The sequence below is a fragment of the Bubalus bubalis genome, chromosome 16 (assembly GCF_019923935.1).
Source record: "Bubalus bubalis isolate 160015118507 breed Murrah chromosome 16, NDDB_SH_1, whole genome shotgun sequence".
NCBI lineage: Eukaryota > Metazoa > Chordata > Mammalia > Artiodactyla > Bovidae > Bubalus > Bubalus bubalis.
In genome coordinates this window covers 25,557,704-25,629,792 of record NC_059172.1, presented here as the reverse complement: position 1 = coordinate 25,629,792, position 72,089 = coordinate 25,557,704, and the positions used below count along the sequence as shown (strand labels likewise).

At 41.3% G+C, this 72,089-nt stretch overlaps 1 long non-coding RNA gene across 1 annotated transcript; it reads left to right on the top strand.

Annotated features, from left to right (window-relative positions):
- Positions 1-15,720: 15,720 nt before the first annotated feature.
- On the top strand, positions 15,721-71,204 carry LOC123329737. Its single transcript, XR_006545284.2, has 3 exons — positions 15,721-16,079; positions 16,797-16,877; positions 71,038-71,204. It is a non-coding gene; the product is annotated as an uncharacterized LOC123329737 (long non-coding RNA).
- Positions 71,205-72,089: the final 885 nt, after the last annotated feature.

Genomic DNA, 72,089 nt, shown 5'->3' with positions numbered 1-72,089 from the left:
CCAAGGACTCACTCAGATGCCAATCTCTCAACAAGAGAGATTCTCTCTCCATTCTTCTCTCTTCTCCTTTTTTCTTCTCTTCTTTCTCCTATCCCAAATTTGCTTCTCATCTCACTGAGAGTGTGAGCTACTTACAATTTATTTTCTGCCATTTATGATAGGTTTCATCTTTTATCCCTAAGAGACATATTGAGATTTTTTTCTTAAACTAAACCTGCTTCCTTCTTAAGAATTCTCCTTCTAACATTAAAATAATAATTTATTTTTATATCAGTACAAAAATATCATGGGTGGTGAATAGCTGTCCTCTGTACAAGTACCTGTTGTACTGTCTTGCCATAGTTATAGCATTCCTGTAACTGGAGACACTGTTGGTCCCTATTATATATCACAGAGTTCTCTAGATATGCAACTTTTAGTGCAATATCATGTTGAACACTTATCCAGCTCTGTTAGGTAAACCCTTGCCTCCCATTTTGCAGATGAGAAAATTAAGGTTCAGATATCCTTGTGTCCAAAATCACATCTTTATTAAATGAGCTCTGAACCAATCTTTCTGTCACTAATTTTCAAGCTGTTTTCACTGTAGCACAGTTTTGAATCTGGCCAATCTTTTATGAAATACCAGATACAAACAGAGAAAATATATCATTTCTGAGGAGCAAGAAAATAAAGACGTATTAGTGGATATTTTTAGATACTTTCAACTGTTGGGCCAGATTGTGGAGAATAGAGAAATGACAAATATCATATTTCTGTTCCAAAAAGGACAATAAACGACGTAAGTCGTTCTCCTCAGATTAGTGTATGAAGCAGGTGTAGGGGGAAAATATGAGGGACAACCTTGTGGACTCCAGCAAGGAAACACTTCAAAAAACATCATTTGATTAAGAGACAGCCCGCATGATTCAATGAGGAGGCGGAGGTATTGCCTTGGAAAAGCGTCAGATAAAGAAATACTAAATGCCTGGAGAAGTGTCGTGGGTATGGGGGCTAAAAACAGCTTGTGGAATGGCAAACTTTCTGAAAAACATGGCAACAGCAAGTGTCCGTAAATGGCAACTTCACTCTCTGTGGATGAGTGGGAAACAGCAGAGGGTAATTTTTAGATAGCTTGTTTTTTTACGTTAGTGGAGTGAAGTGATGCCATTGGAAATATTAAGAAGGATGAAAATGTGTCGGTGACGAAAGAACACTTATGAAAATAGAATAGAACCAGGACGTGGTAACCTGATGGAGACCACTCAATGACTAAATAGAGAATACTGTTGAGACCTGAAAACCAGTGCTGTGAGCCAATTAACCAGAATAGATATTCCCTCTCCTCTGCAGCACATTGGTGAAAAAGAGCGTGTTCCACATTGAGAGGCCTTTTTGAGTTTTCAGTGAAGAAAGAAATGATGTTAACTATCTTTAAGTAACAGAAAATCTCAGTTAACTTGACTGTTTACGGATTAGGGGGTTCTGAGCAATGACATTTTCTGATTATTTGTTTAATAGTTTACCTTGTTTCACAAATGTCCAAGTTTTCGGTCTCAGTCTAATGGAAGATTGAAAATCGTGCTCAGTTTCAGGATTTGTTTGGATTAATAAAGGCTTCATCATTCAGTTACCCTGAATCAGGCTAAGTGGTAAACGTGGATGACTTATAGGGCGCCTGCTCTTGTAGCATCTGAGGAATAGTGGGGTAGCGATTGAAGCTGAAAGACCGAGTTGAGATAACTGTAGGCTGAAACCAACACGTTCTGGAAATTAACCTAAGAACCCTAAGGCAAAATATTTTGCCATCATTGGACTCCATCTCCGAAATATGGATGGTAAACTATGCCAGATTGAAGGCTCTAGTTAGTTAGACTTTGGTTGGTTGAGTGTCATTATTAAAACATGATGAAGACAACATCAATTTTAAGTTCAATCATCATTTTATGGATCACTTTTTTATTATTTGCTTTGCTTCAATAGTAAAAACCTAGACCTTGCATTATTAGGGTGGAATCAAATATTTCCACCACATTTAAAAATTAGCATTCAAATATATTGATTTTTAACATTGGTTAGTTTCAGGTGTGCAGAAAGGTGTTTCAGTTACACACACACACATATATATTTCATTTTTTATATTCTCTTCCATTATAGGTTTTTAGAAAATATGGAGTAAAGTTCCCTGTGCTATATAGAAGTCCTTCTAGATTATCTATTTTATATATAGTAATGTGTATATTTTAATTCCAAACTCCTAATTTACCCCTCCCCTTCTTCCCCTTTGGTAACTGTCAGTTTGTTTTCCATGTCTGTGGGTCTATTTATGTTTTATATCACTTTTTAACAAGAAAAAGCAATCTTAGAGCAAAGAAAATGAGCCACTGCAATTTTTTGAGAAAAAAATTTGATTTGAGATGTGTATCTCTTTGAGAAACACTGCAAAAGTTTTGTTTTGTCATGAGATTATGGGAAAAGTGAATAAAATATGTTGTGTTTTCAAGGCACCAAGTGATTTCCTTAAACGATAAGCACTGGAAATGAGACTTTGCATTATGTTTCATCAGTGGGGCATCTTGGATGAAGACTATTTAGCACATTATGTTTTCAAAGGACTTCGCTCTCCCTTGTCCCTTTAAATTCCTTAATAAAATGAGATTAAAAGGTAGAGGAAGTTTGTGTTTTCTCCCACTCTTAACACTCTGTTCACTCATTCTTATTCACAGGAGTTTTTTTTAAATAGTTTTATAATAATAATTTATAGCAGTTTTCTATATGTGAGACATCAAAAACCACAGCTAAACAACACACAACCCAAACGGATTTTACGAAGGGTAACATGTAAAATGTCACCATCATCTTCTACTGAATAAATGTTCAGAATACCAACTGGGGTGTGGGAATCACTCTGTACGGCATTGGGTGGGATGGGGAGCAGGATACAAAACTGGATAAAACACAGGGCCCAGGATGCAGTTATGGTGGGGAGGCACGAAAGCATTTTACTCTTGGCTAGAATACAGTATTCGATAAAGTAAATGCTATAAGAGAAGACCTAAAAATTCAGTTGGGATTCAAAAGCAGAATAAATCACATCTAACTGATGGGATAAAAGGTTAGATTCTGTGGAGAAGATCGCGTACAATTGCACTTCATGGATGGATAATAGTTTAGCAGGTGAAAACTAGGTGAAGCAAGGCGATGTCAAGAACATCATGAGTACAGATATGGCATCAAAAAACTTCAGGACGTGTCTCAGGATGGTTTACAGTTCAGTCTGGAGACAGTGGTAGGTTTCTAAACTTTGGTTAGTAGTAAAACAGCAAAGGAAACACTGATGTATAGAACAGTCTTATGGACTCTGTGGGAGAGGGAGAGGGTGGGAAGATTTGGGAGAATGGCATTGAAACATGTAAAATATCATGTATGAAACAAGTTGCCAGTCCAGGTTCGATGCACGATACTGGATGCTTGGGGCTGGTGCACTGGGACGACCCAGAGGGATGGTATGGGGAGGGAGGAGGGAGGAGGGTTCAGGATGGGGAACACATGTATACCTGTGGCGGATTCATTTTGATATTTGGCAAAATAAAATTATGTAAAGTTTAAAAAAAAAAAAAAAAAACATCTTTTTTACTTGGTGACTTAACACAACATCTATCCTCCCACAGTTCTCAAGACTTGAAGTATGAAACCAAGGTATTGGCAAGGCCATACTCCCTCAGAAAGCTCCGTGGAAGAATCCTTTATCCTTCCTGGTCTCTTCCTAGCTTCTGATGGCTCCTGGCAATCCTTGGTGCTCCTTGGTATGTAACAGAACAGCAGCACTCTAACTTCTGCCTTTGACTTCCTATGGCTTCTTCCTTGTTTCTCTGCATGTCTCTGCGCCTATATCTCCTCTTCTTCTTCTTATTAGGACACACGTCATATTGAGTTTGGGCTTCCCAGGTGGTGATAGTGGTAAAGAATCCACCTGCCAATGCAGGAGACATAAGAGACAGGCTTTGATCCACGGGTTGGGAAGATTCCCTGAAGGAGGGCATAGCAGCCCACTCCAGTATTCTTGCCTGGAGAATCCCTATGGACAGAGGAACCTGGCAGGCTATATATAGTCCATAGGGTTGCAAAGAGTCAGACACAACTGAAGCAACTTAGCACGCATGCATATTGGATTTAGGGTTCATCTTAATCCAATCAGACTTCATAAAGTACCAAGTACATCTGTAACAGTCATAGGCATATTCACATTCACAGGCAGCTGGGCCCAGGACTTCACCTTATCTTTTAGGGGAACACCCTATAACAAACAACAGGGAAGTTTCTTGAGATTCTCAGTTTTCCTTGGTACAACTACTCCCCTCCTCTACAGTGACCACTGAAGCATTTTAACCAGCCTATCAAGAACACTGGAAACACTGAGCTAGCACCTGTTCCCACAATCACACGCACAAAGTGTTAGTTGCTCAGTCGTGTCCAACTCTTTGCAATCCCATGGACTGTAGCCCACCAGGCTGCTCTGTCCGTGGAATTCTCCAGGCAAGAATACTGGAGTAGGTTGCCATTCCCTTCTCCAGGGGATTTTCCCAACCCAGGGACTGTATGCGGGTCTTCTGCATTGCAGGCAAATTCTTTACCATCTGAGCCACCAGGGGAGCCCAGTTCCATAATGCTTATTAGTAGAATCACCTGAGGGGCTTCTTATATACAGATTCCTTGAGCTTGATACCAATTCACTGATTCAGAGTCAGAGAGAATCTGTGCTGCATTTAAGGGCAGCTTTATGATTGATTAAAGTTCATAGTAAATGCTGATTGGGAACAGAGGGACACTTTGGAAAATAGACCAAAAAGGCAGATCACGGAGATCCTTGGTATCAGGCTGAGGATCAGTCATTTCAAGGGGAGTTTGTGGTGAGCTTCTTCCTGGTGCTCATTTCTCATACTTCAGTTGGGGGTGCACAGGACCAGTCTCCGGGGAGTTTCTAGGGGCTCCTCCTCACCAGAGAGGCAACTCTGGTGCCTTTGGGTTCTAGGAGTCCAGCCTGGAGCTCAGACAGTTCCCCATCTCCTGGGAGGACTCCAGGACACATGGGTGGGAGTCCCCTGCGTCTGAGGCCTGACCTGCAGGACTATGGGGCTAGGCGGGCCCTGCTGGGGAGGCTGCTGCAGGCCTCACTTTGCTGGCTGAGGAGCAAATGCTGCTGCAGCCTCTGTGTTTCCTCATTAGGGTTGCCTCCACCTTGAGCACACGTGTGGGAGCGAGCAAGGGAAGTCAGCACTGGAGGAGAGCTGCCGGCCTAACGGGCTGATGGGCCGCAGGGGAGGGGAGGCCTGCTGCTGGTGACTCAGAGTCAGCAAGAGGCGGATGTCGCCGGTAGGAAGTCGGAGTCAGGAGGCACTGCCAGGTACTTTTCCATCCTCTCCTCGATGATCCCCTTGTCCAGGATGCCAAAATGCACAGGCCAAACTCAGCCTGTTTCCTAGAGCTACACGAACCACTTGCACTGACTGGAGTTGGTCAAGATAAAACAACCAAAGAACCGGTCAGAATCCAGGGAACAATGTACAGCCTTGTCTGTGCAGGTAGTTGCTGAGTGTTTGTGACCAGCACCTCTCACAATTTCTCATCATCGGTGGTACTCTGCTCCAAGCAGGAAAAGAGGAATAAGAACATATGCTGAGTGCTCTCTAAAAATAGGAAGTTGTGCCACTAAAACCTCCCAACAAATCTCCGAGGCAGTTGTCCCATTCTGTAGGTGAGGAAGCAGAGGTCAGGGCACTTTCCCCTCTCCCAAGCTCCCAAGGAAGCTGCAGAACTCCAATTTAGCTCTCACTGTGAGATTGAAGGAGGCTTTCCTGAGATGTGGGTTTGCTTCCTGGGTCAGGAAGGTCCCCTGGAGGAGGAAATGGCAATCCACTCCAATGTTCTTGCGTGGGAAATCTCATGGACAGAGGAGCCTGGTGGGCTACAGTCCATGGTGTCGCAAAGAGTTGGACATGACTGAGGGACTGAGTACATAAGTTTGAAGACATGATTTCTGAGCATCTCATTGGTTCTGAACTTAGGCACTTAGACTGCCCTTTCAAGCTTTCTGCTTTGAAATCCAAATGCCTTCTTCAGGACACTGCTCTGAAGGAACACAAAGGCCTCCTCGGGCTTCCCAGGTGTTGCCAGTGGTGAAGATTCTGTCTCCAATGCAGGAGACCTGGGTTCAATCCTTGAGCCAGGAAGATTTCCTGGAGAATGGCTACCCACTCCAGTATTCTTGCCTGAAAAGTCCCATGGACAGAGGAGCCTGGCAGGCTACAGTTTATGGGGTCGCAATAGTCAGACACAACCGAAGTGATTTAGCATGAATGCATGAAAGGCCTCCTCAGTGCTCTTGACAGAAGCATAGAACTTGCCCAGGAAACCCCCACATCATGTGGCAGGTAGGGAGGTTTTGGTAGACCTGAATCTGAAGGACTCACCTGACACTCTCAACAAGAGTGCAAAACCCTTGTAACACATTTATGTGCTTGGGCTCCATGTATTTTCAGCTAGACCAGGTTCCCTCCCAGTTGGATCCTTCTTTGCGCTGGCCCTTCTCTGCACTTTCCCGTTTATCAATAGGTTTCCTGTGTATCAATAGGTTGCATATGTGTGTTATTACTCTAATTGTTTCTTGAAGATTCTTTCTCCATGAGTTTCTGGTCTTTTGATATCCAATTCCTTTTGCGCTCACTGTCTGTATGATGTTGTATAGTGGCTACAATCTTGTTTGCTGTCTGTTTCACGTTTGTCAACTTTGTTTTCCAGAAGAGGGTTTAAAGCACTTGTGGGCATTAGTCATTGTTTATACTTGTTTTCCTCTACATCTTGTGCTGGACACTCACTTAGATGCTCAAACACCACAGATCAAGAGTCTTTTATCAAAGTCAAAACCATCAGGCTGCTTTCTATGTGTACACCCAACCTCCACGGGTAGGTTGTTGTTAATTTCACAGCCTCTCAGATACAGAAAAGGTGTTTGCCTCCCTGGTATCACTCCTTTCAGCCCCATGTCCCTTTCCTTTCTTTCCTCCTTTCCAGAAGCATTTCTTGGGTTTCTTCTAAGTTATTAATACTGGGGAAGCTGCTGTGTGGGGTCCTGAGTCATATCTTCCAGGTGATAAATAGAAGAAATGGTGATACCTAGGGGCCTAAACACTCAGCCAGTCACTTCCCATAATCACAGCTAATTCCACAGAGCTCCCAGGGAAGATAGGGGACAAGGAAACCAGCGAAAGTCACATTTAGCTGTGTTTTTTGTTTCTGTTGTTGTTGTTTTGCCTTAAATTGACTGACTGTACTCCTAGCTGAGCTTTAATGCTTGCAGAGGCAGGGAGTCCTTTGGAATAGATCAGTTTCTCAAAGCATGGTCCTTAGATCACTTCTGTAAGAACCATGTTAGGAAGACACCCCAAATTATGCTAGTCACGTTAGTTCCAAAGGAATATCATAATGCGAAACGTTCCCAAAAGGTTTGGCTACCAAAAAAGTCAATAGGCCTAGGAGAGAGAAACTAGGAAACCCAAACCTTGGAAAAAATGTCTCAAAAAATCATTTACTGTATCTTTATTTTTAATCAAAGTAATATATATACATACAGACACACAAAATACATATTCGTAGTCAAAGATGTCTCTCTTTGTGTCTTAAAAATAGGCACATGTATTTATTTATATAACCAGCAACCCCCTTGCTCACCACTTTTGTCTACCTTTTCCTAACATCCAGATTTACTTCTCAGAGGGATTCATTTAAACTCTCATATCTGTTTATTTTCTATTTACCTCCAAATTTTAAGTATGTTTATACTGCTACTTCTTGACTTGTTAACTTTAGATTTTATTCACTGCCTGCCTGTCTTATTCTAAACAAATATTTTTCTCTCTTATGACTTCCCTTTCTTTCTGAAGATTCATGTTTTTCATTCTGAGAATTTTTATTATATCTCTTATCTAATACTTTCATTGTTTCTCCATTTCTCAGATCTCCCTGGTACCCACATTAGTGAGATACTGAATTTCCTGTATTGAACTTCTACTATTCATTTCTTGTTTATTTTGTCTCCTTTTCTATTTTTTTTTAAACAGAATATTAAGAGAGTTCCCTGTGCTATACAGTAGGTCCTTGTTGGTTATCCATTTTTAATACAGCAGTGTGTACATGTCAATCCCAAACTCCCAAGCTCGCTCTCTCCCTCCCTTTTCCCCCTGGTAACCATAAATTCATTCTCTAATTCTGTGAGTCTTTCTGTTTTGTAAATAAGTTCATTTGTATCATTTTTAAGACTCCTCATATAAGTGATTTCATATGGCATTTGTCTTTCTCTGACTGACTTCACTTAGTAGGATAACCTCCAGGTTCATCCATGTTGCTGCAGATGGCAATATTTCATTCTTTTTAATGGCTGAGTAATATTCCATTGTGTATCCTATCTTTGTTGATTTGTATACTTCCTTGGAGATTTCCTTGACTCCTACTGGATGTTTTATTTTAGATATTTTTAATCTCCCAGGATGCACTCTTCCTACTTATTCCTTTATTCATGGCATCCTCTCCTTGTTCACTGAATGCAAATTCTTCAAAATCTTTTCTTAATTGGGAAGATATTAAATATAGATTGGTTGTTTTTCTCCTGTTTGTTTGCCTGAATTTTTTCTTTCATGTTGGAGGATTTCTTAAAATGCCTGCTAATCTCTAACTGTCAATCCATGTTCAAGTGTGAAGCACTAAGGGACCCATTGAAAATTCTGTGTGTAAGAATGCATTGGGTGATTGAATGGTGAATGAGTCCTTTTGATAGGAAGAGCCACTAAATGTCATGAATTTTCTGGGGTTTATCCCATCTTCCAAGGGAAATAGAATCATTTAGTAATTTGCTTGAAAAGCGTGTCTCAGTCTTTTGGCTATGGTAAGAAATTTAGATTTAATTTTAAGCATAATAGGAACTCCATGAGGGTTTTATGTAATGGAGTGATGGGGCCTGATTTATATTTTTAAGTGATCATTATGCCTGTGGCATATGGGAACAAATGGAAAATCAGAGAAGTTGGTTATATCAGGAGTAATCCAAATGAGATTGAGTGCTCCATTATTTACCATTGTGGCCCAAATATTCCTCTTTGCAGAGACTCATGGAGAAGGAAATGGCAACCCACTGCAAGTCTCTCCTATAGAATGAAAGATTAAAAATACAAAATAGCACCAAAAACCCCCAAAACAAAATTGCCCAGTGGATGAGGAGTTACCATTTAGCATCCACAAAGTGATAACAGGGCTTCTTGAGTTTGATTTTATTATTTGATTTTGGAATAGCCTAATACAAAGCTATCTACCTCCAAGCTGCAGTCTAACTTAAACATCAGTGTATTTTGTCTTGGCTGGAATTATATAAGGAAGCTTTTTTATTCATCCCTTTATAAAGATTATAGTCTAATGATCACACAGGTTGGCTCAACCTCATGGTTAGAAATTCTGATGTCTTTGGTTAACTAAAAAAAGTAAGAGCAAATTCATTATCATCTAATAAAACGGGGTAATTCATAGCTAATTAGTTTATACAGACAAATGTTTCAAAGCAATGTTTTTGTCAAGGGAAAACAAGATTAAAAATAACCCTTGAGAGGCAGTAGAGGATAAATGGTTAAGAAGACAGAATACCTGAGTTCAAAGCCTGAAGCTTCCACTTACCAGCTGAGTGTCCTTGGGGAAATGACTTAATATCCCTGAGTCTCAGTTCACACTTCTGCAGAACAGGAACAATAATAATAGAATCTACTTCACAGGATTGTTGTGAGTACTTGGGTGAAGTTATTATTACTACTCTGAGGATAAAATACTTGGAAACTCACCACTTCAGATGATATGGTTTGAGAAGATGTCTAGTTGGGGAGATCAGACAAGTATTTCCAAGACAACAGGAAAGCAAAATAAGTCTGTGTTAAAGTAATCCATACTGTTAGTGTGGAGAAAGCAGGTGAACTGAAGTTGTGTTCAATTTGATATGGAACTCATGAAGGAAAAAGTCCTCAAGGGGTTAAGTCTTGGAAGTGAGTGTAGAAATTATCCAGTTCAATATCCTTCATAAAACCTTTCATATCTATCACCCTGTAGGAAGTAAAACAAACAAACAAAAAATGAGAATATAAGATTGGCTAATGAGATGTTTACTGCTGTGGACCCTTGATGCTCAATCCTATAGGGGCCAGCTGATTTGCTATGTTTGAGGGGCCAGGAAACTGAGATATTGATCTGTCGAATTTCGTCCAAGAGTACATCTATGGTTGAGGGGTTTGCTCACCAACAATTTCATCCTAACCCATGTATGGGCCTACATTGAGAGAAAGTCCTCAGACAAAATCATGCCAAGACTCTTTTGGCATACCTGGGAACAATGAGTGTGGTGAGTAGTGGATAGAGAACCAACAGCATTTGCTCAAACCACCACTTTCCCCTCTTGTATCAAATAGTGCCCTCTATTAAGTTTATTCTGTTCCTTTTGGAGAAGGCAATGGCACCCCACTCCAGTACTCTTGCCTGGAAAATCCCATGGACAGAGGAGCCTGGTAGTCTGCAGTCTATAGGGTCGTGAAGAGTCGGGCATGACTGAGTGACTCACTCTCATGCATTGGAGAAGGAAACGGCAACCCACTCCAGTGTTCTTGCCTGGAGAATCCCAGGGATGGGGGAGCCTGGTGGGTTGCCGTCTATGGGGTTGCACAGAATCGGACATGACTGAAGCGACTTAGCAGCAGCAGCAGCAGCAGCTGTTCCTTTACTGCTTCTTTAATGTAGTGGATTGTCACAATTTCTTTAAAAAAACAAAAAGAGGATTAGAGGTTTAAACTACAGTCCCCATTGCTGTAGATGGTCCTGAAGCTACTGCTACTTATCACCTTCTTCCTCTACCATCCATCTATATTTCTGTCATTCTCAGCCAACACTTCTGCTTATCTAGGTTGCTTGCTTTATAGGGTGACCCAGACCTTCATTCCTGAAGGGTTCACATTACTTATTACTGGATACTTGTCAGGCTGTGGTTGCTGAAATTGATAATTCTGTTTATCAACAGTCTGGAAGTAAAAAGAAGTGCCTCAGTGAATCCTCTGAGTTCCCTACCTACTTTTTACTTCCCCAGTGATGTAGCAGTAATCTTATCTTCTCATGATAGCTAAGGTTAATTACCACTGATAATGTAGAAACTGCCAATTGTCCCTGCCAATAAAGAGCCCCAAATGACCAGGTAGCAGTTGCAATCTTAGAGTTAGAAGAATTTTACTGTGTCCACTGGTAGAAGTATTCTTTACCCAGGAAACCTGCAGAACCTAAAATTGTAGAAATGGGAAGCCTAAGTTCACCTACTGGGTCACTGGAAGACGTTACACCCGGAGCCCATTCCCACCCCCAAATTCCTAGATTTTTGTGTTCTACCTGTTAGAAACACAGCACCATACAATGGCCTTTGGTTCCAGATATATACTTCATCTTGAAGAATAACATCCTATTCTAGAGTTCATCCCAACCCTGTAACATTAGCTATACCTTTAGAGGCTTTTGCAACATTCTTTCAGGCTAATAGCTTCCAGATGCTGAAATATATGGTAATAAAAGTTGATCTCATTGACATACACCCATTGTCACATTTCCTTTGTCTTAAAGTGAGTCTTTCATGTGTTCATGCATGTGTGTATGGATGCATGTGTGTGTGCATGCTAAATCACTTCAGTTGTGCCTGACTCTGTGTGGCCCTATGGACTGTAGCCTACCAGGCTCCTCTGTCCATGGGATTCTCCAGGCAAGAATACTGGAGTGGGTTCCCATGCCCTCCTCCAAGGGATCTTCCTGACTCAGGGATTGAATCCATGTCTCTTAGGTCTCCTGCATTGGTAGGCAGGTTCTCTACCACTAGCATCACCTGGGAAATCTGAATTCATGTTATATGTGTGCATGTCAGTAAAATAAATGTTCTGTGGGTAACCAAGTATTGATACTGGCTAAAGATGCTACTTTGCCACAAGGTCCGTCTAGTCAAGGCTATGGTTTTTCCAGTGGTCATGTACAGATGTGAGAGTAGGACTGTGAAGAAAGCTGAGCACTGAAGAATTGATGCTTTTGAAGTGTGGTGTTGGAGAAGACTCTTGAGAGTCCCTTGGACTGCAAGGAGATCCAACCAGTCCATTCTGAAGGAGATCAGTCCTGGGATTTCTTTGGAAGGAATGATGCTAAAGCTGAAACTCCAGTACTTTGGCCACTTCATGCGAAGAGTTGACTCATTGGAAAAGACTCTGATGCTGGGAGGGATTGGGGGCAGGAGGAGAAGGGGACGACAGAGGATGAGATGGCTGGATGGCATCACTGACTCGATGGACATGAGTCTGAGTGAACTCCGGGAGTTGGTGATGGACAGGGAGGCCTGGCGTGCTGCAATTCATGGGGTTGCAAAGAGTCAGACACGACTGAGCAACTGAACTGAACTGAACTGAAAGATGCTACAAGAAGGAAAGGAAAATGCTTACCCAGAATATGTATCAATTTTGTTCAGGATGAATCATTGCCTTTTCTAGAGTAGAATCTGACATAATTAGTTTACCAACAAATGATTGATCCTTTTGAGGGATGGTTCTAGAGCAAGGGCTTGATGTTGGTATCTGTTGCTGATGGGTTGAATGTTCAGCAATGAGGATAATTATATCAGCCTTAGTGAGTGGGTCATCATGCTGTTGGGTCCATGAACAGCCCCTGTCCCTGACACTATCTCTGCTCAAATCCCATAGGACCAATGTGGGGGGAACCTAGACAGATGCTGTACATGGTGGGTTTGCAACATAGTTGAGGAACACTAAGCTTGGGAATTTAGTGCTTTTATAGCAAGAAAAAGCAAGCCTACTCTTTCAGGAGAGAAATAACCACATTTCTTTCATTAAAAGTGCTTATCTTGAAATTCATCTATGTTGTTTGATGTATCCATGGTTCATTCCTTTTTTTATCACCAAGTAATATTTCCTTGCAAGGATGTGTTTATTCATTCACAGGCTGATAGACATTTAGGCTTTTCCAGTTTGGGACAATCATAGGAAAAGCTGCTCTAAAAATTAATGTACAAGTCTTTGGATGAACTTATGCTTTCTTGTCATCTGGGTAAAACATCTAGGAGGCATAATAGTTGTGGTTGTTCAGTCACTAAGTCATGTCACACTCTTTTTGATCCTATGGATTACAGTACTTGAGGCTTCCCTGTCCTTCACTATCTCACCGAGTTTGCTCAAACTCATATCCATTGAATCTGTGATACCAGCCAATCATCTAATCCTCTGTTGCTCCCTTTTCTCCCTTCCCTCAGTCTTTCCCAGCATCAGGGTCTTTTCTAATGAGTTGGTTCATCCCATCAGTTGGCCAAAGTATTGGAGCTTCAGCTTTAGTATCAGTCCTTCCAATGAATATTCAGGGTTGATTTCCTTTAGGACTGATATCTCCTTGCTGTCCAAGGGACTCTCAAGAGTCTTCAGCAACACAATTCAAAGGCACAATAGGGGTATGTTTAAATTTTTAAGAAGCATAGGAGTGTGTTTAAATTTTCAAGCAATTGTTTCATGAGTCCCAGTTCCTTCACATCCTCTCCAACTCTTGATATGGTCGGTATTTTTAATTTTAGCTATTTTAATAAGTGTATGGTGGTATCTCATTTTAATTTGCATTTTCTAGTGACTAACAATGTTGATTCTCTTTTCATGTGTTTATTTTCCATCCATCCGTCTTCACTGACAACATATCTGTCCAAATCGTTTGCCCATTTTTGATGGTTTGAAAGTTAATAGTAAGTTTTGAGAACTATATCCTTGTTTTTGTATTTTTTTGTTGTGTAAGTCAAGCAGCTTGTTCATTGGCTGCCCAGTTATCTTGCCTCTGGAACATTTACAGTCTATTAGTAATAACCCAAAATTCCAAGTAATTTCTATTTTGGTCCTTTGGTCTTTTTACCATTCCCATAAATATTTGCATGGGCCATGCTGAGACTTGATGTTATAGATCCTACGTATCTATAGGACAGGGCTGTCCAATGAAATTTCCAGTAATGATCAAAATGTTCTATGTATTTTGACATTATTATACTATCTTATTTGAAAAATGAACTCATTAAGATTGTGTTTATCTCTGTTTTACCATCATTAAGTACATAAAACACAGGGCATACATCTTTATAATAAAATTGATTTTAAAATCCAGTGAATCCTAGTGGCTCGGTATGTAAAGAATCCACCTGCCAACACAGGAGGCACTTGTTCGATCCCTGGTTGGGAAGATCCCACATGCCGTGAAGCAACTAAGCTCGTGTGCCACAGGTATTGAGCCTGTGCTCTAGAGCCCAGGAGCCACAACTACAGAGCCCACATACCACAACCACTGAAGCCTGAACTACCTAGAGCCCGTGCTCTGAAACAAGAGAAGCCACTGTCATGAGAAGCCCATGAAGCACAACTAGAGGAAAGCCCTCATAGCAATGAAGACCCAGCACAGCTAAAAGTAAATAAATAAATAATTTTAAAAATCCAGTAAGTCCACACAAAATACTTAAAAAATAAAGAGTTTACAGGTCTCCCCAGGTGGCAGGAGGTGTGGTGGTAAAGAAGTGACTGACAATACAGGGGATGTGGATTCACTTCCTGTGTTGGGAAGATCCTCTGGAGAAGGAAATGGCCACCCACTCCAGTGTATTCTTGCCTGGGAAATCCCATGGACAGAGGAGCCAGAGTCAGACATGGCTGACCATGCACACGACTGTGTACAGAAAAAGGCAGAAATAATCCAATGATAAACTTTCTACTTGGTCCAACACACTTCCAGCTCTTCTCAAGACAATGAAGGGAAACAAGTCAGATCCTGAGGAGGAGATCAGCTTGTAATGAGTCTATCTCAACTCAGGGCTTTGCATGGTCTCCAGATAATGGAAAACCCCCTCTGTCCATGGAAAAGTGGCTTCTCCTGCCATTCCACAGACCCAAAAGGGACCTGAGGTTTGGGTGTTCTCAAGGAGATACACCCAAATTTCCACATTCCTGATCTCAGGGTCCCACTCCTTCCCTGTGGGGCCCTAACACATGCAGAGCTATAAATTCAGCTTCCTTCATAACGCTATCATTCTTACAAATCAAGTCTTGCACCTGATCTTCAGCAGTCTGCCTTGCACCTGCAAAAAATTAAGCCTTTTTCAATGCTGCCATGGAGATCCTCTGCCTTTCACATCATGCCCTAAGTAGACAGTCGGCTGATCTATCATTTGTTCTTTCAAGTTCTCTGAAACTTGCCAATAACGGCCAATCAACTTCTCCATCTTTATCATCCATATTGCCTCCATGTCCTTAAAGAACTAGAGTTATTGCACCTGTATTCCATCCCCAACATCAAGAAGTGAACACCTAAGTAATTGCTATGCTACACACACTATGGCTCTAGTGGTAAAGAGCACGCCTGCTGATGCAGGAGACATAAGAGATGCAGGTTTCACCCCTGGGTTGGGAAGATCCCCTGGAGGAGGGCATGGAAATCCATTCCAGTATTCTTGCCTGGAGAATCCCATAGACAGAGGATCCTGGCAGGCTACATTCTATAGGGTCACAAAGAGTCAGACACAACTGAAGCGACTTAGCATGCACACATGCTGCAGATATCACAAATCAATCACTTGCTCTGAAATCTTGGCGGGAAACCCAACGTGAGCCAAAGATCCCAAGGAGCACTGTTAAGCAAGAGGGAAAGAGAAACAGAGAAGGGAGGGAGTAACATGTGCGCTTAATATGTGTGCTTATGAGCACACTGAGGGCCACCGGGCACTGTGTCGAAGCCATCTCAAAGGCTGAGCTTGTTGGGCATTTATCAGCCAGTTACCATCATCATTGGTGATTATCTGTGCCTATGGCTTTAACACCTCAGTACTTCAGTCCGCTCTGTGCACGGGCAGAAACTGCCCTTGAGACCAGACAAAGCACCCAGGTGTAACAGGGGCTGGCAGTAAGAGTTGTCAGTATGCACAGGCAGAGTGAGTCCCCGGGGGACTTGGTTGGAGGCCTCACTGTAAGGTACAGCGTTCTTTCTGCTAGCTTTAGTTCATCTTCACCCTGTACAACTCGCCCCACCTGTGGTCTTTTGAAGATTTAAGATTTGCAGCGTCTCTCAACCTTTGTTTTCTTACCTCAACACAGTTGCTCACGCTGTGTCTTTTGCTGGGAATATCCTCTGTTCCCTAAGGCCCACCCTACTGCCCTGATGAACTCTAACTCTTCTTTCAAATCTCACTTCAGCTGCTGCTTCCTCTTGGAAGCATTCCCAGCCTCCCGCAGGCAGAGCTGCACTGGCCTCTAAGCCCATTTAATACCCTGGATATACTTTTTGTATAGAGCGTATTGTGCTGCTGTTGTTACATTTGCTTTCCTTGCCCATCTCCCTGAAGGAACTTGGAGCAACTTGGGGGGAAGGATTTCTCTCATTCATCTTTATTTCCTAAGAACATCGCATGGGGCCTGGCATTGTGTAAAGAATCAAAGGCTGTTGTGAATAAACAAATGAGTATCATGTACTGTAGATCTTTTTTTCAAGGTCTTATAGCCAGCCAGTGGCAAAGCTGGAGGTAAAACTCATGTTTTTATTAATGCTCAGCCTTGGAGGGAGTGGCTTTTTTCTTGGGTAATTAGAAGGAAAAAAAAACAAAACAAAAAACAAACAAACCAGACATGGGTGTCCCGGATGCCATGTAGAAAGAATTCACTCAGGTTGTCTTGTTTGTTTTGATGTCACAGACCCGGGGGTTGTCCTGCTGACCTGCAGAACTTTGATTTCAAGGCCATACTTGGAGTGGTTGTTGGAATATCTTGGAAAATGTAAGTGGTCTCTTTAGATGTTGTGGCAAGAAGAACCCAGTGGAATGGGGCCGCGTTGAGAGAAGACGTTGGTTACTTTCCAGAACTCGCATTAGCGCATCGTTGTTCGGAAGGCCCTTTAGTGCCTTCATGAGTGTGGCTAGTTCAGTGTTTGCATTTCACATTTTCAGTGTGCAAATTTCTTTCCAAATAAGCTCAGCAGAACCTCAGAGTAGCTAATTTAATTTGCCTTCACACAAATGCTTTATGTGTTACTTTTTGTCATCACCCAAAATAATGATCTTTCTGGGTGCTCCTTTGGGGTTCCTCAAGAACATCCAGAGTGGTTGAGCCACTTTTCCTTCAACATGGCTCCTCATTCTTTGAGAGTCAACGTCCAGGTGAGCTGAGTTTTACACTGACCCAGAGTTTTGTTTAAGCCCTCGGGCCTGGTTCAGAATTAAGTAGTGTTTTTCTGCTTAACGGCCCATAGCAGAGTGGGGAGAGTGGGGTTGGAGGTAGGGATTTAATCAGCCAAGGGGCTGCAAGGTGAACATTTATCTTGGCCAACCAGCTGAGGTCAAGGCCTGACTCTCAGCTCTGTTGCTTTAGAAACCTGGTTTGTCAGCTCAAGGAGGCAGGATTCATCTCTCAAGAGGCTCTCGCAGAACCTGAGCTCAAAGAGACTGACAGATAACACAGAATATTCATCTATTACTTTATAATGATACACATCTCTCCTGTACATTAGAAAATGCACGTCATGGTCTCTTAGTCAAATTCTGGAAAGCCGAATTCTAATCAGAAAAGAGTTTGGTGAGCAGGGAATCAGAGGGGATGTGACTCAAATGCTTTATGGCATCTTGCTGATAACTCTGAGCCACTGTCCAATGGGTAGCTGGGGTACCATGTTAAAAATTCAAATCTGAACATACCTCTCTTGGCTTAAAACCTTCAGTGATTTCAAAGTGCTCTTGGAATAAAGGGGAAAAAAATAACCTGTTCCATAAAATCTGACATGACTTTTTCTCAGCTTCACTCTAGCCTCTTGGTTTGCTTTTATTCTACAAAGCCTTTTTACCTGCTCTTCTTTTCCTTATCCTAGTTAACTCCTACTACCCTTTAAAAATGTGTGTAATACATGCTTTCTGATCACCTGTAGTTTAATTCATTTTCTAATAATCCTATCTTAGTGCCTTGTAAGGGTCCTGGTGTCTTAGGTGGTAAAGAATTTGTCTACAATGCAGGAGACCCAGGTTCAATCTCTGGATCAGGAAGATTCCCTGGAGAAGGGAATGGCTAATCACTCCAGTATTCTTGCCTGGAGAATTCCATAGACAGTGCCTCATGTGAGTACTTAGGATATAGCAGAGCAGTGAACAAAGCAAAGTCTGTGTCCTGAAGTCTTTAGAGAGAGACATACACTAGGAGTAGCAACCAAGAAAAAACAGAACATTCCACATGTACTGCACACATATGTATTCACATGCATACATATATATTCATTTATATATATCATTGGAAGGACTATTGCTGAAACTCCAGTACATTGGCCACCTGATGCAAAGAGTCAACTCATTGGAAAAAGACTCTGGTGCTGGAAAGATTGAAGGAAAAAGGAAAAGGGGGCAGCAGACAATGAGGTGGTTAGACAGCATCACCAACTCAATGGACATGAATCTGAGCAAGCTTCAGGAGACAGTGAAGGACAGGGAAGCATGGCATGCTGCAGTCCATGGGTTACAAAGAGTTGGACTTGACTTGGCAACTGAAGAACAATATCTAAAAGTAATAAGTATAATAGAGAAAGCATCAGTTCAGTTCAGTCAATCAGTTGTGTCCGACTGTTTGTGACCCCACGGACTGCAGCATGCCAGGCCTCCTTGTCCATCACCAACTCCCGGAGTTTACTCAAACTCATGTCCACTGAGTCAGTGATGCCATCCAACCATCTTATCCTCTTTCATCCCCTTCTCCTCTCGCCTTCAATCTTTCCCAGCAGCAGGGGCTTTTCAAATGAGTCAGCTCTTTGCATCAGGTGGCCAAAGTATTGGAGTTTCAGCTTCAACATCCAATGAACAGTCAGGACTGATTTTCTTTAGGATGTACTAGTTGGATCTCCTTGCAGTCCAAGGGACTCTCAAGAGTCTTCTCCAACACCACAGTTCAAAAGCATCAAATCTTAGGCCCTCAGCTTTCTTTATAGTCCAACTCTCACATCCATACATGACCACTGGAAAAACCATAGCTTTGACTAGATGGACATTTGTTGGCAAAGTAATGTCTCTGCTTTTGAATCTGCTATCTAGGTTGGTCATAACTTTTTTCCAAGGAGTAAGAATCTTTTAATTTCATGGCTGCAGTCACCATCTGCAGTGATTTTGGAGCCCAGAAAAATAAAGTCAGCCACTGTTTCCACTGTTTCCCCATCTGTTTCCCATGGAGTGATGGGACCAGATGCCATGATCTTAGTTTTATGAATGTTGAGCTTTAAGCCAACTTTTTTACTCTCTTTCACCTTCATCAAGAGGCTCTTTAGTTCCTCTTCACTTTCTGCCATAAGGGTGGTGTCATCTGCATATCTGAGGTTATTGATATTTCTCCCAGCAATCTTGATTCCAGCTTGTGCTTCCTCCAGCCCAGCGTTTCTCATGATGTACTCTGCATAGAAGTTAAATAATCAGGGTGACAATATACAGCCTTGACGTACTCCTTTTCCTATTTGGAACCAGTCTGTTGTTCCATGTCCTGTTCTAACTGTTGCTTCCTGACCTGTATACAGGTTTCTCAAGAGGCAGGTCAGGTGGTCTGGTGTTCCCATCTCTTTCAGAATTTTCCACAGTTTATTGTGATCCACACAGTCAAAGGCTTTGGCATAGTCAATAAAGCAGAAATAGATGTTTTTCTGAGAAAGCATAGGTGGCATTTAAAAAATTTATTCATTTTTGGCTGTACTGGATCTTCATTGCTGGCACAGGCTTTCTCTATTTGCCCAAGTACTGAGTGAAGGCTCCTCTCTAGCTGCCATGTGCGGCCTTCTCATTGCAGTGGCTTATCTTGTTGTGGAGCAGGGGCTCTAGAATACAAAGACTTCAGTAGTTGCAGCTCCTGGGAGCTAGAGTGGGGGCTCAGTCATTGTGGTGCAGAGACTTATTTGCCCAATGGCATATGGCGTCTTCCTGGACCAGGGATCAAATCCGAGTCCCTACATTGGCAAGGGGATTCTTAACCACTGGACCACTAGAGAAGTCCATGAGTGGTATTAAGGAAGCTGGGGAGAAGGAAATTGCTGCTTTATAACAGAATTATCAGGGCAATTTTCACTGATAGAGTGATGTTCGAGCAGACTTGAAGGAAGTGAGAGGAGAGTTTTAAGGATATTTGGCCAAAAATGGCCCCAAATAGAAGGAACAGCAAGTATAAAGGACCTGAGATAGGGTTGTGCTTTGTCTATGGCTTTGTAACATTTATCACAGGTATTAGATATAAAAATTCTTTATTTATATGTATTATTATTTTATTAATGCCAGTCTCTACCACTAGACATCTAAGTTTTCTGGGAGCAGAGACTGCAAGAAGTTTTAACATTATATTCTCAACCTCCAAAGTATAGGGACTGATTGATAAGAGAGTATATGTAGTTCGGTTGGGGCAAAGATGGGTATCACCAATATTAACCCCCAGACCACGTCTCACCTCTGCTTCTGTTGCTACACAGCCCTTCTGTTGCCAAACATATTTTTCCCTTTAAATGTGTTAATAATTTCCTCTGTGTTAATGTCAAGCCTTACATGCCTGGGAAAACTCTTCTGAATCTTTAATGTGACTTTTCATATTTTTCTCTAATTCATTTTCTGTTGATTTTACAGTTTAACTCTTGAGAGGCCTCTGTTTTCCCCTGTATCAAACTCAGAGGAATCTTATTTTTTGCCCCATCCCTCTTTAACGTGCCTACTTTCTCATTTTATTTCGATCTCTACCAGCCACTAGTCTAGGCCAGTACCACAGGTTAGCCCAGACAAATGTCTGTTTTCTGGGACCATCCATATTTCCCTGGTATTTGGGCAGGGGTTTGCTTCCTGAGTTTTTAAAGCTCTCACAATTCTATGCCAAGTTTGGAATACACTCTTAGATGAAACAAGGAATCGCAGGAGGTTTCTTTTTTTTTTTTTTTGTCAAGTGAGGTGAGCCAGACCACAAAGTCTGATCTGGGTTCCAGGATGGGTAAGAGCAATCACAAACCCACAGAATAAGGTTGCCTCAGCTTGCATTTCCTCCTGAACCAACATGCCAGTAGTGAACCAGCATGCATTAGCTTGTACTTGAAACCAAGGAAATAAATATGTTACAAGGCTCTTGCATTTTTGCTGAGAGTGTCATGCAAGCCCTCCAGATTCAGGCCTCCCAAGATCTATCCCGCCTGTCACATGATATGGGGGTTTCTGGGCAAGTCTAATCCTTCTCCAGTGAAGAGAATTGAGGAGACCTTTGTGCCCACTCAAAGCATTGTCTGAGAAAGACATTTGGATTTCAGAGGAGTAAGGTTAAAGGACAGCTTAGGAGTTTAAGTTTACAGCCATTGAGATGCTCAGAAATCATGGCCTCCATCTTAAAGGAGAGGGGTCAGCAAACTTTACCTATAAAGGGCCAGATAGTAAATATTTTAGGCTTTGAGGGTCTAAAATTGGTCGTTACATATGGTCTCTGTAATGACCAATTAACTCCAATATTATAACATAAAAGCAGCCATGTATTCCAACAAAACTTTATTTATAAATAAGACAGATGAAGGCCTGGATTTGGTCCATGATGGAAGTTTGCTGACCCTGGTCATAAAAATCCTGCATTCCTAAGTTGAACTCTACATTTGATGATGAGCAACCATCCAACATGTTGAAAATACAGTTTATTATTGGACACCTGTTTAAAGAGTTGATTTTGTAGTTATCATTGTACACATTTTACAAGATGTCATATTTTCCTCCAAAGATTATATCATCTAATATGCTTAGTAAGAAATCTGTGATGATAAATAGGAGTTGCATCAACCAAGTGGAAGATTCTCTGGTACTTTGCTGTTCAAAGTGTGGCCCATGAACCAGGAGCATCATGTCATCTAGAGGCTAGTTAGAGATGTAGGATTTCAGGATCAACTCCAGATACCATGTGGCAGAAATTGCATGTTGCTGTGATCCCCAGATGACTCGTGTCTGTATTAAAGATCAAGAAGCACTGTTCCAGCACTCAGCACTGAATGTAGTGTCTTAACATGTGTTTCATGCTGCAGAAACCTAAAAGATGGAGTGCAGATTTTCAACAACTCTCTAAAACAACTGTAGTAAATAGGTGCATGTTTTGTCAGAGATTCCTATAGTAAATTTTTGTTACAGGAATAACCACCCATTTACTTAGCTATTTTGCCAATGATTGGCTCTCACATTATTCCTTGAAAAATCAGATACATTTCTGCTTTTACACCCTGGGCTTTCTCAGTTTCCTTGGCCTAGAATGACCTCTCACTAGCTGACCTCTCTCACTGCTGAATCCCAAGGATCCCCTGGGGGTGTAACTCAAGCCCCTTTCCCTTTAATTGCTTCCTTTTCTGAACTTCCATTATCTGGTCAACTTACCCTTTTCCTAAGCACAGGTTCTAGACTGCAATCTCTCTGAGAGTGGAGACCAATATCTTGATCATCCTTGAAGCCCTCAGGGTTTAGAGCATCTTCCTTTGAACTTTAAATATCATATATCAAGGTAGGAACTTTAAATATTATATATCAAGTCCCATATCATGGGACAGTAGGGCCCACTCAAAGAACTGAGATCATATTCTTTCTCTGGAAAAAACAGAAATCTCACTATGACATAAATAACCCACATCTTGATCTCATTCAAACCAGGCAGGAACTAGCAGTAGTAGTCCTTAACCTCAGGCATTCTGGGGATAGCCCTGCTCACGATGAACTGTTGACATAAGAGGTCATAGGTGGGTGGCATATGACACAGAATCCAGGGAGATGCTCACATTTTCCAGCACCTGATCCAGTCTATCAGATGTCATTTGGTTGAAGGTAAAGTGAAGATCTGCCATTGATATGCTGATGTTTTCAGGTCACCAGAGGCTGATTCCTGGAGGAAGCCTTGACTGTGTCCATTTAATAGATTCTGCTATAGTGAGCCTTTTGATGAGTGTATTCACTCAAGTCTGACTTATTCATTTATCTGTTGAGTGATTCCTGATATCTCAAACTCAGCACTGTGCTTAATGCCATGAACATGTAAAAGACATATAAAGAAGTACACAGTGTGGCCACTGAACTTTTAATTCAGTTGGGGAGGTAAGTCAGGACCTGCTTTCTTAAATAAATCATGCAGCCACTTAACCAGAGCTACTTTTGGCAAAGTGGCCAGTACTTAGAACCAGTGCAATGGATGTGTGGTCAGTGGGTGTTGTGGTAGTTGGTAGCAGAGTCAGAGAGAGTACCCTAGGCTGGAGAATTAGGGAAAGCTTACTGGAGGCAGCAGGCATAGAGTGGGCTCTCATTGAAGGGCACACTCTTTGAAGAGACTTGCATGGAAAGGCTTGCGTGGCCCAGATCAGGGATAAGATGAGCTTCCTAGAAGACCCATCCTTCTCACCCCCACTCTCCTCCTTATAGTGTGTAGCCAGGGAAAAGCTGCAACTCTTTGTTTCCTGGAAGCTGTACCACTGACTTGAGCTTGTCTGTCAGTCTCCCTTACTCCTCCCCATCACCCAACAAATTCGGGCATTTTGGCAGTGTGGCCAAACTAGCGATGTGGTAGAAAATCCCCTCTTCTTCATCAGAACTCAGTTCATTCACTCAGTGCCAAGTTGTCCTCTCCCTGGGCTCCCTGAAGAGGCCACAGAAGAGCCTGCATGGCAGCCTGGGCCTACCTGAATGCGAAAGTGAATTCTTGCCGCAGGAAAAGAGCAAGGAGCTCCATATGCTTCGTCATCTGTTCCTGCTTATTTTTTCCCTTAGCTGCAACGAGACCTGCTCTGAGCTCTGGGGGAGGCAGCAGCTAAGGTTAAGTCCCATCTTTAGGAGGAAATATTTATCAACTTTTATATGGAATATTTTTTCAAGTTACTATGCCACTTATCATGCAGTCAACAGATGCTTATTCGGTACTGCCAAGCCCTGGATCAGATACTGGGGCTGTGACATTGAATAAGGAACTGTTCCTTCTTGGTATTTGCTGTCTATGGAGAAAACAGAAAAAAGAAGTCAGGCAGTTATAATTCAGTGACAAGTGCTGGGAGAGATGTACACACAAGGTTATTAAGTACCGCCCAAGAAGAGTGCCTCACTCCGATATGGGGGTAGTACAGTAGCAAAGTCTTCCAGATGCACTCCTGTCTTCTTGAAACTCTTTTCAAGAACAAGTAGGAGAGGCTAGGTGGAATTGGATAGGAAAGGGAAAAGCACTAGGGAAATAATTCTAAAATTGGGGAGATGTCTGGACAAAAATCAGGGGAAGAGAGGGATCATTGTTCTTTTAGGGGATTGCTAGTGGTTCAGTGTAGCTAGAGAGAAGAGTATGAGTGAGGAGAGCAGCATTAAAGTTAGAGACGTAAGTAGGGAACTTGTGTTTGATTTTTCTTTTTTTTTTAATGAAATGGTCAGTCAAGGGCTGTCAAAATAGGAAATAGATGAGAGAATAAGGAAAATCAAGTTTATTATACTCATAAGTCCTAGAGACAGGAGACATGGCCTGCCACGCAGGGCCACATGGGTAAACACCAGAGTGGTCAGGAGGCGGAAGACAGGGACAGGCAAAAGCTGAGGCCAGAGTCTTTGTTGGGTTTCCACAGAAAGGCAAGATAAAGCATGGTAAGCAGCATCAGGAGCTTCCCAGGTGGCGCAGTGGTAAGAAATCCACCTGCCAATGCAGGAGACACAGATTCAATCCCTGGGTTGAGAAGATTCCTTGGAGGAGCAAATGGCAACCCAGGATTCCTGCCTGGGAAATCCAATAGATAGGGGACCCTGGCGGGCTACAATCCATGGAGTCACAGAGACTCAGACACAACTGTGCGTGAACAGCACAGGACTGACTAGTTTGGAAAATTACACAGGGCTCTAGGTGAGAGGAGGGGTATCTAGTTGCCTGGAACCTGACCCTGGGATGATGAAGGCAAAGGAATATTGTCTCCTGGGGTATATGGGTCAGACAGAAGAGGTAAGGTTCTGGATTGGGTGGTTTTATCCTGAAGGCCTGCCCCGGGCTGAATCCTTGCTCTCTAAGAATTGGCCAGCCCTAGAGGGCAGTCTCTCACCCAGCAGCATGTTTTTTTTGTTGTTGTTGTTGTTTTGTTTTTAGGAAGTCAAAATATCCGAACGTACAGAAAATTGAAAAGTATATACACAGTATACCTTGTATGGGGTGTTAGTTTTAGAAGTTATACTTCAGGTAATAAGGGGGAAATTATGAACAATTTTAAGGAAGGCAGTAAGTTTAGAAAAATCACTTTGGGGAGAGACTGGGTTGGTGAGAGGCAGTGAGAGAGGCAGTGTAGAAGGCAGAGGCAAAAGTCATGCAACCACTCAAGCTGTTTGTGGAAAGATGGTCTACACGCGATACCAATGAACAGTAGTTGATAGGCTAAATGTTGTCCCAGCATTAAGTCCTATTTAGGAGAGTTCCACTTCTCCAGAAGGCCAAATAATAGTCATAAAACACAGACTCCCACACTGCTCTTCCAACTTAAGTCATGCTTGTCTTCCTGGAACCAATCACCAAGTCCAATGGAATAACAAGCCTGATTCTGCCTAGACCAGGGTATGTGCACCTGCTCTAGAGACCGCTCACCCAAAGCACTTGGGCTAAGTGTTGGCTGGGGATGGTTCTAAAATGAACTTATGACAGGATTATCGGAATGAGAGTGAAAAGCAGCTGGGTAAATAAAGATTCAATATCTACCCCCTTCAATTCTTGATATTCTCGTTCAGGCAACACTCTGGGTCATGGAACCATTCACTGAAACTGGAACCATTGAAACAGGTGTGAATTTTTAGTTTTGGAAGGAGGGAGGTTGGTAATTAGGTTTGAAACACAATGCCTTAGTACATTGGAACTCTGAGTACTAGAATGAAATATTCAGTACAGATGGAGAAAAGATTACCTGGGGTTTGCTATTTACACAAACATTATCTCTAAACTTATAATGCTGGCTCAAGAATTCCTCCTTTTTGTCCAATTCCTCTATGTTGTTCTAGGCACCTCCATTTTCCCAGACCAAGTGTCTAGGTACTGAAAATATAAAGCTGAGAGATCCACAGTGATCTCTGTCTTCCAGGAACTGATTGTGTGGTAGGAAAGAAGGGTCACATAACTAAGAAACTGCATTATGGTGAATTAGGGATTATTAGAGAAGACAAAAAATGGACAGAATGTATATGAAGAGATTAGTGAGAGACTCTATTGGAGAGTTGGGGAAGTCTTCAGAGAGAAGATAATTTCTGAACAGAGTTTTGCTGTAAGGGGGAAAGGGAGTGAAAACCCTAACCAATATGTTCAGCATTGGCAGAATTGCAAGCAGGTCTGTATAGTAAGAACATGAAACGGTGGGGGTGTTGCTAAGATTCTCCGCCCATTGATAACTCTTATTCTAAATAACAGCATGTCCACCTCTGCATGTGGTACAATTTGAGAAAGAGCATACTCTTTATTCTTCCATCATTTTACCTGTCTGTCTCAGTTATGACCTAGCCATCATTTTACAATAAAGGACTAAAGTTTTGAGCAAAAATTAAAGTATTAAACTTGAGGCAAGTAAACAGCAAGGTAATCATTATCCTTTACTATGTATTTTTTCATGTTAACTAATAGGAGCTAGACAAGAAGGGCTTCTGGAAGTCAGAAAAGTTCTTAATACTCCCCTTTCTTGCTAGATACACATTAGAATCCCAGCCCATGTCTGTATATCAAAAGTTCAAGAGCATTAGTTGCTGCTGCATGAAGGACTGTGATTATTCACCAAGAACTATCCCAGTCTCTTTAACACGCAAATTCCTATCCATTCTTCAAAACGCTAAATTACAATACAACAAATCATGATTTAAACCAATATAGCCTCTGCCCCAAGAACAATTTGGTCAGTTTTTGGTGCATTGTATTGCAAAATGTCTAGTCACTTACCTGTCTTACCTGTCAGAACTTAAGCTTTTTTTGGAGGCAGGAAAGGAAGCTTAGGTATCTTTGTAACTCATGGGTCTAATGCAATGTGTGGCATACTCAGAAATCTTTTAAAAGACAGAGTTCCATATGGTTTAACCATCTTTCATTTCTAGAAGCTTCCCTATAGTAATACAGAAGGGGCCACCTAACTAGAAAGTGTAACATAGGAATTTTTAAAGATGACAAAATTATTAATTGACGATGATTGAATATAGCCTGTGTTCTTCCCTTCCAATTTTCTGAGAGTTTTTGTGTACCCAATCCTCTTCTTCATGTAATGTTTTGTTAGGGGTGATATTTTCATATTGTAGGACTTTTAATTCAACTGTAAAAAGTTGAATTGTAATCTTTGTATAAACTGATCAAATTTCATGATATAAATCTTTGTAATCCCCCATTGTCTATTTTTTAGTTTTATAAATACAAGCTTATTGTAGAACATTCATAGAATATAAAAGAATATTAAGCAAATAAATTCCCTCATACCTCCTTTTCATCTACCGAACTCCCTGGCCCCAAGGTGTCTACAGTTTTCTTCTAAAATTCCTTCTTTGCATTTACAAATCTACTCATTTTTTTCCTTCAATACATCATTATTGAAATTATATATTTACTATATACTGGTCCACTGGAGAAGGAAATGACAACCCACTCAGTATTCTTGCCTGGAAAGTCCCATGGACAGAGGAGCCTGGTGGGCTATAGTAGTTTACAGACTCACAAGAGTCGGACACGATTCAGCAACTGAGCAATAACACACAAAAACCAAAACCACTGTGTTCAGACACAGGTGATACTGCTGTAAATGAAAGAGGCAAGGTTCTTGCTTTCTTGGACCTGACATTCTAATGACAGGTAGAGGTAGATAGGAGATAAAGCTAAGAAATATATACACATTTTTAGAAATAATTTTAAAAATACAAAAAATGAGTGATTAAGTACACAAAAAGATTTAAAACTGAGACTGAATAATTATATCTCTATCTATATATGTTTTGCAACCCCAAGGACTATACAGCCCATGGAATTTTCCAGGCCACTGGAGTGGGTAGACTTTCCCTTCACCAGAGGATCTTCCCAACCCAGGGATCGAACCCAGGTCTCCCTCATTGCAGGTGGATTCTTTACAAGCTGAGCCACCAGGGAAGCCTGTCTATATATGTACATCTTGTTAAAACAACAGGCCCCAAATGAAATCACTTATGCTAATCTCCATGTCCCCCAAGATTTAATTAGTTTTGGCTTTTCCAGAAATAGAAAATAGACTAGAATCTTAATAGAATAGATTAAGAAATAGAATCTTAAACCAGTCAACCAGGAATCACCTGATCAGCACTAGTTAAATAATATGCCTGCTAGACCTCTGCCCACCAAATAAAGAAAGTAACCTCGTAACAACAAACTCATGTTTTTCCACATTTTTAGTATAATCCTTGTTCTTGCTCTCTTCTGTGTATCAAAGTCTTTCATTTTGCACAGCTCCTATGAGCTCCCTTTCATCTGCTAGATTGGATGTTGCCTGATTCAAACTGATTTTTGCTCAAGTAAGCTCTTAAAATGTTTACTACGACTCACTTTATCTTTTAACTACATATAAATGTATATGAAAGAAAGTGAAAGTGAAAATTGCTCAGTCGTGTCCGACTCTGCGATACAGTCCATGGAATTCTCCAGGCCAGAATATTGGAGTGGGTAGCCATTCTCTTCTCTAGGGGATCTTCCCAACCCAGAGATTGAACCAAGGTCTCCCACATTGCAGGTGGATTCTTTACCAGCTGAGCCACCAGGGAAGCCCATAAATGTATATGATATACACATATGTTCTTTTATTGAATATGTTCAATATTATTGAATATCAATTATTGAATATGTTCTTTTTCAGATTGCTCTCTATCCTCTTTAGAACATCGTAGACCTCTTCTGCTATCATTACATATGGATCTATGCTAAGCTGTTGCATAAGAGTCCATGGTATGAATGTTGCGCATGAGGGAATGGTGCTCCTTGGTTGGCAATGTGTTAGCCTTGTAGAGAAATTCACCTTGAATACAGTCATCATTGTACTGCATCATCAGCTCTGCTGTTATCCTTTATATGGAGAAAAATGCTCAAGTGCCTGCTTTCCTTATTAGCTTGGTTGGATGGCTCAGATGTTCTCTTTCTCTAACCCAAGATTTCTGGGTTGCATCAGTCTCTATTCTCTCCTGCAGCCATCTATGGATGGGGTAGCGGCTGTGGGGATAAAATGATGGGCTGTGTTCTTTTGACCGAAAGCATTCTCTGCTGTATTTCTTTTGTGGGAGAGATCCGTTCCTTTTAGTAAGAAGAATCTCTTGCTGAAATATATTACATTGTAAAAAATGGATGCTTTTCAGTGTCGAGTGAATATCTACACATCTAGAATGTTTTCTTAGGTGACACAGCTAAATAAGCCCACAGCAGCAGTGGCTATAATGATGCCTCTATCGTGAGGTTTTTGGTAATGTAATATCTCACACACTGTAAGTGTTCATTAATACGTGAATGAATGACTGGTATCAGGAACTCAAGAGGACCCTGCAGTTATCAAAGAGTGGGAGGATAATGAGTATATTGCAAGGATGGGAGAAGCTCCTGAAAAGAAAGAATATTCATTCATTCAGCAAATATTCAGTACACTTATTTTTCAGCAAATATTCAGTGAACACAGCCCCTAGAAGGGAGCTGGTATCTCTCTAGTTGTTGGGCATGAATGAACTCTGAAATCAGAATTTACCAGTGTCGTAGATATATCAGGGCTCTCCCCAAAACAATCCATTATTTTCCTTAATCGTTTGTTTTAAAACTGAATGTTATGAAGCTCTCTGGGGGAGCGGAATTTGAGGATGGGAACAACAACAAGAAAATTAGGATTATAACATTGTCAGAGTGCCAACTATGTTACATTTTAAATCATTTCAACTAGGTCACTCTAGAAGGAGCCTTTCTGTTTCTGAAGAGCTTAATCCGCCCAGATAATTTCCTCTAATGTGCCACTTCAAACCCCGTCCTCTGTTCTCTTTTTTTTCCCCTAACTCCTTAAGCCTCATCAGAGGCTGCTGAGCAGTCTTTTTGAACACAAGAAAGATGATTATTACCATTATTATGCTGTTATCCTTGAAGAAAGCACGTAAAAAGACTGACAGAGGATGCATAATTGAAGAAAACATGGAAACTTGAGGTTGTGTAATAGCCTCTTTCTTTCCTGACTGCCACTAAATCTAATTGAGATGAAATATGTGTATATTTACACACACATACCCCTATTATGGGACAGTGTTTTGATATGTTTCACCAGACTGTGAGCTTCATGATAATAAGGACCACATTTATGTGCTCATCAATATATAATCCAGTGTTTTCACAGTGCCTGGCACAAAGTACGCACTTGCTAGTTACCAGGTGAATGGACAAATACATAAACTGCATTTATAGCCACTCATCTCAGCTAATTCTTATGTTTATCTTTTTCTATTTGCTGTAGCTTTTATAGTCTCATGACTCCCTTTCAAGTATCTTTCCTCTTCCACAGTCATTCTCATTAGTTTATGGAACTCCTGTATTATTAGAGAATTGCCTTTCATTACTTGTACTGATATCCTGGATCATGGCTTTAGGGTAAGGCCAGTTTTTCAGACTTCCCACTCCTCCTTTTAATAGTTCCCCATAATTTTCTTTCCTCTCCAGTGTTCCCAGGAGCCTCAGTTTTATCTGCTGATTGAGATTAAATAATTTCACCCCCAGGGTTCAATTTTAGTTACAATTTCAAGTCAAGGAAGTTCCACTGAATAAGGCAGCTGTGATGTGAGGGAAGGAGACTGGGGTTAATGGTTATATTACAACTTACTAAATGTTCAGTCTTGGGAAAGTTATTTAAATTCCAAGCCTTGGTTTCACCATCTGTAAAATGGGATTGGGCTTCCCAGGTGGCTCACTGGCAAAGAATCCACCTGCTAAACAGGGGATGCAGGTTCAGTCCCTGGATCAGGAAGATCCCCTGGAGAAGGAAATGTCAACCCACTCCAGTATTCTTGCCTGGAGAATCCCATGGACAAAGAAGCCTGGCGGGCTATAGTCCATAGAATTGCAGAAGAATTGGACACGACTTAAAGACGAAACAGCAGCAACAGCAGCTGTTGGCTCAGATGGTAAAGTGTCTGCCTGCAATGCGGGAGACCCGGATTCAATCCTTAGGTAGGGAAGATCCCCTGGAGAAGGAAATGGCAACCCACTCCAGTACTCTTGCCTGGAAAATTCCAAGGACTGAGGAGCCTGGTAGGCTACAGTCCATGGGGTCACAAAGAGTTGGACACGACTGAGTGACTTCACTTTCACTTTTCACCATAAGTAAATATCTCAGCACAGTGCTTAGCTGACAGGAGATGCTAGAGATTCACCAGCTTTCCTATATCTTCCCTGGATCCCATGGACACTTCTAACTCAAGATTTCTGGGCTTCATCAAGGCTACATTTGGGGGCAGTTAATTCTTGGCTGTGGGGTCTGTTCTGTGCATGGAAGGATACTTAGCAGCAGTCCTGGCCTCTATTCCCTAGATGCTAGTAATCCTTCCTCCTAGATGTGACAACCACAGTGTTTTTAGACACTGCCAAACATTCCTAAGGTGGAGGTGGGTAGCAAAATTACCCCAGTTGAGAACAATGACTTTAACTTTAGAAACAATTTATTAAACTCATTCTGCAACTTTAGTTATCTCTATGCCTGAATCAATCCTGCCCGCATTAGAGGATCTAAAATTCTGTTTGGTAATTGTTCATTATCCATCTATCTATCCATCAGTCCATCCATCCATCCATATATCCATATTTAATTCATTCATTTATAAGTGACTTGAGGTCAGGTTTTAAAAACTTCATTTTGTTCTCTGCTACATACCCATGGGCCTGGAGTTTGACCCATAGTAGGTAGTCATAATATATTTGCCAAATGAATGAATGAGTTAATAAATACATCCATCCACTTATTTATCTACCCATCTATCCAAAACTTACTGAGCACCTTTGTCATGAAAGAGAAAAAGATGAATAGAACATGGACACAGTACTCAGAGAGCTTAGAATTTAATGAGGAAGACCAAACCCATACAGGATCTGCATTAGTTTTTCAGGGCTACTGTAACAAAGTAGCAGAAACAAATTTATTCTCTCATGTTCTGGAGGCTGCTGCTGCTGCTGCTAAGTCGCGTCAGTCATGTCCGACTCTGTGCGACCCCACAGAAGGCAGCCCACCACGCTCCTCTGTCCCTGGGATTCTCCAGGCGAGAATACTGGAGTGGGTTGCCATTTCTGGACATCCAAAATTAAGGTGTGAGCAGGTTCACTCTCCCTTGGAAGCCTCTAGGGGAAGAGCTTCCCTTGCCTCTTTCAGCTTCCCATAACCCCAGGCATTCTTTGGCTTATAGCAGTGTAATTGCAATCTTTGCTCCTATCTTCATGTGCTCATCTTTCCACATGAATATCTGTGTCTCTGTGTCTCTTCTCTTCATGTAAGGACATCAATACGACACTAGTCATATTGGTGTCCTTCTAAGACCCTACTTCATTATGACCCCATTTTAACTAATTACCTCAGCAAAGACTTTATTTTCAGAAAAGGCCACGTTGTGAGGCAGTAGGGGTTAGGACTTCAGATATCTTTGTAGCACACCCACCTTAACCCGGAATGATTAAATCTTAAAATAGAGGTAGGGAGAAAGTACTCTAGGATCAAGGGAGGGAGAGGTTAGTTCTTAATTATGAACCGTGGCACAGAAGCTTCTGCTGTTGTTTAGTCGCTCATTCATGTCCAACTCTTTGTGACCCGAAGGACTGTAGCCAGCCAGACTCCTCAGTCCAGGGGATTTCCCAGGCAGGAATACTAGAGTGGATTGCCATTTCCTTCTCCGGGAGAATATTCCCAACCCAGGGACTGAATCCATGTCTCCTGCTTGGCAGGTGGATTCTTTACCACTCAACCACCTGGGAACTCCTACTGTGACTATTTCCTATGGCTGGAACATGCTGTCCACAGTAGGATGGGTGGGTGACGTGGCCGGTTCCATTGACAAAGCTTTTGTAAGAACCAAAGCTTAGTTGTTGTTGTTGTTGTTCTCAGCGTCTATGAAATTTTTATGTCTTTACTATAACTACCCCTCACCTGAAACCATTTTCTGTTCTACTCAAGCTGATTTGATAAAGTTTTAGCTGCTTGATCAAAACATACCCACCCAGATAAGTTCTTGAGGAATATAGTAGTTTTATTTATTTATTTATTTTTTCTGCATAGCAAATTACCACAAGCTTAGAAGCTGAAAGCATTATTCATTTATCATCTTAGAATTTCTGTAAGTCAGAAGTCCTGAGCATGACATGGCTGGATTTTCTTTTCAATGTCTTACCAATCAGATATCAGGATATTAGCTGGGACTTCAGTTGTCACTTGGGGCTTGGAGTCCTCTATTAAGCTTACTTGTTGCTAGCAGGATTTATTTCCTGACAGATATAGAACTGAGGTTTCCATATTCCTGTTAACTATTGGCCAGAGCCAGCTCTCTGGGCTCCTGGACTCCTGAGTTTCTTGTCTATGGTGACCCTCAGGCAGTCCTCAAAGTAGATGTTTGCTTTCTTCTAGGTAAGTCAACACGTATCTCTTAGATTTCTTGTTTTGCAACCAGCCAGAGACCAACTTTCTAAAGGACTCATCTAATTAGGTCAGGCCCACAAAATGTAACATAATCACAGGAGTACTATCGTTTTCACAGGTTTTACCCACACTCAAAAGAAAGAGAAGATACAAGGATGAGGGTTATTGGAGGTCATCTCAGAATTCTGCCCACCACAAGGCATATTCAGGTGGGGGTATTCCAATCTCATGGCAGACCTGTGGACTACTTGTAATGTTGGATGATGTGCTTTCATCTCTCTAGGTCCCAATTTCTTACCTGTACAATGAAGGAACTCTTGTTGATAAGGCCAAAGTTGCTGCTGGTTCTATGAACCCTTATGGAACAGATATTTGTCCAGTGCCTCCTGGAAAGTCTTAAGCTCTTATGGGTCAAATTGATTAGGGGGCAGAAAGGTGGGTCACCCTTGCCTTTTCTGTACCACATCAGGCTCACCAAGCCTTTTGATTCCAGCTTCAGTGTCTACTTCCTGTTTATTCATAAGATTCCTCTGACAACTGAGATACAGATAAAAATCATTATGTCCACCTATGGTTCTAATTCCTCTAATCTTGACAATACCTAAGGTAGTTAGGAGCCTCTTGGGAACCTTTTTTTTTTTTTTTTAATGAAATTGGCACAATCACATATGACTCTCTTATGCTCAGATTTCTTTCTGCCTCTCTCTACCTCTTCCCAGGCAAGGCTTAAGTGAATTAAATCATAGTTAATATATATATTTTAAAATTCTGAATATTACTACTATTGCTACAGGCAAGAATCAGTAATCCATCAAATGTTACAGGAAGCAGATTCCAGGTAGCTTTATATTTGTTTCAGTGTGAACCACCCCATCTTCTACAGGCTGTATATATTAGAGGAGATTGTTTTGTGTGTCTTTAGTCCAGTACTCTTGCCTGGAAAATCCCATGGATGGAGGAGCCTGGTGGGATGCAGTCCATGGGGTCGCGAAGAGTCAGACACTACTGAGCGACTTCACTTTCACTTTTCATTTTCATGCATTGGAGAAGGAAATAGCAACCCACTCCAGTGTTCTTGCCTGGAGAATCCCAGGGATGGGGGAGCCTGGTGGGCTGCTGTCTATGGGGTCGCACAGAGTCGGACACGACTGAAGCGACTTAGCAGCAGCAGCAGTCATAATATAGATGTATTTATTAACAGGGGCGAATGCCAGGAATTTCTATTTGATCTGCCTGTCTTCACTGTAGTTGCTTATTTAGTCAGAACTAAATGAAAGGAACAAATGCCCACCCTTTTCCTTTGCCATACTGATTTCATACTGATTATTGTCTGTGGCAACCCCTAAGGGCAGGGTCTGCAGGTTGATGGGTTATCTGATGAGTTACACTGAACATACTGTAGACAAGCTCAAAGAATAAGTCCTCAGAGGGTGTGCATTCCTATTACGGGGTATTTGTAAACAGAGCCAGGGTGTTATACTCATCGGTGCTCCCTCTTGTTTCCTGTCTCACTCCCTGTCCTTCAATTTTTTTGCAAAGTGTACACAGAGGTAGAATGATTGTAAAGACTGAATGGGTGAAGATGCTCCATTGCACTAACGATGTCTCCTCCATCTAGTCTCTACTTGGAGAGACTGGCTGTGTTGCCTTCACAAAGTGGGCTTCTCTTATCCCTGCTGAGAGGGCAGAGAAACAGGTGACTCGGTCCCCAGGCCTCCTCAACAACTTGATTGTAATAGAATCACCCAATCTGCTCCCTGGATTCTCTTCTCTTGGAGCGTAGAATTCAAACTCAGAAACTTGATGCTTCTGCAGGCACTAGACTTCAAGAGGCATAAGGGCACATTGTGGATAGGGACTGTTTGTTTGGGCTGTTTCCACAAAAAAATCAGATAAAACCAATAAGAGAAACAGTGAGAAAGAGCAAGAGAGAATTCAAATGTAACTGGAGAAGCAGAACAATAAGAATCCAGCACAGTGCCTGGCTCCCATAAAAGTTCAATAAATGTTTGCTGAATGACTGACTGACCCATCCATCCCCAGAGAGATGGAGTAATTGCAGTGGTCCCTCCTCTACATCTCCCTCTTTTATCCCTTGAAATAGCCTGTGTTCTCATAGTATTGAATATATTCCCTCTTTTGTCATTTAATTGCTGTAAATGGGTTTCCATTGTCTGCATCTTGATAATCCACAGCTAAGATCCCAGCTCAGACCCTCTGAGTGGCTGGATATCGGTTTAGACTGCACACAGGAGACATTCCTTAACATTTGTGGATGTGACATGTGTCTCCCAATCTATACAAGCTTTCACTCTACAGAAGTGTGTGATACTGAACAAACAAATCTTGTTGCTCCTTAGAAGGATCTTTTAGGTATGATTTTCTGTTCCAGGCTCAGGGCTGCCACCTGGTAAGAAGTCCCCATCAAACCACTCCTGGGTGACTCCTGGTTGCTCCGTGTCAGTCTCTCGTCTTTCTCTTTCACGGGGCATATTTCATTTATTCGTACATGTTGAGCACTCAAGGTGTGAGAGGCAGTGTACTGGGTGGTGGTAAAATGAGGTAAACAAAACAAAACAATTCCTTTTACCTGGTTATTCTCTGTTTACTCCTTCCCACTCGCAGATCCATCCTCAACTCCTCTGCCCTGTTCTGTGCCTGAGATGCTGACTGCTACACACAGTACCATGACCACCTTTGCAACCTTGCTAGCTGGATTTCAGTTGGGTTTGGCTAGTGAGAGTCAACGCAGACAATGCGGGGAAGGGCATGGAGTGATGAGAGGCTAGGCTTTCTCCCTGCCCCAAGGTCTCAACTCTAGCATTGGCCATCTCTTCCATGGCTATAGCTGCTGCCTGCCAGCTCCTCCTCCAAGATCCAGCAATCACCAATTCCAGGAACAACAGTTTCTCCCTTTGTGCCTCCCTGTAAGCTAAGAGGTGGTAATGCCTTGTGGCTTTTCTTCAATTCTAAATGTCTCAACCTTCCTCACTATTGTCCTCAACACTTCCTTAACCTCTTGGAAAATGCCCACTTCCCTTTTTAAATTCTTTGGAAAAAAGCATCGGAGTGGAATTCTGTGTCCTGTTGAGTCCCTGCCTGGTACCATCCCCAGCTCACATGGAGCTTACATTCTAGTGGGGGAGAGACAACTAACGAAGGAACAGCAGACTGGTTATCATGTAGTGATAGGAGGTACAGAGAAAAATAAAGCAGGTAAACGGAGAGTGACGGACATGAATATGGTGAATGTGGTCAGAGGAGGCCTCTCTAAGCAAACCTCCCAGGGAGGGAGGGAGAGAACTGCATAGCCGATGAGCAAGGTCAAGGCCTGAGTTGGGAATGTGTCTGCAGTCTTGGAGACACACAAAGATTCATGCACTGGGAGGAAATGAGGTCTTAATGTTTATGATATTGCTTGATGTGGGGAAAAGGAACCATGTGATGAAAAGAACATGGACTCTGGAGTCACGCAGTGAGTTGAGTTCTACCACCACTGGGTAGCCCAGTAACAGCAGACAAAAGACTTCACATCTGAGTCTCAGTTTCCTTGTTCAGTAAATGAAGATAATATTGGATTGGCCAGAAAGTTCATTTCAGTTTTTCTGTAATGTGGAAAAAATGAAATTTTTGACCAGCCCAATAATAAATGCCTGCCAATGCAGGAGACATGAGACATGGCTCAATCCCTGGGTCCACAAGATCCTCTGGAGGAGGGCATGGCAATCCACTCCAGTATTAAGCAGCCTGGTGGGCTACAGGATAGGCTTGCAAAGAGTCGGACATGACTGAAGTGACTTAGGGCACACACAATAAAATATACCTCAAAAGACTGAGATAAAATTTATGAATTCGTACCTAGAGCCTGACTCTATCTCACTCCTCCTTCCCTCCAGCAGTTGGCCTCACTCTTAAATGCTGAATTAAACTCTGTGGCTTTATGGGGTTTAACAGACATCCTTGTTGAATGGTTTTATAGTACTCCTTATTCATTTATTCATTCCACCAATATGGGCTGTCACAACTTTGCAGTTGTGATTCTGTTTTGAGAAAGAACTTTTAAGGTGTCTCTCTCCCACAAGAATGGAGAAGGCAATGGCACCCCACTCCAGTACTCTTGCCTGGAGAATCCCATGGACAGAGGAGCCTGGTGGGCTGCAGTCCATGGGGTCACTAAGAGTTGGACACGACTGAGTGACTTCACTCTCATTTTTCACTTCCATGCTTTGGAGAAGGAAATGGCAACCCACTCCAGTGTTCTTGCCTGGAGAATCCCAGGGACGGGGGAGCATGGCAGGCTGCTGTCTGTGGGGTCGCACAGAGTCGGACACGACTGAAGCGACTTAGCAGCAGCAGCAGTCATAATATAGATGTATTTATTAACAGGGGCGAATGCCAGGAATTTCTATTTGATCTGCCTGTCTTCACTGTAGTTGCTTATTTAGTCAGAACTAAATGAAAGGAACAAATGCCCACCCTTTTCCTTTGCCATACTGATTTCATACTGATTATTGTCTGTGGCAACCCCTAAGGGCAGGGTCTGCAGGTTGATGGGTTATCTGATGAGTTACACTGAACATACTGTAGACAAGCTCAAAGAATAAGTCCTCAGAGGGTGTGCATTCCTATTACGGGGTATTTGTAAACAGAGCCAGGGTGTTATACTCATCGGTGCTCCCTCTTGTTTCCTGTCTCACTCCCTGTCCTTCAATTTTTTTGCAAAGTGTACACAGAGGTAGAATGATTGTAAAGACTGAATGGGTGAAGATGCTCCATTGCACTAACGATGTCTCCTCCATCTAGTCTCTACTTGGAGAGACTGGCTGTGTTGCCTTCACAAAGTGGGCTTCTCTTATCCCTGCTGAGAGGGCAGAGAAACAGGTGACTCGGTCCCCAGGCCTCCTCAACAACTTGATTGTAATAGAATCACCCAATCTGCTCCCTGGATTCTCTTCTCTTGGAGCGTAGAATTCAAACTCAGAAACTTGATGCTTCTGCAGGCACTAGACTTCAAGAGGCATAAGGGCACATTGTGGATAGGGACTGTTTGTTTGGGCTGTTTCCACAAAAAAATCAGATAAAACCAATAAGAGAAACAGTGAGAAAGAGCAAGAGAGAATTCAAATGTAACTGGAGAAGCAGAACAATAAGAATCCAGCACAGTGCCTGGCTCCCATAAAAGTTCAATAAATGTTTGCTGAATGACTGACTGACCCATCCATCCCCAGAGAGATGGAGTAATTGCAGTGGTCCCTCCTCTACATCTCCCTCTTTTATCCCTTGAAATAGCCTGTGTTCTCATAGTATTGAATATATTCCCTCTTTTGTCATTTAATTGCTGTAAATGGGTTTCCATTGTCTGCATCTTGATAATCCACAGCTAAGATCCCAGCTCAGACCCTCTGAGTGGCTGGATATCGGTTTAGACTGCACACAGGAGACATTCCTTAACATTTGTGGATGTGACATGTGTCTCCCAATCTATACAAGCTTTCACTCTACAGAAGTGTGTGATACTGAACAAACAAATCTTGTTGCTCCTTAGAAGGATCTTTTAGGTATGATTTTCTGTTCCAGGCTCAGGGCTGCCACCTGGTAAGAAGTCCCCATCAAACCACTCCTGGGTGACTCCTGGTTGCTCCGTGTCAGTCTCTCGTCTTTCTCTTTCACGGGGCATATTTCATTTATTCGTACATGTTGAGCACTCAAGGTGTGAGAGGCAGTGTACTGGGTGGTGGTAAAATGAGGTAAACAAAACAAAACAATTCCTTTTACCTGGTTATTCTCTGTTTACTCCTTCCCACTCGCAGATCCATCCTCAACTCCTCTGCCCTGTTCTGTGCCTGAGATGCTGACTGCTACACACAGTACCATGACCACCTTTGCAACCTTGCTAGCTGGATTTCAGTTGGGTTTGGCTAGTGAGAGTCAACGCAGACAATGCGGGGAAGGGCATGGAGTGATGAGAGGCTAGGCTTTCTCCCTGCCCCAAGGTCTCAACTCTAGCATTGGCCATCTCTTCCATGGCTATAGCTGCTGCCTGCCAGCTCCTCCTCCAAGATCCAGCAATCACCAATTCCAGGAACAACAGTTTCTCCCTTTGTGCCTCCCTGTAAGCTAAGAGGTGGTAATGCCTTGTGGCTTTTCTTCAATTCTAAATGTCTCAACCTTCCTCACTATTGTCCTCAACACTTCCTTAACCTCTTGGAAAATGCCCACTTCCCTTTTTAAATTCTTTGGAAAAAAGCATCGGAGTGGAATTCTGTGTCCTGTTGAGTCCCTGCCTGGTACCATCCCCAGCTCACATGGAGCTTACATTCTAGTGGGGGAGAGACAACTAACGAAGGAACAGCAGACTGGTTATCATGTAGTGATAGGAGGTACAGAGAAAAATAAAGCAGGTAAACGGAGAGTGACGGACATGAATATGGTGAATGTGGTCAGAGGAGGCCTCTCTAAGCAAACCTTCCAGGGAGGGAGGGAGAGAACTGCATAGCCCGATGAGCAAGGTCAAGGCCTGAGTTGGGAATGTGTCTGCAGTCTTGGAGACACACAAAGATTCATGCACTGGGAGGAAATGAGGTCTTAATGTTTATGATATTGCTTGATGTGGGGAAAAGGAACCATGTGATGAAAAGAACATGGACTCTGGAGTCACGCAGTGAGTTGAGTTCTACCATCACTGGGTAGCCCAGTAACAGCAGACAAAAGACTTCACATCTGAGTCTCAGTTTCCTTGTTCAGTAAATGAAGATAATATTGGATTGGCCAGAAAGTTCATTTCAGTTTTTCTGTAATGTGGAAAAAATGAAATTTTTGACCAGCCCAATAATAAATGCCTGCCAATGCAGGAGACATGAGACATGGCTCAATCCCTGGGTCCACAAGATCCTCTGGAGGAGGGCATGGCAATCCACTCCAGTATTAAGCAGCCTGGTGGGCTACAGGATAGGCTTGCAAAGAGTCGGACATGACTGAAGTGACTTAGGGCACACACAATAAAATATACCTCAAAAGACTGAGATAAAATTTATGAATTCGTACCTAGAGCCTGACTCTATCTCACTCCTCCTTCCCTCCAGCAGTTGGCCTCACTCTTAAATGCTGAATTAAACTCTGTGGCTTTATGGGGTTTAACAGACATCCTTGTTGAATGGTTTTATAGTACTCCTTATTCATTTATTCATTCCACCAATATGGGCTGTCACAACTTTGCAGTTGTGATTCTGTTTTGAGAAAGAACTTTTAAGGTGTCTCTCTCCCACAAGAATGGAGAAGGCAATGGCACCCCACTCCAGTACTCTTGCCTGGAGAATCCCATGGACAGAGGAGCCTGGTGGGCTGCAGTCCATGGGGTCACTAAGAGTTGGACACGACTGAGTGACTTCACTCTCATTTTTCACTTCCATGCTTTGGAGAAGGAAATGGCAACCCACTCCAGTGTTCTTGCCTGGAGAATCCCAGGGACGGGGGAGCATGGCAGGCTGCTGTCTGTGGGGTCGCACAGAGTCGGACACGACTGAAGCGACTTAGCAGCAGCAGCAGTCATAATATAGATGTATTTATTAACAGGGGCGAATGCCAGGAATTTCTATTTGATCTGCCTGTCTTCACTGTAGTTGCTTATTTAGTCAGAACTAAATGAAAGGAACAAATGCCCACCCTTTTCCTTTGCCATACTGATTTCATACTGATTATTGTCTGTGGCAACCCCTAAGGGCAGGGTCTGCAGGTTGATGGGTTATCTGATGAGTTACACTGAACATACTGTAGACAAGCTCAAAGAATAAGTCCTCAGAGGGTGTGCATTCCTATTACGGGGTATTTGTAAACAGAGCCAGGGTGTTATACTCATCGGTGCTCCCTCTTGTTTCCTGTCTCACTCCCTGTCCTTCAATTTTTTTGCAAAGTGTACACAGAGGTAGAATGATTGTAAAGACTGAATGGGTGAAGATGCTCCATTGCACTAACGATGTCTCCTCCATCTAGTCTCTACTTGGAGAGACTGGCTGTGTTGCCTTCACAAAGTGGGCTTCTCTTATCCCTGCTGAGAGGGCAGAGAAACAGGTGACTCGGTCCCCAGGCCTCCTCAACAACTTGATTGTAATAGAATCACCCAATCTGCTCCCTGGATTCTCTTCTCTTGGAGCGTAGAATTCAAACTCAGAAACTTGATGCTTCTGCAGGCACTAGACTTCAAGAGGCATAAGGGCACATTGTGGATAGGGACTGTTTGTTTGGGCTGTTTCCACAAAAAAATCAGATAAAACCAATAAGAGAAACAGTGAGAAAGAGCAAGAGAGAATTCAAATGTAACTGGAGAAGCAGAACAATAAGAATCCAGCACAGTGCCTGGCTCCCATAAAAGTTCAATAAATGTTTGCTGAATGACTGACTGACCCATCCATCCCCAGAGAGATGGAGTAATTGCAGTGGTCCCTCCTCTACATCTCCCTCTTTTATCCCTTGAAATAGCCTGTGTTCTCATAGTATTGAATATATTCCCTCTTTTGTCATTTAATTGCTGTAAATGGGTTTCCATTGTCTGCATCTTGATAATCCACAGCTAAGATCCCAGCTCAGACCCTCTGAGTGGCTGGATATCGGTTTAGACTGCACACAGGAGACATTCCTTAACATTTGTGGATGTGACATGTGTCTCCCAATCTATACAAGCTTTCACTCTACAGAAGTGTGTGATACTGAACAAACAAATCTTGTTGCTCCTTAGAAGGATCTTTTAGGTATGATTTTCTGTTCCAGGCTCAGGGCTGCCACCTGGTAAGAAGTCCCCATCAAACCACTCCTGGGTGACTCCTGGTTGCTCCGTGTCAGTCTCTCGTCTTTCTCTTTCACGGGGCATATTTCATTTATTCGTACATGTTGAGCACTCAAGGTGTGAGAGGCAGTGTACTGGGTGGTGGTAAAATGAGGTAAACAAAACAAAACAATTCCTTTTACCTGGTTATTCTCTGTTTACTCCTTCCCACTCGCAGATCCATCCTCAACTCCTCTGCCCTGTTCTGTGCCTGAGATGCTGACTGCTACACACAGTACCATGACCACCTTTGCAACCTTGCTAGCTGGATTTCAGTTGGGTTTGGCTAGTGAGAGTCAACGCAGACAATGCGGGGAAGGGCATGGAGTGATGAGAGGCTAGGCTTTCTCCCTGCCCCAAGGTCTCAACTCTAGCATTGGCCATCTCTTCCATGGCTATAGCTGCTGCCTGCCAGCTCCTCCTCCAAGATCCAGCAATCACCAATTCCAGGAACAACAGTTTCTCCCTTTGTGCCTCCCTGTAAGCTAAGAGGTGGTAATGCCTTGTGGCTTTTCTTCAATTCTAAATGTCTCAACCTTCCTCACTATTGTCCTCAACACTTCCTTAACCTCTTGGAAAATGCCCACTTCCCTTTTTAAATTCTTTGGAAAAAAGCATCGGAGTGGAATTCTGTGTCCTGTTGAGTCCCTGCCTGGTACCATCCCCAGCTCACATGGAGCTTACATTCTAGTGGGGGAGAGACAACTAACGAAGGAACAGCAGACTGGTTATCATGTAGTGATAGGAGGTACAGAGAAAAATAAAGCAGGTAAACGGAGAGTGACGGACATGAATATGGTGAATGTGGTCAGAGGAGGCCTCTCTAAGCAAACCTCCCAGGGAGGGAGGGAGAGAACTGCATAGCCCGATGAGCAAGGTCAAGGCCTGAGTTGGGAATGTGTCTGCAGTCTTGGAGACACACAAAGATTCATGCACTGGGAGGAAATGAGGTCTTAATGTTTATGATATTGCTTGATGTGGGGAAAAGGAACCATGTGATGAAAAGAACATGGACTCTGGAGTCACGCAGTGAGTTGAGTTCTACCATCACTGGGTAGCCCAGTAACAGCAGACAAAAGACTTCACATCTGAGTCTCAGTTTCCTTGTTCAGTAAATGAAGATAATATTGGATTGGCCAGAAAGTTCATTTCAGTTTTTCTGTAATGTGGAAAAAATGAAATTTTTGACCAGCCCAATAATAAATGCCTGCCAATGCAGGAGACATGAGACATGGCTCAATCCCTGGGTCCACAAGATCCTCTGGAGGAGGGCATGGCAATCCACTCCAGTATTAAGCAGCCTGGTGGGCTACAGGATAGGCTTGCAAAGAGTCGGACATGACTGAAGTGACTTAGGGCACACACAATAAAATATACCTCAAAAGACTGAGATAAAATTTATGAATTCGTACCTAGAGCCTGACTCTATCTCACTCCTCCTTCCCTCCAGCAGTTGGCCTCACTCTTAAATGCTGAATTAAACTCTGTGGCTTTATGGGGTTTAACAGACATCCTTGTTGAATGGTTTTATAGTACTCCTTATTCATTTATTCATTCCACCAATATGGGCTGTCACAACTTTGCAGTTGTGATTCTGTTTTGAGAAAGAACTTTTAAGGTGTCTCTCTCCCACAAGAATGGAGAAGGCAATGGCACCCCACTCCAGTACTCTTGCCTGGAGAATCCCATGGACAGAGGAGCCTGGTGGGCTGCAGTCCATGGGGTCACTAAGAGTTGGACACGACTGAGTGACTTCACTCTCATTTTTCACTTCCATGCTTTGGAGAAGGAAATGGCAACCCACTCCAGTGTTCTTGCCTGGAGAATCCCAGGGACGGGGGAGCATGGCAGGCTGCTGTCTGTGGGGTCGCACAGAGTTGGACATGACTGAAGCGACTTAGCAGCAGCAGCAGCTCCCACTAGACTGCATTTACAAGAGCAATTCTTTGTCACTTTTGGATACCCGGCTGGTAGCAGAGAGCCTGGAATATTGCGAACATTTAATATTTGCTGGATGAAAGGAAGGAAAGTAGGAAGAACAATTACTATCCTTTCAATAAGTTTTCTTTTTCTAGAGACTCCATTCTCTTGGGAATTCTCTCCATGAGATTCTCCAGGCAAGAATACTGGAATGGGTTGCCATTTCCTTCTCCAGGGGAGCTTCCCAACCCAGGGATTGAATCTGGGTCTCCTGCATTGCAGGCAGATGCTTTAACCTCTGAGCCACCAGGGAAGCCCCTAAATAAAAACTAGTTTAATTGAAATGAACTGTCTGCAAAGACTTATCCTATTTATTTCTGTGGGATATTGCGAAGAAGAAAACCCTGTGAAGGCAGGGATCATGTTATCTCATTCATTTTTTATATCACTCAGTTCAGTTCAGTCGCTCAGTCATGTCCAACTCTTGGCGACTCCCTGGACTGCAGCACACCAGGCTTCCCTGTCCTTCACTATCTCTTGGAGCTTGCTCAAACTCATGTCCATTGAGTCGCTGATGCCATCTAACCATCTCAGCCTCTGTCATCCCCTTCTCTTGCCTTCAATCTTTCCCGGCATCAAGGTCTATTCTAATGAGGCAGTTCTTTGCATAGGTGGCCAAATATTGGAGCTTCAGCTTTAGCATCAGTCCTTCCAATGAATATTTAAGACTGATTTCCTTTAGGACTGACTGGTTTAATCTCCTTGCAGCCCAAGGGACTCTCAAGAGTCTTCTCTGATACCACAGTTCAAAAGCATCAATTCTCCAGTGCTCAGTTTTCTTCATAGTCCAACTCTCACATCCATACATGACCACTGGAAAAACAATAGCTTTGACTAGATGGACCTTTGCCGGCAAAGTAATGTCTCTGCTTTTTAATATGCTGTCTAGGTTGTTTTCTTCCCAGGAGCAAGCGTCTTTTAATTTCATGGCTGCTGTCACTATCTGCAGTAATTTTGGAGCCCAAGAAAATAAAGTCTGTCGCTGTTTCCATTGTTTCCCCATCTACTTCCCATGAAGTGATGGGACCGGATGCCATGATCTTCATTTTTGAATGTTGAGTTTTAAGCCAGCTTTATCACTCTCCTCTTTCAGTTTCATCAAGAAGCTCTTCATTTCCTCTTCACTTTCTGCCATAAGGGTGGTGTCATCTGCATATCTGAGGTTATATGATGGGATATTTCTCCCATCAATCTTGATTCCAGTTTGTGCTTCATCCATTCTGGAATTTCACATGATGTACTCGGTGTGCAAGTTAAATAAGCAAGGTGACAATATACAGCCTTGATGTACTCCTTTCCCAGTTTTGATTTACATTGCTAGTGTTTAGCATAAGGCCAAGTGCTTCATGATAAATATACTTAAATATTTGTGAGTAGAATATGCTAACAAAAGATTTAAATCTGATGTGTGTCTGAGTGTGTGTGTTGGCGTTGGGGGGGATTACAAAACACATTTGTAAAGTCACAGTGAAATTTTTCAAAAACCCTTTCCCTTTCTCCACTCAGCACACAAAAGAGGGCTCTGAAAAGAGACTCTTTTGGAAACTGTCTAGACAAGGTGTGTCATTTAGGAAGAGGCCACTGTAAAAACATCATTTCCTCTTTTCTGTTTAGAAAAGGTTGATAGGAAAATGTGTAAAAGACAGAGATGAAGTGATTTGGTTGCCCTGGGGAGCCTTGCAGCCCAGCTGGAGATGCCCTGGGGGCGGGGATCCTGGGGATTGTTTCCCCCAACCTGGTACTGGTTGCCTGGAGAAAGCACATTCCAAGACTGGGCACCATCTGACACCCTGATGAGAACAAACCCCACATGCTTGGGACACATGGTTCTGGTTATCTGGGGAATTGTGTTTTTCAAATATTATAATATTTCCCCTTTGTTTGTGTCCTATTTCATAGAGGCTCCTGGCCCTTCCCAGGCATGACTCTTGTCCAGGCGGTACATCCCTCTGAGAAGCACAGGCATGAGGAGACTGGTCCTAGGGTCTAGCAGAAGGACCTCTCTGTTAGGACCAGGGGCACGTGGTGCTCACTGAAACCTTGTCTCTTTGAAACTCTGGGGTAACAGCCCTTGCCCAAAGTACATACTCTCTCTATTTATAAAATTCTTCTAAGAGCCTATATCTGAGAAAACCTCCTACCAGCCCAATGGAGTTGGGAGAAGCAGTTGTAACCTGCATGTTATTGTCTCTGGGTGAAGCCCAGATTTGCACATTAAAAGATGTGTCAAATAGCAAATGTGTTGTACTTATACGCCTGTAAAAATCAAGTTTCCATGAGAAGCAAGAAGCATTGCTTTCTGCCCATTTCATCCTGTTCTTAGGAAATGTGGGTTAAAAATATGTCTCTGAGTAGCTGTATAACCAGGTCTCCTTTTATATTGGTTATGATAAGGGATATTCTATTAGTTGGACTCTGAAGAGCAGATATTCCCATCCTTAGCAGTACAATACAGGCGTCTCCTTCCCATATTTAGAGAGTTCATCATTGTGTTAATCTTGATGGAAGGCAGAGTTGACTGCCTTACATGCCAAACATTAAAAAAATAGACACACACTTCCCTCCTGCTGGCCCCTAAAGGGTAGAGTTGGGAGATAAAGAACATCCAGTTAAATTTGAATTTCAGATAAATAGCAAATAATATTTTCACTGTTAAGGAGACACTAAATATTGCATGGGATATACTCATACTAAGAATTTTATTGCTTATCTGAACGTTCTATTTAACTATGCATCTTGTGTTTTTCATTTGCTAAATCTGGCAACCCTACCTGTGGGCCAGGATATGTAACTAAAGCTGAGCCAATTAGGCATTCCCTCTTTGTATTTTTTAAAAAAATATTTACTTGTATTTATTAAATTTGACTGCACATGGTCTTGGTTACCATATGTGGCATCTAGCTGCTCAACTAGGAATCAAAGCTGGGCCCCCTGATCTGGAAGAGCGAAGTCTTAGCCACTGGATAACGAGAGGAGCCCTTATGCTTTGACTATTGATCAAGTGATACAGAGAAGCAGTAGCACTTTAGAATTTATTTAGCCAGTGGCAGTGGCGGCTGTGATATCCAAGTCTAGTCACGGTGGTAGGACCACCAGCGGCGGTGTGCGTGAGGCAGTGGAAGTGCTGGAGGCTAGCATCCAGTGGCGGCAGCCGAGCACCCTGATCAGACTATTTCTTGAGTGTAGACTTGATTCCTGACTGTTTCCTAAGTCTTCCCTCTAGCCTTCCATAAACCCTGTGAGCTACCCAATACCTTCCCATAAATTTTTTTTTTTTTTAAACATACTTTAGCCAGAGTGGATTTCTGGCTTTTTGAGCTCTGGGTCCTGACTGCAATGGTCAGGAATGTGGTGACCATGAAAATGTGTCATTCATAACTCCCACTGTAAGGAACACAGTTGACCAATGGCTGCAGACAGTGTCCTCTGAATCTACCTCTGTTTTGGCTCCCAGGCCCTCTTCTTGTCGGCTGCTTCTGGATACTCCAGAGAAATGTGGGACTCCTCCAGTGAGCAGCTTTGGTTAGACAATCCCTCCTGGCCTGGCTGAAACATTCTCAGAACATGCTGTGGTCTAAGATTCTGTTTCTATTTAATCCTCTTTCCTTCCTTTTCTCCCTTTACAGGTGGCAGACCTACACCCCAGTCTGAGGGCTCTCTCTACTTTCTTTCATTCTCTTCCCTAATAATTCTCTTTCATATCTAATACCACCTGAAAACCTGCGATGAACTAACACAGGGGTCAAGTGAAATGTCACTTGAGCCTTCTGTGTATGTTTCGTATACAAAATCTTCCTTGGCAGCATTACCTGAAAGATACTATAAGAGAGAGAAATGAGAATGTTAAGATGGCTCACACCCTCATCTTGGGTCCCTGTTGTCTACACCCTTGCAGTATAGGAAGATGATCTGCAGCTGTTTTAAGACTGAGGAGCTGATGGTGGACTTTAGTACCTGAAGGAATCCAGTTCCTCCTTTCACCTTGGCTTTCTGGCTTAAAAGACTATCATGATTTGAGGTGTAACACATATTGTAAAAATTTCCCTGATGTTTCAATATAGAAATTAATTTATCAAAAGCACTCTGGAGCTGAAGTTCAACCTCTGGCCACATTGTACCTTTCAGATAAGCTCCACCCAGCTTCATCTGCTACAGGCATTTCCACAGTGATGGTGCCCAAAAGAATCCGGTTGATATGGTCACTTAGCCCACAGTGGCTGGTGCTGAGAGGAAAGTAAGTCATCTTGCTGTATTTTGTTATTCAGCATGAACAGGAGGTATAGTTCTGATGGGATATTCCACAGGCCAAAAGAATTAGCTTTGAGAAGAATATTTCTAGGTAGTGACCACCACTGTGGTTTGGCCAACTATCCACTTCAGGACTTTGTTGCAATAACCCAAAATACTAAGGTCTTCCTGTGACTCTGACCTGTTGACAAGGTGACCTGAGGAGTAGGAATGAGGTGAGTGCTAGACAAGCAACAGAAGATATGATGAGTACTGACTTTGGGCAGCCACATGACCTGGCTGGAGCCATTGGAGTGCCTGAGAATCAGTTCAATCAAATATTTAGGATGGGAACGCTAACAGTGTCTACTTTATAGGCCTTGTCATTTCTGCTGCTTGTGTGCTATGAGTTCACCTTTCTTAGGGACTCTTACTCCCCTTGGTTTTCCTGGTGACCTCCATTTGGTGACCTCAGGACACAGCCTTTGATATATATTCTCCTTAGGCACACAGGGAATCCCCGGTGGCTCAGAGGTTAAAACGTCTGCCTGCAATGTGGGAGACCCAGGTTCGATCCCTGAGTTGGGAAGATGCCCTGGAGAAGGAAATGGCAACCCACTCCAGTATTCTTGCCTGGAGAATCCCATGGAGGGAAGAGCCTGGTAGGCCACAGTCCACAGGGTCACAAAGAGTCGGACACGACTGAGCAACTTCACTTTCACTTTAGGCACACAAGGCAGTTGGCTCCCTCCTGCTCGCAGCTCCTGCTTTATATGCACCTTCTGAGGGATTGTAGGACAAAGTGAGATTCAGCTTGTGCACTCCTTGGGTATTTCGGACCCTCTGCCAGTTGGATCACAACTCCATCTCTCCTTGCTCTTTGCTCTACCCCAACAACTCAGATACAGGTTAGCAAAACCAGGCATTGACTAGACACTCTAACCAGGAATGAGGTGTCAGGTTCTGCTTCTGACCCACACTCTTGATTTTTAGAGACAGGTTTTTTTAGGGCTCTTCTACTAGGATGGTTTCAGGGAGGGAGCCAGTTGATGCACTCCCATCTCCATCCAAAGGACAGGAGATAATATCTCAAAGTTCCTGATGGCAGCCTTTGGGGCTTTCTGTCTCATTTTCCATCTCTTTGGAAAAGAGTGTCAGACAAGTTTCAGCTTCTTTGCACTCAGTAGACAGGAGGCAGGAAAACTAGCATATTCTGAACTGGAAGAATGGAGTAACTTTGCTTTCAACAGAGTCCTCTAGCCATTATAGTCCCCGCTGTTGGAGAACTTCAGGGAGGGAAAGATCTAAGTCATTTCATCACAGCATTGTTACTACTATATTGTCTACAGAAGAAAACCAGCCATTCTCACATATTTCTCTTCTCTCTTGAGAACTTAACTAGGTAACTGATCATGTACTCTTTTAATTTTTATCTTAGGCTTTTGGTTTATTCTCTTCCACTTTTCCTTCTGCCTTCTATTCCTTTCTTTTTTCTGTAATCTTTTCTTTTGGTTCTCAGCTTGGACCTCCCAGTCATTATGCATGGGCTAGTCTCATTATGGTTAAGAGGACAAATTCTGCCTCCGTTTCCTCAGCTCTAAAATTGGTATAACAGCACCAGTATCATAGGATTGCTGTGAATTTTAAATGATATAATTTCTTTCTTCAACAAACTATGACATAACACTTCATGCCAAGTTTTATTCTAGAAGCCATGGAGATGCATGGATTTCCTGTCTCATCTCTCGCTGCATCTCCCTGTATTCACAGGAGATTAGTGAACATTCCCACAATGCACCTCTTCTTCCTGTCTACTGCATTTGTTACTGCTGTTTCCTCAACCTAGGATGTCCCTGCCTCATCTATCGTGGGTCTCAGCGGTGTTAGATCCTCAGCGCAGGTTTGCGTTTGAGTTCTGCAACTCACCTTTTTTACTTCCAGGTTTTTGGCTGAAGAGCCGCATGGGGTAAGGAACCACCATTCAATAAAACTTTTTGAAAATAATTAGGTTTGAAAGGAAATAAGCTTTAATCTTGAGGCCACACGACCTAGATTTCCCCCCACCTGTTTGCAGGGGATAAGATTGAAACAGAAAAATGAAAATGTTCTCTTGGGCAGTGGGGTGGCCTCACCTCTGATTATATATTAATCATTTCACCAGAGAAGGGCAAGGAAGATGCCTCCAGTGTTACTGCCTTTTGGAAAGTGGACCTGCAGGATCTTCATATTGTTTATAAAGACTTATGGGAAGGGGAATAAATAGTCCCTCTGAACGATAAGGAGTGAGGGCTTAATTCTGTAGGAAATGGCAGCCTTTGAAATTTTTTGAACAAGAGTATAACATCCTCATTACTTTGCATTAGGATTCATAGCACTCAGACCATATATCGATACACTGTTTTAGCGTTTCCACGGGTTTCTTCAGATATATGATCTCATTTGACATGTGCTTCAGTAAATGAGTGGATTACATCTTGAACTATACACAGGGCAGAGTCTTTCTGCTCCCCTTCATACCAGAAATCTGAAGATGTATTGTGTATACATAGGTGAGGCAGGGACTCTGTGTTGAACTCGTAAGCAGAATGTTCTTTTTTTGTTTTTTTCCTCTCTTTTCCTTGGTGAAGTGAACATGTATCCTGAGAAGCTAAACTTGAAAAGGTCAACCTGTCTTTTAAGCACTGGGTGTCTAGGAAACCACACGGCTGTGAGCCTTTGCCATGAAGGGTTATCTCTGTCTGGAATCGAATCTGTATATATTATGTCAGCCTCAGCCAATTGTCTAGTGATGAATGTGGTGCCTACTTCATCCAGCTTGGCATTCGAGGGGGCCCTCTGTCTTCCAGCCAATGGGAGGATAATTAATAAGCATGACAGAGGACGGTGAAGAGACTTTTGCATGGAGAATATGTTGGTTTTGCCCACATGTGTGAGTGATTGTCCTTGTACCCTTGGGGGCAAATTCTCTTGTGCAGTGTGACTCATAACAACTGTAGCCTCTTAGTTGGAGCCTCAGGTCACATGTGAAGGGAAGCCAGCTTAAAGCTGGAGCTGCTTGTTCATGCCTTCTCAATGAAGGGCAGGAAATGTGAAAGCCAGGTGGCCCATGTCTTTTCATTTTGAGAATTCAGGGATGACCCTCTAGTTACCCACCAACCCAATGGTATAACTCCTGAATTTGGAGTTCATCCTTCAGAACCTAAGAGAGGTGAGTTTATCCATGCCGCTTCCAGTTGGCACAAACATCCACTCAACCCCTTGCCCATTCTTTGAATTTGGTGCCCCAGGATACTAGTGCATATGTGTGCATACACAAACACACAAGCCCACAATTTAGACTCAGTTGTAGAAGTTATGTAAGTTAAATCAGTGAATAAAAATGCTGTCTAAACAATCATCAAAGACCAACTCTATATAATGGTCAGTAACAAGATTGGAATAGATTTTTGACACTATTTTACTATTTCCCACTATTCTAAGCTCCACGAAAATAGGAACTCTCTCTGCCTCGTTGTCATTTAAAAAACTGTTTATTGTTGTTGTTGCTGTTGTTTTAGCTAGAAATGTTTTCCATTTCAGATAACAGGATACCTACTTTTGCTCAGTCATGTCCTACTCTTTGCGACCCCATGGACTGTAGCCTGCCAGATTTCTCTGTCCATGGAATTCTCCAGGTAAAAATACTGGAGTGGGTTGCCATTGCCTTCTCTAGGGAATCTTCCCAACTCAAGGACAGAAACCAGGTCTCCGGCATTGCAGGCAGATTCTTTACCTGAGCCACCAGGGAAGCCCTTCTACTTACAGTGTCTTAACTGAATAGCAGTATTTTTCTCCCATAATGTAAAAAGAGGTTTGGAGACAAACGGTTTCCTTATGTTGTCATTCGTGCTCTCGAGATGGCTACAGCAGATGCAAAAGTCATGGATGCAGCTGAAGTCAGAAACCAAGAGGACTGCATCACTGCCAGAGCCTTTCTCTTCACCAGTTTCTTATCTGAACGATAGATAACATGTTTCCCTGACAGTCCGCCTTGTTCTTCCCCTCATAATGACTGTTCATGACTACCCCTGCATAAAGGGCTGAGAAAGTAGGTAATTGGCTTTTCCAACATTATGAAAGACATTCTTAAAAGGATAATATTGTTTGTTGTTTTGGAATAGATGAAACATGTATATGCTATACAGCTCTGTCTCTTAGTGCCTGATATGGGGTTTGCTGCTGCCCAGTAAATAATTGTTGAGAAAAGTGATCCAGTCACTCAATAATCATTGACTCAATAATCAAAAGAGAGATAATTCTCTCTCTTTTCATCAACTCTTAAGAAGTTACTCTTAAGCCACAGCAGGTCAAAAGATGGATATTCTTTGTTCCCAGGTCCCAGAGTTTCTTTTAAATGGATCCCAGGTTATTTAGCTCTAAAGTTACACTGTTTCTTTTCAAGAAAAGATACAGAAAGGATTGTCTCAGGGAACTCATCACATTGTTTGAATTATAACATCTTTTGATTATCTTTATATTTGATAGGGCTTATACCCTTTCAGCACTCTTCTTTCGAAAAAAAAAAAAAGATACTAGATTATTATTGTTTAGTTTTATAAAATATAATTTTTTTTCTATTTTCTTTCTTCTCCCAAACTATTTTTGTCTTTGTAAAATTGAAAATGCATTGTTTATTGGTTAATTAAAGAAAAATAGAGTTTGTGATGTTGGGTTTTCTGTTCAAGATCATGACAAATATCTCTATCTGTTTACCTACTACTTCTGAGTCCCTGATTAGCATTTGAAGTTTTATTCATGTAGATCTTACATATGTTTTCTTAAGTCTGGAATTTATCTATTTTGTTTCTTTTGTAAATGACATATTTTCATTCATTTATTTTCTAATGGTTTTTATTGTCATATATTTAAGCCATTGTTTTCTATATGTGAATTTTGTATATAACTACCATAATAGTTCTTTTAAATTTGTAATACATTCTCATCTGTATTCTGGGTTTTCCTACAAAATATTTTAGTGTGTGCAAGTAATAGTGATTCTATGTTCACCTTTTAAATATCTATATACCTCTCTTTTATTCCCTAATTGCATTTGTTAGTTCTTCCACAAAGATGATAAAAACATTCTTATTTACTTTTTTACTTTAATTTTACTCTATGGGAATGATTCTATTGTTTCCATTAATAGAGATGCTGGCCCTGAGTTCGATTCCTATATTCTTAAGAGGTATTTTCAAGAGTGGATATTAAGTTTTACCGTTTGCTATATCTACAGAAATAATTTTGTTTTTACCCTTATTATCTCTCAAATAATGGTTAATCAGATTTTCCAGTGACTCAGTTGTTTCATTCTTTCTTATTTATTAACATAAGTTTTAAGACTATGAATTTTCTTTGAAAACTGCTTTAGTTTTATTCCATGAATTCAATATGTTTATCATTAATTATGGTTACTTGCAAAATATTTTACAGATTTAATTTTTATTTCTTCTTTAATCCAATAGTTGTCAGGAGAGTTTAGGTTTTCTGCCAGGAATTTTGTCACTTTCTTTTTGTTGTTAATTTCTAGTCTATTTATTTCTTTTTCTTCCTTTTTCCCTTCCTTCCCTCCCTCCATCTCTTTCTCCTTTCCTTTTTTTTTTTTCTGCCCTTCTTTTTCTTTTTTCCTTGAAGATTTTTAAAGGCATCAAATCCTTATATTCTATTTTTAAATGAGGTTGTGGAGAAGTGTAAGACCAGCCCATATTTTTCCCTTTATAAATAACTTCATCTTTTCTCCCCAGATATCTAAGGGAATATTCTTATTTTTGTAGCCCAGAAAATATATTGAAATGTAGTAATCATTTTGTGTCAAATTTACCTGGGACACATTATATTCTTTTAACCCATAAAATTATTATTTTTTTAATTTCTGGATTTTTAAAATAAGTATATATAATATCTATTATTTCTGTTCTCTTCTTTGGGATCACTATTCATGTGTTTATGTATCTGCATATCTACCATTTCCTGATACTTTTATCTCTTCCTTTATAGTTCATCTCCTTACTGTTATATCTGCACACTGTAACATGTTTTCAACAACGTTGCTATTTCTTGTGCAACTTTTAGTTTGACCTTTATTTTTCTTCTACTCTTTTCTAAAGTTTTTACATCATGTTTTATGTTCTGTTACCTTATGATAGCATTCCTAAACTCTTCTATTTTTCCATTTGTGTTCTTGTTTTTTAGAAGTTATTGCTATACTGTTTTTTTTTTAAATCTTAGTTATATATTTGTTAAAATTTTATTCTGCTTCAAAATTTCTTGTGCATGATATTTGTTTGACAATTTTCCTGTTGCTTTTCATTTTTTTATAGAATCTTTTTGTCAGGGGAGTGTGTAATTTCCTCGGTTCTGTCTCGTCACAACAAAAATTTGAAGCAACGGATGTTAAAGCCGTCAGACAGACCATGTCTCAGCTCTCAGACAGATCAGTGTTACAGCTTCGTGTTACAGCTTGGTTTTATTTAGAAAATAAAAGGAAAATACATCCTCAAGGCGTGAGAGCATGCCAACCCAAAAGACGCAAAGAGACAGAGAGAGACGGAAAGAGACCTGGCCCTTTGGCTCCTCCTTTTATATGTTTTTTCTCCTCCCCGCTGGGCCTGCCCTATGTAAATTGGGCTAGCCAGGAGTGCTGCTTGTTCTACCTGAGATCCTCACTCCGGTCATCCTAGGACCTTCCTTTGTTCTGTTTTCTCGGGCTTTTCCCTTCCTTGTCTTTTAGCCATGGCAATTCTAGATTCCCTTTTCCTATTCTAAGTGAAAGTGAAAGTGAAGTCGCTCAGTCATGTCCAACTCTTTGTGACCCTATGGACTGCAGCCTACTAGGCTCCTCCATCCATGGGATTTTCTAGGCAAGAGTACTGGGGTGGGCTGCCATTTCCTTCTCCAGGGGATCTTCCCAACCCAGGGATTGAACCTGGGTCTCCTGCACTGCAGGCAGATGCTTTACTGTCTGAGCCAATTACCTAACTACCTAACATTTCCATATAATATCTTTGGGCTTTTAGGTGAGTTTTGCAGGTGGTTAATATGAGAGAAAGTCAAAACCTTTAGTCTGAACTATCATAGAAGTATGATTGAATTTTCTTAGCCTTAAGTTTGTATTCTAGTGTTGCTCATAATATAAATCTACCTCTCTTTTTATCCTCAATGGCAGGCTTTCCTTTTTTTTTTTTACATTTATTTTTGTTCTTCCCAACTTCTGTAAACTTCATGCTTAAATTAATTCAGGGGAACTCCCAATGCCACTTATATGTTTTTCTCCCTTCTTGGGTTCTGATGAGTTTTGTTTCTTAAAATGTGCCACATACTTTGGAGAAGTTTTGTTTGAACTTTAAAGCTATGTATATTTTTATTTGGTGTCTTTCCAGGCCTTAGTATGCTTTTTAATGGATCTGTTCTCCTTGGTTATATATTTTGGTTTGTATTTTAGTAGCTATAGTTTTGCTGAACAAAGATTTTCTGTTACGTTTGTGCTTTGGAGGTGATTTCTTGAAGAATCAGGAAGCAGTTTCTGCATTTTATATGATTTTTTAAAGCTTGAAGAAAGCTTATTTTATTTGTAATTAATACTATTTAAATTATAATTGCAATCAGCTATGTGCTCAGTGTCAGAACAAAGAATATATTGAGTATTGATTTCAGTTTTTCCCATACTTTTCCAGCATCATTGTGTGATAGTATGATATTATAATGTTTACATCACATTTGACTTTAGCAGTATGATAATTCAGAGGGTTACTTTTACAAAAACATTCCAGGATTACGCTAGTTTTCCATGGGACTGCTCTTAATCCTTTGATATTCAACTGCTTCTATTTTGAAATGCATATCTCATCATCCACACTGATCTCTTTCTTTGTATTGATTAACTAGTCTGATTTTACCAGATTGTCCTGGGTCAATGACTAGTAGAGTTTGAAAAGTTCTACAATAGGAACTTAGCATACTTCATAGAACCATGAATCTCTTGCAAGTTTGTGATTTTGTGTGTAGTCGATTTGTATTGTGTTTGTATTAGATTTTTGGATGCTTGTGTGTGTGTCTGTTAGTTGCTCAGTCGTGTCCAACTCTGAAACCCCATAGACTGTAGCCCACCAGGCCCCTCTGTCCATGAGATTCTCCAGGCAATAACACTGGAGTGGGTTGCCATTTCCTTTTCCAAAAGGAACTATAGAAATAAAGAAAGTGAAGTTGTTCAGTTGTGTCTGACTCTTTGCGACCCCATGGACTGTAGCCTACCAGGCTCCTCTATCCATGGAATTTTCCAGGCAGGAGTACTGGAGTGGGTTGCCATTTCCTTCTCCATTTTGGATGCTTAATAGCTTACAAACAGACGAAAATGACCTTCATAGGTAATATAAAGTGTAGGAAAGGGATTATTAGTAAGAGGGAAGCAATGTTAAAGTGGAAATTTTTTTTTACCTGTGATATTTTCATTTTATGATGAATTTCTTTCCTACACAGTCTTGTAATTAAAGGGATTTAAATAATGTATATTGATGTGAAAAGGATCTCCTAAACTCTCTTGTTTAGGTAACATGTAAATTTATGCAAGTATAGCTTAGCAAGGAAAATAAATGCTTACTTAAAGTTAACTAAAATTGGATTTTATTCTATTCTGATAAAATTCTAAATAGTAAAAATTGTTATATTTTGAGTGTAATTACATTTTTCATGGCTAGTTCAATATTATACAATTAAGATGATTATCTCTCTCCTACTTAAAATAATCCTACCTCAGGTATTTTTAAATAATTACATTTATCTACTTTTGGAATGTTAAATTTCACATTTGCTTTAGTACAGATGCTTCTTCAATTCATATTAGTGATTGAATCCTTCTTGAATGGGGAAAAAACCCAGTAGATTAGGAATTATAAGACTTGAGTTGAAGTTCTTTCCTGACTTGTAACCTTAGTCATATCATGTAGCCTCTCTGAACAAATCTTGCTTAAAGAATATTTTGAGAGTTAACTAAAATATTATTGAAAACTTCAAAGTGTATTAAAATATTTATAAAATCTCCATTCCCAAGAAGGTCTAGAAAAATATCTTTGGGTTGTATCTAGATGAAATGAGAGAATCAGACAAATGAGTATTTGCTTGGGTCATATCAATGACAAAGGAGTTGTTTGTGTAATTATCATTTTTATCTTTCAACAGGGATGACTTTGTGTAGATCAGCTCTTATGGATTTACCTCACTTCATATTCTGCTATTGCTTATGTTTTCTCTTGCCTTTAACATAGCTCAATTTCACAGAAGCCATAAGATAACATTCTTAGCATATTTAGCAAATTAAATTAATCACGGACTACAGGTAGCTCAGATGGTAAAGAATCCTCCTGCAATGCAGCAGACCTGGGTTTGATCCCTGGGTTGGGAAGATCCCCTGGAGAAGGGAAAGGCTACCCACTCCAGTAGGCTTGCCTGGAGAATTCCACAGACAGAGGAGCCTGGCAGGCTACAGTCCATAGAGTCACAAAGAGTTGGACATGACTGAATGACTGTCACTTAAATATGCCCAGTAGCAATTCTGTAGCAACTCAGTACCTTTCAGAGGTGATCTCATTTGAATGAAGAGCACCAAAGCACAACACTGACTATAGTTCCTGCGGTATTGCTTCTGTAGTTATGAGTGTTTAAGCATGTCACTCTGGCCTAGACAGATGTATCATTCAGATTCAAATCTGAAAAATCATTTATTGAGATCCCACTAATTCATTTATACATGCATACTTTATCACAAACATTTACTGAGCATTTTCACATCTACCCTTTCTTGATATTATGCTAGGCAGTGGAAATGCGGATTCAGACGATGCTGCCCCTTCTTTCTAGGCGCTTACAACTGAATGTAGCAAATAGATGAGTAGCAGGATAATTATTTAAAAAAAATCAGACACAGGTGCCATTTCCTACCCTTTTCCCTTGTTTTCCCAGTCACGGAGGCCTCCTTCCTGTCTTCAAATATGTCAGTGCAATGTTCTATCCTACGGAGATATATATCTCTCCCTTCATCTAGGTCTCTGCTTGAATCACCTTTTTAGTAATGTCTCCCATGACCTCTTTAGGTAAAGTGGTACTTTTTCACTCTGCTTTATTTTCCTTCATGGCACTTACTATTTTCTGATATCATATCATATTATTTTTCTTATTGTCTTTCTTCCCCATTAGTATGTGAGCATCACAAGGGCAGAGGCCTTGATTTGATTACTACTTTACTGGAGCATCTAAAATATACCCTGGTTCATAGTAGGCATTCAGTAAATGTTTTCATAATTCAATAGCTATAATAGGTGTATGCACACAAAATGTTTTCTGTCTGACACTAGACTGTACTTTCATATTTGTATATAATTTCAATTAACTCCTACCAACCATGAAATAGCTACCCCTTTGTTAGCAACATGCAATGGGAGTCATGAAAGGATTAATGTGTCTTTATCTGGAGGCATAGTGAGGTACAGTATAGCAGATGATAGATCCCAGGTCTTCTGAGTCCACTTCCGGTAATCTTTCCACTACACATGAACTTCCCAGTAGCTAGGAGAACAGATTAGAGGTTAAATATGTAAATGACATCACTTGAAACTTGGATAGAAAATATTCTGTTATTGCTTTTGCTGAGACTCTTCTCAGGGGCCTAAAAAACTATTATCAACACATTTATGATTTTTCTTTAACATAGATCATCCATGAGACCTTTAGTTGGTTCCTTTAGGTAGAGTTTTTATGAGATAATAACCCCTCCTTTCCATTTATCTCTGAATGGGATGACAAATCGAAAATGTGGAAAGGGATTGTATGAAGCTGTGTGAATTATTGTCTTGGCCAGTTCTCTTTTGGTTGTCAGTGCGAGAAACTCAGCTCAAATGCTAAGAGAATTTATTGGCTTATATAATTGGAAAAACAAAACATGGATGGGTATTCATGTAGAGTTGCATTGAAGTATTTGTAGGATTGCAGCAAGACCCTCTCTCATGTTCTCCCTCTCTTATTAGCAGAAGACATTTTGCTAATTTCTCCCTCTCTACTATTAGCCTCATAATAGTTCCAAGTCACCTTATCTTTGCAGTGCATGAAGTCAGGAAAAGAAAGAACAACTGTCCTGATGGTAATTGTCAAATGTGCCAGGACAGCCCTGATTGGTCTGGCTTAGGTTACACACATGTTTACCTGAGCCAGGAGGCCTGGAGGGCGAGTGAGCCCTTGGAGAGTTCACATCCCTGGGGCCAGTATGGGCCTGAATATTGTGAAGTGAGAATTATTGTAGCCTTGGAGGTCTCTCTTCACTTCCCTGAAGGAAGGAATGCTACAAGGACAGAAACTATTCAGTCACCTCACTTTACTCCCCCTACTCCTATAAACCTTATTTTTGCAGTAAGTAAATATTATAAGAGGGTTCCCGATGCCTAGCTCTGGAATAGGTCCTGACTATTATCTTTTGAATCAATAATCCTTGACCTTGAAGATACAGATATGAAGAAAAAATGGCCAAAATGGAGAAAGATAAATAAAATCACAAACCAAGGTAGAAATTACTTTGGGAGCTTAGATGAAGTGCTGAAAAAAATATGGACTAGTATCCTGACTACCCCACCTCTACATTCCTCCTTGACCATTCCCAGTAATTTTCAGATGACAGCCTCTTTGCAAAGTCTAGTATATCCTTGGCCATATTCATTCTGTATTTGTTCTGTCATCAAAGGCACTCCTTCCCTAAGTTGTCTCAAACAGCTCTAAATCTGCCTTTTCAAAGTCATGGTTTTGCAATATTTTAGGATCTTACTGTCCTCTCTTTATTTCTTGCAACTCCTTCAGTGACATTTTGTTCTTAGACACCAGGGACTGTTGCTGGGAGAGGAAAGGGATGGGAAGAAGTGAGGAGAGTTAGATCGTGCCAGAAAGTGAACACAGGGTATCTTCAAATTAGATTTATTTATTAGCATGATGACTCACAGGATAATAATGCCACTTTGCCAGTGGCCAGGATAGAAAGCAAGACTATAAAGGAATAACTGGCTGATACTTAGAGGCATCCAAGTTGTTATATCTTTAGGAAGTTAAAAAAGTACCTAGCCTCTGCTTACTCATCCCTGGGCCGGATGTTCTAAGCTGGAAAAAAAATTTTTTTTTTTTTTTTGCTTTCCTCTGATTTTGATCATCAAGGACAAAAGGCCCAAGTTCTGCCACTAATTAGATTTGTGACCTTGAGAGGTCACTCAATCCAGCTTAACCTCTGCTTCTTTGTTGAATAAACAGATGGTTAATTATATCTATTTTATTGTTCTGCATCACGAAATCTGTCTACATATCTCAGTATCATACCCACTGAAATATTTATATATGTATATATATATGAAATATGTATATACATATGTATGTGTGTGTATATATATATATATTCACACACATGACAGAATTTGACTAAGGTCTTGTTCACAACAGAATACCATAGGTATTGAGTAAACCATTTTCCTTATTGCTCCCCCTTCCTCCCACTTAGTCTTGGTTTCTACCTTTATAGCAGGCTGAGCTGAGTCTGATCACTAAAATACCTTTCCTTCTTTGAATTCCATTCTTTTGGACATTTTTATACCTTTCACAAGGGAAGAAAATGGCATTACTTTCCAGAAGTTATTTTGTGTAAGTAACATATCCTCTGGTCAGAACTCTTCTCCTCAGTGTTCTCATGCACATTTTTTTTTTTTTTTTTTTTTGCTCCCATAAATACATTTAAAGAGTCATTACTACTCAGTTTCACCATAGGGCTTTCCAAGTTAAGCAGAGCAGGAGAGTCAGCCAGAGCCTTTGGGAAAGGCACAGGCAGCCTTCTTTGAGGGGTCAGAGCTCACCCTGTGGGCACGGCTTTCTCCGTGAAGTTCCTTGGGGATGAACAGTGAGTTGGTCTCCATGTGTACAGTCACTGCGGAATTTCTTTACTCTTCATCTTTGCCCTCACTTGGAGAGGAAATGATTCAGAGGACACTGGGACAGAGCGTGTCTTCTGAAGGCATCCTACCCACTGTCACATCAGCACTGAAGTCAGCTTCATGTTTCCTGCCAAACTCTATAAGTTCAATTTCCATATCATTTTCCAGGCTTCTGGAAGAAACTGTCATGACCCCAAACAGGCCAGTAGAATCACAGAATAACAGAGTCGAACACAACCCAAGAAGTCACTCCCATTCAAACACTTGTTTTAAGGATGAAGAACCTGACAGTCCTTAAGCTTAAGTGACTTGCTCAAGGTCTCAGAATAAGTTAGTGGCAGAGAAAAACAAACCAATATTATCATTACCCATTGCTGGGTATTGTTTATGTAACACTTTAAATTTACAGAATGCCTCTTCAATACATGTCTTATTTCACTATTAAATTTATTTAAATTATTTATTATTTTCATCTCCGCATACAGGGAAACCAATTTGAGGTTAGAAAAGATTAAATAACCCTTTCTGAGATCTTATCTCCAGGAAATACCAGAACAGATATCTGCATTCCAGTTATTTTTATTTATTTATATGTGTTTGTTTCCCTTATCATGCATCCAATTAGGGAACAGCTGGCTGGCCTTCCTTTATCAAATTTTAATTAAGGGAAAAAACAATGAAAGATTTCCATAAATTAGACCCTGATGATTTAAACAGAAATCTATTATGGAATTGATGGCTTTAAATTTACAATGGACAGACTTGTTTTTGATTGCTATGGAACCATGACCTTTAGAAATAAGAATGCCCTAACATACTTCTGCCTTGACTTCAGTAGAAAATTTAATAAGTATTTTATTGAGTAAATTAGTGACTTTTTATTCAGAAAAATAATAATTATTAATTGAGGTATACTAAGGAGATCCAACCAGTCCATTCTGAAGGAGATCAGCCCTGGGATTTCTTTGGAAGGAATGATGCTAAAGCTGAAACTCCAGTACTTTGGCCACCTCATGTGAAGAGTTGACTCATTGGAAAAGACTCTGATGCTGGGAGGGATTGAGGGCAGGAGGAGAAGGGGACAACAGAGGATGAGATGGCTAGATGGCATCACTGACTCGATGGACGTGAGTCTGAGTCAATTCCGGGAGTTGGTGATGGACAGGGAGGCCTGCCATGCTGAGATTCATGGGGTTGCAAAGAGTCGGACACGACTGAGCGACTGAACTGAACTGAACTGAATTTGGCCACCTCATGCAAAGAGTTGACTCATTGGAAAAGACCCTGATGCTGGGAAGGATTGAGGGCAGGAGGAGAAGGGGACGACAGAGGATTAGATGGCTGGATGGCATCACCGACTCGATGGACATGAGTTTGAGCAAACTCCAGGAGTTGGTGATGGACAGGGAGGCCTGGCTGCGATTCATGGGGTCACAAAGATTTAGACACAACTGAGTGACTGAACTGAACTGAATTATTAATTGAAGTAACATTAGAAATACTGATAAGAAAAGGGAAGAGTATAAAAATCACCCATCTACAACACTACAATCTGGAAAAAACATTTGGTATACATGCTTTCCGATTTTTAAATTTCTCTTATGCATATGTATAAATCTTAAACAAAAATATGTGATTATACTATATAGACTCTTTAAACTATTTTTAAAATAAATTATGATTATTTTCTTTAAGAGTATATACATAGATTCATTTTTAATCACAGCCTAATACACAATTTATGGATACAAAATTATTTAATTTTGTTTTGCTACACATTTATTTCAAGTTTGACATTATTATAAATCGTGCTGCAGATGAACATCCTTGTTCATAGATATTTGCACATTTCTCTGATTATTTCCCCAGAATATATTTCTAGAATTGAATTGCCAAGTCACAGAGTATGAATATTTTTACAACTTTTTATACATCATGGCAAACTGCCTTCCAAGGTGGGGAGGATGGTATTATTATCACAATACTCTGTCTTAATAATGTCTGATTGCCCCCATCCAAATGTTTCAGGAAGGGGGAACCACTTCCAGGGCCCAAAACTGGGCTCTTGTCTAACACTCGGAAATGAATTGTCCGAGGAGACACATCTGCTGACATAGCAAGAGATTTTATTGGGAAAGGGTACCCAGGTGGAGAGCAGTAGGGTAAGGGAACCCAGGAGAACTGCTCTGCTGCGTGGCTTGAGCAGTCTCAGGTTTCATGGTGATGGGATTAGTTTCCGGGTGGTCTTTGGCCAATCATTCTAATTCAGAATCTTTCCTGGTGGCACGCACATCACTCAGCCAAGATGGATGCTAGTGAGAGGGATTCTGGGAAGTGGACGGACACGCGGTGTCTCCTTTCCACCTTTCCTCAACTCTTCCAGTTGGTGGTGGCTTATTAGTTCTGTGTTCCTTATCAGGATCTCCTGTCCTAAAACAACTCATGCAAATGGTTACTATGGTGCCTGGCCAGGGTGGGCGGTTTCAATCAGTGTGCTTCCTCTAACACAAACACTATTTTCTGAGCTTAAGGGAATGACTCTGATCCACATTAGTAATATTTATCACCAATGATTTTAGGAAAAAGAAAAACTCTTCCATGTAAGCTTGATTCAGGTATTATGACTTCTAGAAAATTATAAAAAGGGTTCTAGCCTCTGGATTTGGAAACACTGTTAATATGCCTAGTAAAAGGGATACTAGTCCATAGTTTCTAAGAAGAAATAGATGGGAGACTCTTGTGACTTGCTATTCCAGGGCCATGGTCATTGACAGTAGAGCAAATAAAAGAGGGTCAATTCTAGAGCCTAACTATCTGCATTAAATGTTGACTCTATTATCCACTAGCTGTGTGGCTTCAGGCAACTACCTGTTTATTTACCTTTAAATGGGGAAGGTAATAGTCCCTAGTTAGCAGTATTGTATGAAAATTAAATGAGTTATACAGGTAAAGCTATTGAATGATGCCTGACACATGAAAATACTAAGTAAATGTTAGCCATTATTGTTGTTGATGTTATTGTTATTAAGCTGTACTAATTATTATTAAAAGCCAAATATATATCACATACTTAACAGTGTTTGTTGAAAGAATAGCCAAGGACTGGTGAATGCCTCTAGAGAGTTCTTGGCTAGAGACACAAATCTGGGAGCCTCTTACAGAGCAGCTGTAGGTGAAGTAGGTAAGCGACTGAAGGGTGGTCCAGCAAAGAAAGTTGAACAGTGAAGACTTTGATTCAGGTCTTGTGTCTATGAAGACCTTATGTCTACAATCAGAAAGAAGAAAGCAAGTTTGGAAAAGCTGGAGCTGATATTGGTGATGAAGTAGTTGGTAAACCTGCACAGCAAACAGAGCAGCCCATTCTGGTTTGAGCAGTTTGGGTTTTGAGCAGTTTTGGGTTTTAATCCTGGAAGATAAAGATGAAGAGGGCTTCCCAGGTGGTTCAGTGGTAAAGAATCCATCTGCCAACACAGACCCTTGGGTCAGGAAGATGCCCTGAGGAGGAGATGGCAACCCACTTCAGTATTCTTGCCTGGGAAATCCCATGGACAGAAGAGCCTGGCGGACTGCAGTCCATAGGGTGGCAAAGAGTTGGACATGACTGAGTGAGAAAGATGAAGAAAATAGATATGAGAAGGAATAAGGACTGATCCCTTTGCCCCTGCCCTTGACTTTATTATTACAGGTGACCTGATATACTAGCAATAAACACTTAAAAAGCAGCAAGAAGTTAAGGTAGGGTTCTTTTGAAATAATAGTTGTATTTTCTCTAGAGCTTCACTGTCCAACATAATAGACACTAGTCATATGTGGCTATTTAAATTTTACTTGATTAAAATAAAATAAAAATTTAAATTCAGTTCCTTGGCTGCACTGGCCATATTTCAAATTTTCAATAGCTACATATGGCTAGTGGCTACATATTTGTACAGCACTGAATTAAACATTTCCATCATTTCAGAGAGTTCTTTTGGACAGTGCTGCTTTCTATGATCGGAAGGATTTAGCAGTGTGGGGATTTCAGATACTCTGGCAAAAGGAAACTGTGATTGAGGGTATGGCACATCCTGAGCCTTATTTAATTCCTGAGTTCAGTGTATCAGTCTGGTCTCAGCAGGAAATAGACACTGCACAGAGATTGGACAATTTGAGCAGAGTTTAATAATAGATTCCCATTGGCTGGACCCAAACGAAAGCCAGAAGGTGAGAGAACCTGTTAATGTAATCAACTAAGGTCGGTGTAGAAGGACGGACCACGGATCTGTAGGGTTACCTGGCAACTAGAAATGACTTGGCTTCTCTAACCCTGAGGTCTTTGACCTACTGAGGGAAGCATGCATAGTGAATCCTTGCTCTTCTCTCTGGGTAGTCTGAACTTTTCCTTCTGTTTTCCCACAAAGAGGCACCAGGAAGCCTTTTATTGACATTTTCCCCACATTGGAAACACACTGGTTAAGTTGTGCTTGGGAGGATTTTATTTTACTCTTGGAGAGCCTGACTTTTTTGTATTAGTGAATTACCCAGCAGTTAGGCATTAAAATATATAATAAAAATCAGAACCAGGCTTGGGCATAGCTTTAGGTGACTGGGGGAGAGGAAGGAGAGAAAGCCCTCTTGATTATGCAAGTAAACTTGAAGTATGGAGCCTTGTTGTTCTCAAGGATGAAGAATGTGGAATTAAGTAGATAAACATCTGTTTCCTTTTTGATATCTGGATATAGTCACCTGGCAGCTTTACTTTTTAAAAGTTAGATTGGGAGAGAAATATTATACATTTAGTTATGGAACTTGGTCCCATCACAGACAGATTCTCACTACTGGTATTTTGAGTGTTTCAAGACAATTCAAGAAGAAATTCTTACTCAGCATAAGACCACCTCCCAATCCCCACCTAATTAGAAATCATGTAGCTCTTTACTTTGCATGTGCAGGTATCCTTATTATTATCTCATCGTGGAGATGTGAGAACAGACTCAGATTAAACCGTTTAGTCTGGATCACACACTTAATTGGTATTGGGACGCTCAGAGCCTTCCAATAAAAAGCTGGTGCTCTTCTACTAAACATTTCTCTGGCATATATAAAAAAGGAATATCACTTATTTCTTGTGTTGATTAAATTTTCATTGGACAGAAAATGTAGGCACATGAAACAATGAGATGGTATTCCATAAATTTAAATATACTGAGGACTCATAGTACCTTCTTAGCAAATTCATTTTTTCTGCCTCCAAACCCGTTTGTCTCTCCATCCTTTCTATCTTGGTTATCACCATTATCATTTGAATCACACAAGCTAGAAACCTGAAAGTCATCCTAAACTTTCCTCTCATTCTCAACTCTTCTGTTCATCCTCCAAATCCTAAAGTTTACTAAAGACCTGTCCTCTTCTCTCCAACCTCACTTCTCTGTCTAATTCGCGTATTCCTCGTATCTCAACCAGAACTGTTCCAAAAGCATCTTCACTGGTCTCTAGCTCAATCCCAATCTGATCTGTTTTCCATCATGGTCTCTTGAAGACTTTCTTTAAAGCCACATCCGAGCATACCATTCCAATTACTGTAGCAGTAATCCCCAAATTCCAGCTATTCTAGTCTTGATTACCTGATTTTAGTCATAGCTGCAGATTATCTACACTCAGGTCTGATTCAGCTGAGGTGAAGCAAATATGGCCACAGTGGTTGTTAAATAATGTAAAATGACTCTTTTTAATTTTCCTTGTTCTAAGCAATAATAACTAAAACCACAGGTTGGAATATGCTGGTCACATAACATTTTTATATGAGAATCATTAAACTAAGTACATTAAGTACTAACTGTTTAAAAGAGCTATTAATATAACATCTAAAATCATCTTAGGGTAAATGTTTCAGCATGCAGAAAACATAGAACTCTAGAATAAAGCTTAACTCCTTAATGTGATACCAAGATCCTCTAGAGTCTGACCATATCATTCACATTCTCTCTCACTGGGTCTTACTTTTCTTGTTCTATAGTTCTAGTTAATTATGTATTCTGACAACTAGTTTGGATCCTGGTACAGGATAGATATTCAATAAATATTCATTGATTAAATGGATGAAGAGAACTTGCTTGCCCTACTAGATGTTAAACTCCCTTAAATTTGAGATGAATATGTCAGTCATCACTCCCTCTCTCTTACTTGCTCTCTTCTTTTTCTCCTTGAACATTGTGTATATAATAAATGTTTGTTGAGATCATGTGGCAGAAAGGATGTAGATAGAATACATCACTGCAGTACAAAAAGTAAAAGAACAATATGGACCAGTAGCTATAGCGGGGGTTGTGTTATTTGAGATAGGTCTTGAACTAAGAGTAAAGAGAGAGAAGGAGATAGAGAATTCCATGTGGGGGAATGAATAAAAGATCCAGGTAGAGCAGATCATGAGTGACTTAGCTAGAGTGTGCATTTGAGAGGAGGTTTCTGTGTAGCAAAGAATTTAAACTTGCTCAAAGAGAAGTCTAACCTTATCCTCAGCTTCTGAGAGGTAGCCTTGGAATGTCATGCATGATATGAATGTCTTTATTTTCCTGGGGACCTTGGGTCACACTGGATAGTCTAACAAAGAGATTCAGGGTATAGGCTTCGAGTCACATGGTACAGTCTACCTCCAGAAGGACTGGAGACTGAGATCCACTATACAAGGAGTTAACCATGCCTAAACGTGCACTTCCCTGATGGTTTGGTGGTTAAGAATCCACCTGCCAATGCAGGGGACACAGGTTCGATCCCTGGTCCATGAAGATTCCACATACTTAGAGCAAATAAGCCCATGCAATGCAACTACTAAGCCCACGTGCTCTAGAGCTCACAAGCCGTAACAAGGGAAGGCACCATAATGAGAAGCTCTTGCACCACAACTACAGAGTAGCCCCCATTTGCTGTGACTAAAGAAAGCTTGTGTGCAGCAACAAAGAGCCAGCACAGCCAGAAATAAATAAATACAAATTTTAAATTAAAAAAAAATCATGTCTGCATGTGATGTGTGCTTGCTCAGTCATGTCTGACTCTGCAACTCCATAGACTTTAGCCTGCCAGGCTCCTCTGTTTTTGAGATTATACAGTACAAGAATGCGTGAATGGGTTATCATTTCCTCCTCCAGGGGATCTTCCTGACCCAGGGATCGAACCCATGTCTCCTGTGTCTCCTGCATTGGCAGGCAGATTCTTTATCTCTGAGTCACCGGGGAAGCCCCCCTACATGTGATGGACTTTCAGTAAAAACTGGCTACCAAGGCACAGATAGAGCCTCCAGGTTGACACTGTTCTGAGAGTATTGTCACATATCGGTGCCAGGGAAGTAACACTGTCCTGACTCCACCGGAGGGGATGATTTCAAGCTATGTGTTTGAAATCCCCTGGACTCAGCCCTGTTCACCTATTACTTTGGCTGATTTTTAATCTATATCCAGTAGCTGCAGCAAACTATAACTGTGAACAAACTATGTCACTGCTTTCCGAGTGTCCTATGAGTCCTTCAGGTGAATTGTATCAATACCTGAGGCTGGTTTTGAGAACCCTCTGAATTTGCAGGGGGTGTCAGAAATGAGGAAAGTCATGGGCACACTCTTTCCTCTGTCTTCACAGTTGGCGAACTTTCTCATTTTCCAACTCAGTGTAAATCTAAAATTATTTTTTTAAAGCAAAAGGGTCCATGAAACCCCATTACCTAGAACTGATGTAGAAAGAGTTGCTGTCACTGCAGCGGGCCATGGACTCCACATCTTGCTCCTGTCCTTTCTCTCACTTGCCTTGGGGAGTCCTGAGGTCTCCGACTAAGCCCATACCCTCGAAAAACCCCCATCACTGGCCAGAGCTCAGGTAATTACATCTTAACACCTTCTGAATGCAGCCTGCTAACCATTTCTGGGCATTGTATTTAATCCTGCAGTCACCCTCTGGGGTAGGTATTTGTCCCTTGTATATGCATACAGAATAGGCTTATAACAATTAGGAGCCAGCCCAAGGCCACACAAGAGTGCAAGGCAGAGCTGGGATTAGAAAGTCTGCACAGGTTCAACTTGATCCTTCAGTAATAGGTTGATAGGTAGGGGGTGGGTGTGGGGGGTTTGAACAGGGCAGGGATATTTCACAAGGGAGGCATAGGCGGAAGATTCAGTGTCAGTGTGGAGCTGAGAGTGGAATGGAGATGCTGGGAGATGATTGGAAGTTGAATAAAGCCATGGCTGCACTTTAGCCAGGCTGCTAGAGATACAGTGTGGATAAAATTTAACTTCACAGAGTCCTGGCCTTTTAGGCCAACACTGAAAAAAGAAAAAAAAAAAAAAAAAAAAAAAAGGAACCTCCTGGACCATTGCCCTCTGCCCCAGCTCTTTAAATAGTGAAGAAAAAGAAGCATCCTTCTCTGTTTAAATTTTTTTAAGCCATTTCATTTTAAGTCACTCATGATTTCCCCTGTCAAAGGACACACTTTCTCAGAACTAGGGGGAAAATGAATAAAATCTAGAGAAGATCACTAAAGAACTCTAAAACATGAAAGTGTTTCAGCGATATCTGTGAAAAAAAAATGAAAGTCCTGGTGACCTCTGCCAAACCAGAGACAAAACCAACTTACTTTTGTGAGATAAAATTTCTTGACTTGAGGCATTTGACACATAAAATAGTAACTGGCAAACAGTGTAGGAAATGGAAGCTGCTGTGTTCATATAATAGCTGATGAGTGTGAAGCACTGACTTCACACATACGTTGTGTACCCACCATGTATCAGCGCATGGAATGCTCACACTAACCCTGTGTGTGAGGCAAGTGTGTTTAGACCCATGCAGCTGTTTCAGCGCTAATTAAAGTACCATTTTGTGATTTGTTGTTTAGTGTGTATCTTTTCTGGAGTGTAAGTTCTCTAAGGACACAGACCTGGTCTGTCTTACTGCCCAGTTTCTGTGTTCACATGGCTTATATGTGATGATATTCTGAGAAGGAACATTTAGTATATATTGCAGCTCTCAGTTCAAGCTCAGTTCTTCTGAAACTCAGGCAGAGTCGTAGACAATGCAACAGGGACTCAGGTTGATAATTTTGGTTGCTATAAACTGGTCCCTTAGCTTATTCCCCAGTGACCTTGATGTCTTAGTGGCCTGACCTGTCTAAACCACAGTTTCCCATCTGTGAAATGAAGTGTGGAGGATTAACAATTCCTAAAGTCCCATGAATCTTTGTGAAGCTATTTGTCAAATTAATCTGTAAAAGACGCAAAACCTGTTACATGTGATACGGGCCATGCTACAAATATGTTTCTTCTGATATTACGATTTCTTTCCCTTCTTACCCAGGGGATCCCAATCAGCTGAGTAAAATTAGGCATCTGTTCCCATTTTACTGGCAATAAGAAGACCTGCCTTCATGTTCTGACTCCATGATCACTTGATGATACTGAGCACCTTTGGCTTTAAAGCTCTCCATCTATCATTAATAATAATGTTATTATTATTATACATAATAGTAAGAACAAGAATAAAATCTAATATTCATAGCATGCTATTGCTATAACTGAATGTTTGTGGCTCTCTCAAATTAATTTGTTGAAATCTAATGTCCTATGTGGTGATATTTTGAGGTGGAGCCTTTGAGAGGTCTTAACGGCAGAGCCCTTGTGTATGGGATGAGTGCCCCTATGAAGGAGACACCCAGGGAATTCTATTGTCTCTTCTACCACGTGAGGAGTTAGTAAAAAGACAGCCATCTATGAATCAGGAAATAGGTTCTCACGAGACACTGAATCGATTTGTGTCATAATCTTGGACTTCCAGCCTCTAGAACTGTGAGAAGTAAGTTTCTGTTGTTTATAAGCAACCTCATCTATGGTACTGTGTTATAGCAGCCTGAATGGACTAAGTTAGCCAGGTACTGTGCAATCACTTTATACACACACACACACACACACACACACACACACGTATTAATATTTGACTGTGCTACATGGCATGAGGGACCTTTGTTCCCTGACTAGAGTTGAACCCATGCTCCCTGAAATGGAAACACAGAGTCTGAACCACTGGACTGCCAAGGAAGTTCCCAATCACTTTATATTTTTAATTCATCTAATTTGTAAGACAATGTTATAAACTAGGTGTTATTATTTCCACAAGTGGCTATGGAAACAGATTCAGAAGTAATTTGCCTTGGGTCTCATGTCTTGGAAGTGGTGGGGAAAGGAATTGAAGCAGATATCTGTGACCTAAAGATTTAAAGACTTTAGCCATGACATTTATAGTCTTTCAGGTGAGTGATTTTGTGCTTTTGAAATCTTTGTGAAAATCTGATGAAAGTTATGATGTATCTTCCATCAAAAAATAAATATGATTACAATCACTCAATATTTTGG